At 34.9% G+C, this 72,089-nt stretch overlaps 3 protein-coding genes and 3 pseudogenes across 3 annotated transcripts in view; all 6 read right to left on the bottom strand.

The window, feature by feature from the left end:
- Positions 1-2,087: 2,087 nt before the first annotated feature.
- LOC120598075 (olfactory receptor 5AC1) lies at positions 2,088-3,020 on the bottom strand. The gene has a single exon (XM_039856823.1). It carries the CDS (start codon positions 3,009-3,011, stop codon positions 2,088-2,090), a length of 924 nt encoding a protein of 307 aa, XP_039712757.1. The 5' UTR covers positions 3,012-3,020.
- A 7,061-nt stretch (positions 3,021-10,081) lies between these two features.
- Positions 10,082-11,005, bottom strand: LOC120598076 (olfactory receptor 5AC1-like). Its single transcript, XM_039856824.1, has one exon. The coding sequence runs from the start codon at positions 11,000-11,002 to the stop codon at positions 10,082-10,084; it is 921 nt and encodes a 306-aa protein (XP_039712758.1). The 5' UTR covers positions 11,003-11,005.
- Positions 11,006-36,999: 25,994 nt separating this feature from the next.
- On the bottom strand, positions 37,000-37,415 carry LOC120598084 (40S ribosomal protein S26-like; annotated as a pseudogene).
- Positions 37,416-47,082: 9,667 nt separating this feature from the next.
- Positions 47,083-47,746, bottom strand: LOC120598127 (olfactory receptor 181-like; annotated as a pseudogene).
- A 4,122-nt stretch (positions 47,747-51,868) lies between these two features.
- On the bottom strand, positions 51,869-52,538 carry LOC120598126 (olfactory receptor 181-like; annotated as a pseudogene).
- A 19,060-nt stretch (positions 52,539-71,598) lies between these two features.
- Positions 71,599-72,089, bottom strand: part of LOC120598091 (olfactory receptor 5H2-like) — a 975-nt gene continuing 484 nt past the window's right edge. Inside the window, exon 1 of the mRNA XM_039856845.1 lies at positions 71,599-72,089. This exon is cut by the window's right edge and continues 484 nt beyond it. Coding sequence (XP_039712779.1) covers positions 71,599-72,089 — 491 coding nt within the window.

The raw sequence follows: 72,089 nt of genomic DNA, 5'->3' as shown, positions 1-72,089 counted from the left end.
TCTCATGACTTATCTTCTATTTTACATATTTGCTTCATCTCCTCTACGTTAATCTATTTGTGTGTGTGTGCTTTGGATAGAATTTACATTTTGTTAATTGTATTAATAATAGACAGGCGATGTTGTTAGCCTTTTTCTTTTTTCTGGTTTGCCTTTGTTTATTAGCCCATTTTACTAAATCCTAGAGGATTGAAGATATATGTGTAAATTCCATTGATAAGATTTGTCCCCCATAATTTGCCTCAAAAAACGTCCTCTCTCTCAAACCAAGGATTAGTTTAAGCTGTCCCAGCACCAAAGGCTCAAAAGATCTTCCACACCCATCCTTCTGCATGAGGGCCATTTAGTAAGACCACTGTAGATTTCAAATGCAGAATGACCATCAAATTCACAAGATGCAATAGGCTTACCTAGTGTTTATTTATCTAAGTTTATTACTCAATTTCATTTAGCTTTAAGCAAGAATACCAAAGTGGTAAAGCAGCAGCAGCATGCATAGCAGCAGCATGACAGAGGCCTTGGATACCCAGATACAGCTTCCAAAGTCTCAGTCACTGAATGCAAACTTAAATAAGTACAGATCACTCAATGTAGAGAAGTTGCAGTGTCTAATGTCTTTCAGCTTAAGTAGCTTGCTTGTCACCTAGCACCTACAGGGATCTTTGCCTCACATCCATTTTTTGGTGCAGTGCATTCCATAAAATACAAACTATACAATAAACAATCTTGATATCCTTGACATATAACACACTTAGGAACATTTCAAATCAGCAGTCAACTCATACGAACTCCAGCAAAAATCTAATTTATTCCAAGCTGCTGCATATCTTGAGTTGAAATTGCATAACTATCTAAATGTCAATTACTCGGAAAGCCTTCAAACTGGAGGAAAAGGTTGCAGTTCAACTCATAACTCTTTATTTCCTATGTAATATAATATAATAGCTGAGATTTTACTGAAAATAATCCTGATAAAATTATGTATTACTTGTATAATTATGAAGATAGTAAGAGTTAAAAATCATAACACATGATTTTTGCAGATTTTTTTCATTCTTCAACAACTTAAACTTAATTCTCATTTTGTATATTTTTCTAAGTGATTAGGCTAGAAAAAAAATTGTTAAAGGAATATAATTATTTTTGCTAAAAGAGGAGTTGAATAAACTGTCTATATAATAGTTCTAAAATAAATTAGAATATATATGTTTTTAAGCGATCATGTCCCTGAATCGGAAGTAAACCAGTGATAGAGAATCCATGAACACAGGTTTTCAACCATATCTTTATATACTAAACCAAGTTCTTATCTCTGACCTAGACTCTCTGCCATCTGCCCAGTTACCTCCTGCTGAAACTGATTGGGTTAGTAATGCAATCACAAGGCTGATCTCTGAAACTGCTTTTTGTTATACTCAAATATTTCTAAATTTGTAAATCATTGAATATCATACTATATGCAATGTCCCTGATATAATTAGTATGTAGAATTATAAATATGAGCTGTGATTAATTTTGATACTCTGTTCTTAAACTCATGAAGATTTCTTTTTATCTTCCTAAGATCCACCAATTTTTTATAACTTTTCACTTTTTCTTCACATTTGAAATAAAACATTTCTTCTAGAATATATTCTGCCAAGGAGCAGAATTTTATTTTTATCGGTCTACTAGAGTTACTGTGTATGGCAGAAAACAACAAAGCCTTATTAACTTGCAGGTCCAGAGAGGTGGGCTGAGCTCATTCATAAACTAAATGACTAACCTGATATGCCAGCCTCAATTACAGCTATTTCTCAGTAAAATTGTTAATTACTACCTGGAATTTTGTAAACCCCTAGAAAATAACTAGTTTGTAAAAGCTAAGTGCTCAGATAAAGTGGAACACAATGTTTCTAAATAAGCTAGTTATGGTAATGTTTCCAAACTTTCACTGGATCCATATTCAAGTAAGTGTAACAGGAGGCTGGTTTCCTTTACACACAGCTCATAGATTACCTTGGTGAAATGGCAGTCGTGTATAATCTATTGGACATTTTTCAGCAGAAGGCAAAGAAAAAGCAGTTTGAAAATTATCTGGAAACTCTTTATTTTTTCATTATTCTTCTTATGGCATCTATAACCTCTTTGTTCCTGAGGCTGTAAATAAAAGGATTTAGCAAGGGAATTATGATAGTGTAAAATAAAGAGTACATTTTGTCATGATCTTCAGTGGGGCCAGACCCAGGGCGCACATACATGAAGAAGAGAGTGCCATAGAACAGGGAGACAGAGAGCAGGTGGGCACTGCACGTGGAGAAGGTTTTGCTCCTGCTGTTTTCAGACTTCTTTTTCAGGATGGCAAAGAGGACAAGGGTGTAAGAGACCATGATGGTCATAAAAGTGAAGACTTGTATGAAGGTTGAAAAAATTAAAACCAGAAGTATATTAACTGCAGGATCAGTGCAAGAAATTTTGAACAGTTGTAAAATTTCACAGTAGAAATAATGTATTACATTGGACCTACAGAAAGTTAATCTAAATAACAAACCCACATGAATTGCTGAATGCAGAAAACCAATAAAATATGAAACACCTATAAATTGAGTACAGAGGTTGTTGGACATCACCACTGGATAAAGCAAGGGGTTGCATATGGCTACATAGTGGTCATAGGCCATCACTACCAGGAGGAAACATTCTATGGTGGCACTGGAACCAAAAAAATAAAATTGGGTCATACACTCAAAGAGAGATATCACATGATTCTTTGATAAAAAATTTATAAGCATCTTGGGAGTCACAGAGGATGAAGAACAAGCATCTGCAAAGGCTAAACTGCCGAGGAATAAGTACATGGGGGTGTGAAGGTGGGGGTCCTTCCAGATGAGAACAACCAGTCCAAGGTTGCCCATCATGGTTATGAGGTAGATGACCAAGAACACCAGGAACAGGGGGACTCGAAGCCCTGGATGATCTGTAAGTCCTGTGAGAACAAACTCGGTCACCAGCGTTTCGTTTTCTTCTGCCATATCCAACCTAGCCAATCATTAAATTAAAAAAATAAGTGGGAGAAACAGTCACAAAAAAATCATAAAAACAGTAAATTTTTTTGTGTAACTAACATGTTCCTAATTAATAGTTTAAATTTTTTATCTTTGTCTACTTTTATATATATGTAAATTTTTTCATAACAAAAAGTTTCAAAATGATGAATCATGTAAAGTAATGTGTAAATTTACTGCGAATCTTTTTCAGTCTCACAGGAGTTTTTTAGAACTGTATGCACTCACCTTAAAATTCATATACAAAATTTTCCATGTTTCCCCAAGAAAAATAGTAAGGATTGTCAAGAGTACCTTAACTGATATTGAACTGTAATATGAAAACATAATAATCAAAACATTAAGATAGTGGCATAAGAATAGTCAAGAAACTCAGTGCAATAGAATAGAGAGTTTAGAAATAGAATCCAATATATACAGGAATATAGCATAAGACAAATATGATGTTTCAATTCAGTAGGGAAAGGGCAATTGATTTAATGTCAATTGTGCTGTCACTGTTGGCAGTCAGTCTGGAAGTAAATAAGATTTGGCTCCTACCTCACAGCATAGATATTATTCTAATAAATTTAGGAGACAATTAAATAACATAGAGATTAGAGAAATTCAAGAGAAGAAAGCCAATATAAAAACATAACTACTCTAAAATTTTAATGCATAGCAAAAGAGAATCTAACAGTTAAAGAGCATACAATCGGTTGGAAAATATGTTACCATGTATGTGCAACATACAGATTTGTGTCTATAATATAAAAATAATTTAAAAATAGATAAGGAAAAGGCAAACAAGTTAAAAGAAGAATGAATAAAGGATACGAAGAAGCAAGTTTACAGATGAAAAAATCAAAATGACCAATAATTAAAATTGAAAGATGCTCAAATCTGTGTCATAGACACACACATGCATGTGCAGACACATACACACATATACACACACAGGTACCTATTTTCTCATGTATCAGATTAGCAAAAATTAAAATGAATAAAAATATTCACTGCTGACTGAGGTGAAAAAAGTTCTACTCTCAAATGATCCTTGTGGAAATATGAATTGCAACAGCCTTTTTGAAAAGCAATTTTCTAGACTCCCATTTAATTTTAAAAAATATACATATATACCTTTTGTTCTACTGTCTTTTTTATATTCTCTTTAATATATATCCTAGAAATAAAGCACCACTACACAAAGATAAATATACAAAGAATATTCAATGCAATATTTTTCAAGGTGGCAGAGACCAGATGCAGCAACTGTGATACAGTTAAATAAATCATAGTACATTAATATTTTGGAATATAATTTAGTAATGAAAAAATAGTTATTCCACTTGAATTGGGAATTTCTACAATGTATAGTTATCTGAGAAGAGTAAGATACAGAAAAATATAAATAAAACAATTTCATTATTGTAAAATAAGCAATGCATTTTAAAATCTCTTTTACATGGAGAAAAATGTGGATAATAGACACTACATTTATTCATTTACAGCACTGGTTTTTCAGGTCTATGAGCAGAGGGAGGAATGACAAAAGTGGAGGAGAGGGGAAGAGAAGTACTCAAAATAAGAGTTCCATGAGAAAGACAACATAGATATTATGATCTCTTTCACATAAAATTATGTAATTGCTTATGTATACATTTATATACATATACTAAGAGATGTGTAGAAGAATGATATCTAACATGTTACTAATGGAGAAAAGAAACAAGAACAATGAAATCCTCTTGTTGCCTTTTTGAGATGTTTTGGCCCTGAAAATTCTACTGTAAAATTAGGATATAATTGTCTGTAAAATTTTGTGCATAACTATCAGTTAAAGGCAGAAATAGCCATCAAGGAAATTAGTATTTTGTTTTGAATATTATCAATGAGAGCCAATCTTTGATCATTGAAAGTAAATGTGATTTTTAAAAACATTCCAAAGTTATTTGTAATTGTATAAGGTAGGGATTAAAAGAGGTTTTTTTTTTAGAGGTTTTTTTTTTGGTAATTTCAGTAATTTTCTTATTAAATTTATTCTTGTATACTTATTATTTTGCCACTGTTATGAATGTAACATTTGGTCTTTGCATGAAGTGACATTGATTTTTTTTTCATGATTTATTAATAGTCTCTGAAAGAACTTTCAAAAAAGAGTTTTCTGGTCAATATAGATCCTTTTAGATTAACTTAAAAAGACAAATAAATAAATTTAGGAATAAAGATTATTATGATATTTACATGTATAAAAATGTTTTCATAATTTTATAGTCATATCTCTTGATACATATGAAGATAATTTTTTTTTACTATGCGTATATATTAGAAAAACTGAGTTTGTCTAACTTAAAAATATGAATAAAGGCTCTTTTCTAAGAATCCATGATCAGTTAAGAGAGGATCATGAGATATTATTCCATTTTCACTAAAAAAATTACTGTTTTAGAATTTTTACTTTTAAATACCTACAGGGAGCTTAATATGTGTAACACAAGCAAAAATATTAATTGAAAATTAAGAACCTTAGGAGATTTTTGCCCTACATATCTGACCCAAATTTCTTTATAACCTCAAATAACCAAATTATTGTGATTCCTAGTTTAGTTCCTACAATGTGTACTTTAGCTAAGAGTAAGCTTGTGATTTTTTTCTCAAGAGTTATGTGATAGATAACACATGGTGTCTTTTGAAATTAGTTTTCATGATGTTAGCCGTATTCCCATGATTTCATGAAATTATTTTTAGTGGGCTCAACCACAAACCTTAAGCCCAAATTTCCCATTCTGAAAAATTACAAATAAGTTATATTTGAGCTACATGGTTTATGTCTTAATTAAGAAAATTTCACATTATAAACTCTGAATTTTTCTTATTACTAATCTTTAATATTTCCATTTTTATTCTCTATTAATCAAACTTTACTGTTCAAAAACTTCCCAACAAATGTGTTATCTACACAGAAAAAATACTAATGGATATTAAGTCTGCCTGTCCAGATTTTGGTTGCTGATTTTAAAAAGGAAAAAAGCATGTCTAGGATTTTAATTTCTTACTTAGATGTTTTGTTATCATACAGACAAATTACAATGCAATAATAATAAATATTATGGAAATTTCTGCACTCTCACCCAATTCCTGTAAAACATGGAAAACTGGAAATGTTCTGGTTTCTCAAAGCAGCATAATAGGTACAGAAATAGAGCAATATTATTTGTGCATTGATTTTCTTAGGAAACTCCAAATTGGAGGGAGACAGCATTTCTTTCTTCTATTTGCAAACCCTTTCTTTAAAAAATTTTGAAATTCCCTTAATGCTTCTGCAGGATTCCCAGTAGGATGAAGTCAAAGTTGTTCTACTGGGCATTGTGAACTAATCATTAAATCATCCACATACAGTTAGTTATAACAATTAAAATGACACATTGTATCTTTAGGTTTCACTGAAGGGGCATGTTTATAAAACGTCACTGGACTGAGTTTCGAATATGATTGGTTTTTTTCCTCTTATTTCTTTTAACGGTGCCGTTACCCAACTACCTACTTTACTTGTCCACTTGGAAATCCCAAAGATACCTTCGAATTAACATGTCCAAATCTGAAATGAAAATATTCTTCTATTCCACTCCCAAACCTATTATCCGGTGTTCCCTGTCTCGGGGAATAGAGTCACCAAACATGTATTTACACAAGCCGTAAACCAGGAACACATCCATGACACTAACTCCTCTTGAAGTTCCATTGTTTTGACCATTGCCTCTAGATTTTATCTACTAAAGATGTCTTAGATGTCATTCTTTCTATCTGTACTATTAGTCCTAACATCCAAGGTAGATTCTCTTGCCTAGGCTTATTAAATAACCTTCTAACTACACAATCTGCATCTGCTAACACAGTCTCCTAATTCATTTTTTCACATAGACACCAGACTGATTTTTATACTACTATCCTAAACACACACACTTTCTCCACTTAACATTTATAAATAACTTCTCATTGCACATAGAATGATTAAAATTCTTAAGCCTAAGTATCCATGCGCCTATACTGAGAAATAGACCCAATAATTAACTGTATACAGTTGAAGAGGTTTTTTTGCATCACATGTGTATATTGTTTACAAGAACACTGAATTTAGAGATAATCCCCAATATTTTAGTGTATTGATGTAATAAAAATTTAGTTCTCTTTTACAATAAGTATAAAGCACATGTTCCTAACTGAAAGACTATTTCATTCCAATTGATGATCCAGAGTCCCAGACTCTTTCCAAATTGTCACTCATGCATTTTCTACACATGACTTTCTTCAGATTTTGTGTTTTAATTTGGATCAAGCTAGAAGTGGAAAGGTCACAGGGGGTTTCTTATGTGAGGTGCTTATGAGCTAGATATGTAAGTGACACGTATTACTTTAAATCTTAACTCGTCATTTGACTATAGTCTACAGAAAAGGTAGGCTGTGTGTATAGGATGAAAAGAAAATAGGGAATGGTGGAGGGGAGAGGTAGGTAGCCGTAAAAGTGGTCAAATATTTGGTGATGGAAGGAAATCTGACTTTGGGTAATGAACACACAATGCAATATATACATATGACGTATTGTTGAACTGTATACTTAAGCTTATTTGATTTTATTAACCAATGTCTCCCCAATAACTTTAATAAAAAGTAATAATAAAAAAAAGAAAAGAAAATGGATTTGCTAATCAGTTTCTTCCACTATACTTGTTCTGATTATCATTTACTTGTTTTACCCTCCTTTCCACATAGAGAACACTCTCAGTCTCCTCTCAAGAGAGTCAAATCCAATTCCTATCTAGTCCTTATCTCAACAAAAAGCTAGGGTCTCCAAGTGATACTCTGTTCTCTTCATCAGATCCAGCTGTGGCTGTTCTTTTTCTAGATACCAAGAATTTCTTTTAAAGTGTATTATTTTGCCACATGTTACATAATTATACACTTTTAATATACAATTTTTATAGGTTTATCTGTCATCCTATGGAGCACGTGAACTTTACAAAAGTAATCAGATTACTTAGCAGGTCCAATTAACGTGATATCAGTATACTAAACCAGCCTGCTATTCTACAAAATGTCTAAAAAATAAAGATTCCTTCAGACACAGAGCAGAGTATGCATAGCCTGGGGCAAAACCATCAGTTCATACCTTTACCCATTCCCAATAAATATAAAATGTTTCTTCTGATTCTCATTCATAATCAGTATTGAAAAGAATATATTTCTACATTAATAGCCATATGTCTCATACCAGATATTGTATTAAAGGGTTCTAGTAAGGGTAACATATCTGGAAAAACACCAGTAGGTACTACAAAATGGCTAAGTTTGTGGTTTATACCATTATCAGCCATGACCTAAATGGTTTTTGAAGATACTAGGATGGTTAAATAAGGATATATGGAGGCCACCATCATTGCAGCCTTTGAGTTTCTGAGAATGGCACTAATCGTATGAAATATGTCTGATATATCTCTCGGTTACAAACCTCTTCAGTGCATGAAGCTGGCAGACACCTCTGTTCTCGTGGGGAGAACCCCTAAAGGACTAATTGGTCAGAGCTGCTTACTGTAAAGAAGGCCACAGCCCTTGCAAGTCCTTTAAACATCAGAAGAAAACACAATCTAGCACTACCTTTATCTGAGATGCTTAGACTACCTGCAGGAATTGGACTACTTAGAAAATGTTAAATCACAGAATCTGTTAGGGGGTGGGAGGAAATGTATGTATTTTCCACAACTGTTCTCCTAAATTGCAAAGATTGCCTCTGACAAACATTTAAGATATGGAAATTTGCATGAGTAACTCTCAGAAAAGAGCAAATTTCATTCTCTGTGGTCTTTCATGGTTTTTGTTCATGCCTCCCATCCTAAAGGTTGTCCTGCTACTTAGCATAACAGTAACTTGAAAATCATCTTCAAAGATATTGCTCAAGAGCATAGAGGGAATTCTATACAGTGCTACTTGTTGTTTTATAAATAGTGAAAAAGAAGAGTAGGCCTTTTCATTTAAAGAAAAGCCATTTTAAGAGCAGTGGGGTGTTGCATGAGAAATAAATACCTCAGTTCAGTGAGCAAACAGAACCAAACTTCAAGACCACAATCCCCCTGTGTGGCAGGCTGTGCCCCAGAGTTGTGCAGAGAAGACCACGAAGTAGTATCCACTCTTCAAATGACTCTGAGTAGAGGGCTCGCCTTCCTCATCTTCCATCAAAACTATCTACCACCTCCACAAATCCAGATTGCAGCCTGGCAAAGCAAAATTGGGATGCAGTCATCTGTTTCCCTTTCCTTTCTGTCTCCTTTTTCTTCCTCCCGTCATCACTTGGGTGAAAAAATACAGACTTATTGTTACTTTTCTTACTTTATATCCTTCTTGTTCCATAAAGAACCAAGATTCTGCCTAGCAGGCATGGCTATCTTTACTTATAGTAGAAGATCTCTGTGATCTAATTCTTCCAAGCATAATTCTAAACACATTAAAGAGTTAGATAAAGGAATTTGGTAAATATTCTTTCAAGACAAATTTCTATTTTTCAAGTCAGAAGGTGAATCCCTTCTTTCTCTTTGTACTGCTTCTATAGCAAATCCATATATACCCCCAAGACAGACATATACCAGCTATGTAGCCAGCTCTTCATTCAAAGAGGTAACAGAAAAGAAAATGAATACTTTCTGTCCCCATTACATTGGCTTCTTAGTATAAACTTTAGTCAACTCAAAAGACTCTTTACTCTTTTTTTAAGGGTCTACCCACTTCTAAGAAGACTTCTGTCCTGAACTAATTTTGTGACTATGTTGCAGTCTGTCAAAGATTGGCTGAGTAAAACTGGATTTTACATGAAAGTCTTTCCTGCTACTATAAAACTGTTGCCATCCCTAGTACCTAGCCTGTTCCTGTCCTAGGGATCTCAGCTACGTGGTCAGCAAGGCTTCCCGTGTATAGGCATAAACATAAGAGGGTCTCCATAGGACCAGATAGTATCACTTATTTAAACAAAGAGTAAAATGGAAAGAATAATGAAAGTTTCCTGAAAATATTTATTTCTTTATCACTTTTCTCAGGGCATCTAAAACTTCCTTATTTCTTAGGCTGTAAATAAAGGGGTTTAGCAGGGGAATTATGATTGTGTAGAACAGTGAATACATTTTATCCTGATACTGATCTGGGCCAGACCCAGGGCGCACGTACATGAAGAAGAGAGTGCCATAGAACAGGGAGACAGAGAGCAGGTGGGCACCGCATGTGGAGAAGGCTTTGCTCCTGCCCTTTTCAGACTTCTTTTTCAGGATGGCAAAGAGGACACGGGTATAAGAGACCATGATAGTCATAAAAGTAAAAGCTTGTATAAAAGCAGCAAAAATAAAAATCACCAATGCATTAATAGATGGGTCAGTGCAAGAAATTGTATATAGTGGCAAAATTTCACAGTAGAAATGCTGTATTATATTGGACCTGCAGAAGGTTAATCTAAATAATAATCCTACATGAACAACAGGATGCAGAAAACCAATTACATATGACATACTTATCAATCCAGTGCAGTGTCTATTGGACATCACTACTGGATAAAGAAGGGGTTTGCATATGGCTACAAAGCGGTCATAGGCCATCACTACCAGGAGTAAACATTCTGTGGTGGCACTGGAACCAAAAAAATAGTATTGAGCCATGCACTCCAGGAGGGATATCATTTGACTCTTGTTTAAAATGTTGACAAGCATCCTGGGGGTCACAGAGGATGAAGAACAGGCATCTGCAAAGGCTAAACTGCCGAGGAATAAGTACATGGGGGTGTGAAGGTGGGGGTCCTTCCAGATGAGAAAAATCAGTCCCAGGTTGCCCACCATGGTGGTGAGGTAGATGACCAAGAACACCAGGAACAGGGGGGCCTGCAGCTCTGGGCGATCTGTAAGTCCTGTGAGAACAAACTCAGTCACCAGCGTCTTATTTTCCTCCATTATATCCACTCAGGCTTAACACTAAAATGGAGAATAATTAAAAAAGAAAATAATTAAGATTCATGAAAACTGGTACTGGATGACAATGTCATATTCCTCTATTTCAGATGCTCCTACTCAGGAAACATGAAGATACAATGTTTCCCTTTTTTAAAAGACACCTAAAAATATTAGTTATATTGCAAATAATTTCGAGAATTAAGGAATTTTTTGAAGTGGTTTTATTTTAAAATATGTAATTACTTGAAGGTCATAGACACCAGTTGACTTAGTTCAATAATTTGTTACCCATAAATACCTTAGAATTGAATGTATTAACAGTGAAATTTTATACAGAATTAAGAATAAAAATACATAATATATTTTATACTAAAATCTCTTAAAGCTAGACACTTGTTCAGGTTCAAAAGGGTTTTTACATCCTCTCAGGAATTCTTTTATATCTTTTGTATTGAACAACAAATAGGCTGTATTTTTGTACTAATAATACATCATTATTTCCTCCTAAGACATTCATGGGTAGGATAATAAAATAGTAAGTTAAAATCCCATTTCTGCTCTTTCTGTCTGTTATCATTATTTTGCTTGATTATATATTCATCAAAAGCACCCTAAATTCCTAATAAACTCTTTAGATTATACTTTTCTCAAAACCACTCCAAATTTAAATAGACTCTATTTAATTTTCCCAGTATGGGATCACAATCATTCATTCAGTCAACAAGTATTTATTTGGTGCCTCTTAAGTTAGAGCTCTGTCATTCTTAGTTCATTCACACATAGACCTCTAATTCTGGTGTTATATCCATGATGCTGGATTGAATTTATAATAAAAATTATGAATTTTGTTTAAATAGAAAACCAAATGAAGAGAAAATATGGACCACCGTTAATGACTAACATAAAGATAGGCAAGGCAGAAAAGAGCCACAAACTAAAAATGTATCTGTGAGTTTTACAAGCCTGAGAAGCAAGTGAGAAGGCTAGTTTTCAGAGGAGCTAAACATAATGTTTATTTAGCTATTCAGTTCAGGATTGCTTTCTGTTCCATTTGGTGGATAAATCATCTGAAAAAAAATTTTACAGATATTTTGACAGCTCATAAGAAACTTTTGGTCCTAAAATGATATCTTCTATTACTTTTCATAGAAAGAATAATGACAATGAAATAAAGAACTGCAGTCTCACCCAATTCCTAAAAGATGATGCAGAGATGCCATAATATATAAATGTTCATGAAGAGCTCGAGGTACAACAATGAAAATGTCAAAGACAATTATTCATCTCCTATTAATTTTCTTTGTGAAATGCAGCTTGGAGAGAAAGATGTTTATATCTTCCCAACTTCAAACCCGTTTGTGAAGATAATATTGAAACTCCCTCAATACCAGCAAAAAATTCCCTATAGAATCAAGTCAACCTACTGGGCACTATAGACTAATTAACAAACCACTTCTAACACATGCTTGTAACTATGATTATTTAAATTAAAAAAAATTTTTTTTCAATTATGGTAGACATTTGTTTATTTTGTTTTTTAGATTCCACATCAAAGTGAAATTAAAAGGTACTTGTCTTCCTCTGTCTGTCTTATTTCACTTAGCTTAATACCCTTAGGTCCAACCATGTTGTCAAAAATGGTAAGATTGCATTCATTTTACAGCTGAGTAATATTCCATTGTATATATGTACCACTTCTTTATCCATTTGTCATTTGGTTGAAACATTTAATCCATTTTCATTTAATGTAGTTACTGTTAGGTATGTAGTGATTGCCATTTTATTGTTTCCTGATTGTTTTTGTAGTCCTTCTCTGTTACTTAATCTCTTGCTCTCTTCTCTTGTATGTTAATGACTTTCTATAGTGTTGTTGGGTTCCTTTTTTTAATTTAAGTTTATTGGGATAACATTGGTTAATACAATTATATAATTTTCAGGTGTACATTATAATTTGACATCTATATATTCTATTCTGCTTTCCACTCAAAGTCCAGTTTCCTTTAGCTACCATATATTTGATCCCCTTTACCCACTTCACTCTCCCCCTATATTTGACCCTCTTTAAAGGTCTACCTACACCTTCCTCCTCCACCCGCTACCCTCTGGTAACCACTAGTCTATAATTCATGTCCATGAATATCTGTTGGTTTGTCCTATTCATTGGTTGCTTTTAGGTTTATATCCCACATATAAGTGATATCATGTGATTTTCAACTCTTTTTGTCTGGCTTATTTCGCTTAGCATGATTATCTCAAGATCTATCCATGTTGTCACAAATGGCAGTATTTCATCTCTTCTAATGGCTGAATAATATTCCATTGTATATATGTATCACCGTTTCTTTAGCCGATCATTTACTGTAGAACACTTTGGTTGCTTCCATGTCCTGGCTACTGTGAATAATGCTGCTATGAACATTGGTGTACAAATATCTTTATGGATATGAGTTTTTAAGTCTTTGGGGTAAATAAATACTCAGTAAAGGGATTGCTAGATCATATGGTAAATCGATTCTTAGTTTTTTGAGGAACCTCCATGCTATTTTCCATAGTGGCTGTACCAATTTGCAGTCCCCCCAGCAGTGTATGAGGGTTCCTTTTTTCTCTGCATCATCTACAACACTTGTTATTACCCATCCCATTGATTATCTATTCTAACAGGTGCGAGATGGTATCTCATTGTGGTTTTGATTTGCATTTCCTAATAGCTAGCGATGTTGAGCATCTTTTCATTTATTTGTTGGCCATTTGTCTGTCCTCTAGGGAGAAGTGTCTGTTCAGGTCCTCTGCTCATTTTTTGATTGGATCGTTTCTTTTTTTTGTTGTTACTGAGTTGTATGAGTTCTTTGTATATTTTGGATTTTAGGCCCTTACTGGAGAAGGCATTGCTTGCAAATATATTTTCTTGTTTGGATGGTTGTCTCTTTATCTGGTTGAAGATTTCTTTTGCTGTGAAAATCTCTTTAGTTTGATGTAGTTCCATTCATTTATTTTAGCTTTTATTTCCCTTGCCTTTGAAGTCAAATTCATAAAATCTTCTTTAAGCCCAAGGTCTTTGAGTTTAGATCATATGTTTTCTTCTATGCATTTTATTGTTTCAGATCTTATATTCAGGTCCTTAATCCATTTTGAGTTAATTTTGGTGTGTGGTGATAGACAACAGTCTAGTTTCATTCTTCTGCAGGTGGCTTTCCAGTTCTCCCAGCACCATTTGTTGAAGAGGCTTTCCTTTCTGCACTGTATGTTTTTGGCTTTTTTGTCAAAAATCATTTTCCCATAAATATAGGTTTACTTCTGGACTCTTGATTTTGTTCCACTGGTCTGTGTATCTGTTTCACTGCCAATACCATGCCATTTTGATTACAGTCGCTTTGAGGTATAATTTGAAGTCGGGCAGAGTGATGCCTCCAGCCTTGTTCTTTTTTTCTCAGGATGGTTTTGGCAATTCGGGGTCCTTTGTGCTTCCATACAAATCTGATGATTTTTTGTTCTATTTACTTAAAAACTGCTGATGGAATTTTGATGGGGATTGCACGAAATCTATATAATGCTTTAGGTAATATGGTTATTTTAACTATATTGAGTCTTCCAATCCAAGAACATGGAATATCTTTCCATTTCTTTGTATCTTTTTCGATTTCTTTTAATAGAATCTTGTAGTTTTCATCATATAGGTTCTTCACTTTTCATTAGATTTATTCCTAGGTATTTTATTCTTATTGCTGCAATTGCAAAAGGAATTATTTTTTCCACTTCTTTTTCTGACACTTCATTACTGGAGTATAGGAACGCTATGGATTTTTAACATTGATTTTGTATCCAGAAACTACTGTATTTGCTTATTGTTTCTAGTAGTGTCCTTGTGGAGTCCTTAGGATTTTCTATATAGAGAATCATGTCATCCACAAATAGTGACAGTTTGACTTCTTTTTTTTCTATTTGGATAACTTTTATATCTTTCTCTTGTCTGATTGCACTCACTCAGACCTCCAATGTTACATTGAATAACAGTGGCGACAGTGGACAGCTTTGCCTTGTTCCTGATCTTAGAGAGGTTTTTAGCTTTTCACCATTAAGAATAATGTTGGCTGAGGGTTTGTCATAGATGGCCTTTATTATGTTAAGGTACTTTTCTTTTATACTAATTTTGTTGAATGTTTTGATCATAACTGGATGCTGTATCTTGTCGAAGGCTTTTTCTGCATCTATTGATATGATCATATGGTTCTTATGGTTTTTCTTCTTAAAGAAGTCCCTCCAACATTTTCTGTAATAGTGGCTTGGTGTTGATGAATTCCTTTAGCTTGTTTTTGTCTGGAAAGCTTTTTATCTGTTCTTCAACTCTAAATGATAACTTTGTTAAATAAAGTATCTAGCAAAGAATATTTTGGCCCAAGCCTTTCTATCCTGCATAGTTCCTTTTGAGAAAGCAGCTGCCAGTCTTATGGGTGCTTCCTTGTAGGTAACTAACTGCTTTTCTCTTGCTGCTTTTAAGATTCTCTCTTTGTATTGAATCTTTGGCATTTTAATTATGATGTGTCTTGGTGTGGGCCTCTTTGGGTTTCTTTTTCTTGGGACTCTGTGATCTTCTTGGGGTTGTATGTCTATTTCCTTCACCAGGTTAGGGAAGTTTTCCATCATTATTTCTTCAAATAGCTTTTCCACTTTTGGTTCTCCCTTTCCTCCTTCTGGTACCCCTATAACATGTATGTTTTTACACTTAATTTTTTTCCCAAAGACTCCTTAAATTATTACTATATTCTTGGCTTCTTTTCTCTTGCCATTCTGATTTAGTGTCTTTGGCTTCTCTGTATTGGTGATTCAATCCTCATCTTCATCCACTCTGTTAATTCCTTCTAATATACTCTTCATCCCAGATAATGTGTTCTTCATTTCTAACTGGTTCCCTTTTATAATTTCCATCTCCATTTTTATGTGTTTTATCTCTTTGTTAAAGTTCTCACTGAGTTCATCTACACTTCCTCTAAGTTCATTGAGCGTCTCTAGAATCAGTATTTTGAACTCTGCTTCTGTTAGACAGTTTGGCTCCATATTCCTGGATCTCTTTTCTGTTCTCTCATGTGGTTTCTGCTTCTTTGTCTTCCCATTTTGGCTGCTTTTCTGTGTCTGTTTCTATGTACTAAGCAAAGCTCTGAAGTCTCCCTGTTTTATTAGTGCAGTGGGTGTGTAGTAGGTGTCCAGAGGCACAGTCCTAAGAGGGGTTCAGCTGCAGACCAAGTTTGGCCCCAGCCTGTGCCTCTCCATGGTTACCTGTTAAAATTCAGCAAGCAATTGACAGATGCTGTGCTTATAGTTGCCTCAAGAGGCTATGTGAGAAAATGAGGTCAGCTGCCACCAGTGTGGGTCTTGGAGCTGCTCAGCAAGGGACATAGGACTGGCTAAGGACAAAATTGGATGTGGCTTGGGAGAGGCCATGAATTGAGGGAGGTGGAGTTTCAGGGAATCCTCTGGGTGAAGCAACTTCTGTTATCCAGTTCAATGATATCTCTCAGCTATGGCAGTGCTGAGTCTGTACACTGGAGTGGGAAGTGCTCAATAGAGGAGCAATGGATACTGCCAGTACTTCTGCCTGGGAGAGAATCTTGCTTCCGGCCCTTGCTCCGAAAACTCAGCATAACCCTGTAAGTCCCTGGTGCTCCCCAGCAGCCAACCCGGAGCTGATGCTCAGAGCGAGCAGGTCTATCACCACAAAAGTCCAGTTGTAGACACGGTCCCTTTAAGAGGCATCTGGAGCTGCCAGCTGCTGCTGCCGGCTACTGCTGCCACAGCCTCCGTTCCACTCAGCTGCTCAGGACAGGACCAGGGCAGCCTCGTGTTTCATCCCCTTCTACTTCCTACTGTTGCAGAGTGATTTTTTTTGTAGTGAAATTTTATTTTATTTATTTTAACTAATTAATTAATTATTTAATTGAAGAATGATTTAGATTTTTTTTCCCCCGTCTACTCCCCTCCCCCCACCACCCTACCATTCTGGTAACCACAAGACCATTGTCCATGTCCATGTCCTTTAGTCTCTGTGATTTTTTATCTTTCTCTCTAGTTGTAGGGCTTGTTCATCTAGACACCAGGCAACTCTGCTTGCTGTTTGCTCTGTGTTTCTGTCACAACTTTGATGTGGTCATAAGAGCTTCTTTGACTTCTCATCATTTTGACTTCTCATCTCTAAAGGCCATGTTTTGATATTAATTCATTTGAGTTAATGAATTTATCCTTCTTAGAAATCTGAATATAATGTCCTAAGTTGGAAGCAAAAATTCCCACTGTATTGGTCAGCAAAGGCATTATAGAAGAAGTGGGAAATGAGCTGGGATTTGTTACCTCATAGGAGAGAAGGTGTGATGTGAGCAGAGATCATAAAGTAGCACCCTTCTCACTTCTTTTAAAGTCATTATACAATTTCTGGAATCTTCCTTTGAAATTATATTTTTTATGCCTTTAATCTGATGTACTCTAGTTACTGAATAATCTAAATTTTTCTTGATTCTCAAGACTCCTTTCCTCAAAATACTTTCTTATTTAAGACTCTTCCATCACTTATAGTGTTATGAATCCATTTTTCCCATCAATCTCAAGTTTCAATTTGTTTGGTTAATTATCTTGATTTTTCTAACTACATCATTTGAGTTTACTTCCTTATGTTTTGCACTCAGCATGTACCATCCCTAAGCCAAGCCCTTCTCCTTATGGTTCTCTAAATAAATTACTTTCTTTCTTCATTTGGTGCATTTTATCCTATCTGTATTACCTTCATCATGTACCTTTATTTATCCAAATCCTACTCCTTCTGACCAAGGTCTATCCAAGTTCTTTAAGACACGCCCATCTATCATCTTCCCAACTTCCCAAGCTCTTGTTGCCCATATAACACCTCCCAGCTCGCAATATATGCTTTGTACAATCCTCTGGCATTTCGTGGGTGTAAGTCTCATTCTTCTCAGTTTGATTACAAGTTCACCGATAACAGGATTATGCATATTTTTGAGATGTACTCTGAATACACAGCAAAGAACAAAGCAGAAAAAAATCCCTGCCTTGAGAATTAAATTCTAGAGCAATGCAATTATTTCAGGTGAAAATACATTTCTATGATAATGCAAAACCAAGTCTGTGCTGATATGGCAACATGGGGAAACTTTCTCTTATAATGAGTGCTTGTAAGATTTGTTGGGGAAAAGAGTCTACCAAAAGAATTGTGGAAGAATGATGAATATTGCTCCTAGCTTACCTCTTATCTATGAAACAATGTGGGGTCAGTGAGGATTTATGGACTCAGTGAAAAAACTCATGTAGCTCATTTTCTGTTGTTTTAATTTTCCTGTAAATTTATGAAAATTTTTATGCTGCTTAAAATTTTTTAAAAATCCTTACATTCAGTACTACAAAATGGCTGCCATTCATTGCACCATTTATTCATAAATTTATACAATAAGTACTTTATAGTGCCTACTATTGTTGTAGAAGGTCATCAGCGGACGTGACTGTGGGTTGCCCCACGAACTGGACCCAGGTCCACATCCTCTCCCCTGCCCTTGGAATGTACATTCTGCTCACTGTTCCAACAGTGGGAGCTCTTCTCAAAGATGAAGGCTTGATGGAGTAACGTGTTGTTGAGACCATCTGAACTGAATACATGACTGAACTCAGTGAAGGCCTCTATATAAACTTAAGATTCTGGCAGACAGGTCTATTTGTTTTGTGGTCACCACAGACAAACCTGGTAAGTTCCCTTGCTTCCTAAAACTACCATCTGCCAATCTGGAGCCTTTTTCTTTGGTTTCTCCTTGCCATCTGTGTAAAGGAGACTGTGAACCAACAACTATGTGTCATCACAATTATAGATTCTGTTCTCATGGACCTTATATTTTTATAGAGGAGATTGGGGAGGCAAATATAAATAAATACATAAATAAGAAAAATAGCGAAAACTAGTAAATGCTATGCTGAACGTAAAATAGACCAATGTGACAAAGAATGACTGGGAATTACTTTAGATTAGATGGTTAGAAAAGGTCTGTAGGAAAAGGGAAACAGTCAGGCTGAGACATGAGTAACAAGAAGCTAGTCATGGACTTTAAGGAAAGAGCATGTTAGGTACAGAGGAGAGTTAGTAAAAATTTCTTAAGGCAGAAATAAGCTTTGCATGTTTGAGAAACTCATAAAAGGCAGGGAAAAGTGGTTGGTGATGAGATTGAAGCACTGATCTTGTACAGTTTGTAACATAGAGTGTGGAGTTTGCATTTTGTTTTAAATGCTCTCCTAAGCCTTGAGAGGGTGTATTAGTTTTCTATTGCTATTATAACAAATTGCCACAAACTCAGTAGTTTAAAACCAGATAAATTTATTCTCTCACAGTTCTTGAGGTGAGAAGTCTAAAATGAGTCTCTCTGGGCTATAATTAAGGTGTCAATGCCCTTCTGGAGGCTTGATGGAAGAATCCACTTCTTTGCCTTTTCCAGCTTCTAGAGTCTGTCTATATTTCTTGGCTCAGGGCCCACTTACACTTCAAAGACTGAAGTAGCCAGGTAAATCTTTTTCACATCGTACCATTCTGATTCTGACTCTTCTGCTTCTGTTTTTAGCATTTAAATATTACATTGGACTCACTGGATAATCCAGGATTATTTAATTCCCCTTTGCCATGAAACATAACATATTTACATCTTCAGGAAATGGATCATGAAGGGTAAGGGTGGAAGTAGGGAGATCTCTAGCTAGGAGTATATTTCAGTAGTTCAGAATTTGGATAGTAGTAGAGATGGAAAAATATAGATGGGTTTGGGTTATGTTTTGGGCGATGAGACAACAGGATTTTCTGATATTTACATTTGAGGGGTAGGTATGAGGGGGAAAAAAGCTGGCAAGGAAAATGCCTAGATTTTTTTGCCTTGAGCATCTGGGGGGAGGTAATAGTATTTATTGAGTTGAAGAAAACTGAAGGGGAAAACTTTCTTGGGGTGGGGGAAGTTTGAATTTAGAAATACAAGTTTTATTTTATCCATGTTCAGTTATCTAAGTGGAGATGTCTAACAGGCAATTGGATATAAAAGACATAGAGATTAGAAGTCATAGTGTACATATATACGTATATATATGTGTGTGTGTATATATATGTGTGTATATATATATATATATATATATATATATATATATATATATATATATATATATATATATATCTTTAAAGCCTTGAAACTGAGTAAAATAATCTAGGAAGAGTAGGAAGCTAGAAAAGAGAAAGGTGACTGGAAGACAGGCCTCTTGAACTCTGGTTTATATTAGGCCATATTTTCTGGCTTACAAAATGCCTGGTGGGAGTAGAAGCATCTTAAAAATCAGGGAGCTTGAATTTTATTTACTAGGCCTTGAATAAACTTTTCAAGGGCTGTTTCCATAAAATTTGAGTTTCAGAAAAACAACTCAGGGTATGACTCATTGCTTTATTCTCTATGTCACGTTTTGTATGTTAGTAAGGCATAGATGATAAATTAATTAACAAATGTTTGAGTGCCCCTTATATACCATGTGAAATTAAAGCTGCGGAATGAAAAAATAATGTCTTAAACTAAGATTGTTATTTAAAAAAAAAACCCAAGACAAAAAAAAGAAAGACCCCATATTTAACGTGATGAAGGTTTGTTTGCTTTGTTGGTCGTGTTCAACCAAAAATTGATAGTGTTTTATTCGAGCATAGTGTTAATAAGCAATACTAATCCAAGGCACTGTAAGCTCCAGTTCCTGGAAGGCAGTCATGTAAAAAAATAATTAGGATGCAAAGTGATAGAATATAGTATAGTCATGCATTCAGAACTATGGGAGAACACATAGGAATGAGTTAATTTTCCTGGGGGTATTAAAAATGCTTTCTGTAAGAAAAGTGCCTTTTCCATAATAAAGTAACACTCTAGTTTGGCAGTAAAGAGCAAATCTTCTTGTGGGAGGAGGAAATCTCCACAGCACATAAACCTGTTCCCAGATACTCATTTTTCCTCTGGGAAAGTAGTCACCACTGCTGCCAAAACCATGGTGACTACAAGAAGGCATTGTTCTCCCATTCGTTCTGGCCCAAATGTTTCCCTGAAGCACAGAGAAATTAGAGGGATCACTCTTTGACTGGGGTTGGAAAACAAAATATAGTAATATACAACCAGAGAAATAGTTCTCAACTCTTTCTTCCCACTGAGAAAGCAAGTTGGCAGACAAGGTTGACTGTTTGACACACCTCCATGGATTTCCTCATGTAATGAATGAGCAATTACCCACTAGCTTATCTATGATTCCTCTTCATTTTCTTCCATTCAAGATAGCGTATCACAACGTAAAGGAATAAAGAAGGTATTAATATTAAGATAATCTGGAATCCACTCTAGTTATATAAAAAGTAAATCATATTAAACTATGGTACATTATTAGTAGGAATGTGTTAATTATAAGGCATCTCATAACTGACTGTGACAGATCAGGGTGTTGAAATAGTCTGAAGGCTGCTGATCCTGATAATCTGGTTTATATGAGTGAGTTTCATCTTGCATTTATGGTTCCCTATAGTGAGGCCTCCTTACCTATCTCTAAGCCTACCTCTGAGAGGCATATGCTGTCTTTTCTCCCAGTGACTGGAAGTTTATGCATGGCTCAGCCCCAGGAGATCTATTTCCAAGAGTGAGAGACAGAAGAGTGGGCCAGAGCTCCACTCTTGGTCTCTTGTCTGAGGGTTTAGCTCTTCCCCATGTGATTGACATTAGGAATGCCCACCCCTTCAGGGAACTTCCGATTTTAACTATAATGATATAGCCATATCCTCAACAGAGCAACCATGCTGTAGTTAGTCCCTGCACTTATATAAGAAACACAAACACACACACAAACAAACAAAAAACAGTAGGGGTGCTTTATTACAGGTTACCCAGGAGAAGAGATTTGACCCTGGCCTTGAAAGGCATGTAGACATTTTCTCAGAAGAGAAGAATTGAAAAGGGAATGCTAAGCAAAGTATCAGAGGTATGAAAGCTCATGAAGTGTTGAGGAATGGAAAGTAGTCCCTAGTCTAGTTGGAATATAGGGTGTGTTAGCAAACTTGGTAGTAATAATTTTGTTATCGGTTTATTACTTAATGGTTGATTTAGTTTTCACACCTCTGCCTAAAATAAATATTGAATGAATCAGCTCTTCATAATCAAATAATTATTCAGGAGAAGTCCTAAAGTCATTTGGTACACACCAGACAGGATCTCTGAGTTTATTGTTGTTAGTGTAAAAGTCAAATTCCTAAGACAGATGTAGGAATTAGTAGATAGAAAATGGTACACTAAGCTGTGCTCAATAAAGAAATAACAACTGGAAATATGGAACCTACTTCCTTCCTTTCTTCTTCATATATGTACATTTATTTTGTATCATTTTATTCAAATATATTGTGTGTCTACTTTATGTCAGCCACAGTGCTAGGTACTATGGTTAAACAATAAACAAAAGCTGATACGGTTATATATGCCTCCTCTCTTCTTAAAACCTTTGGAGAAATTATGAGAGAGAGACAATAACCAAATAACCACCCAAATGAATTTAAAATTATAACATCATTATTATGAAGGCAAGGTTAATAGAGATATGAGACATAGCAGGGAGGTTTAGCTTAGTCTGAAAAGACAATTAAAGTAGTTTTTAACCCTGTGGGGTCTGGAACCAAGATATCTGATTTTGAATCTTGACCATACTACTTTCTAGCAGATCATAGGAATATTATTTAACCTGTCTGTGCATCAATATCCTCCTTAGGAAATGGATATTTTAATGGAGTACACTCTGAAAAATGGAGATTAAAAAGTAGTTTTAAAACTTAACAAATTGTGTGTAAGATACTAGAAGAGAGACAAGTATATAATAAGTCCTCAATATATGCTACATGCTATCATCACTACCACTGCCACTCCACTGTTATTATTACTTGTGGTAGTCGGGGAGTGATTTCCTTAAAGAAGTTATGACTGAGCTGAAATTTAGAGGCTGAAGAGGATTTACCAGGAAAAGGAGAAGTGGGTGACTTGTGAAAAGAACATATACGAAGGCCCTATTTCTGGAGGCAACAGTACAATTTCAAGGTACTGAAAGAGGGTCAGTGAGGAATGGCGAGTTAGGGGAAAATGGTATAAGGGAGGGTGGAGAGGTGGGCAGGGGACAGAGAATGTAGGGGTATTGAAAACGATATTACAAATTTGGGTCTTTATTCTAACAGCAATAAGAATCCATGGAAAGTTTTTATAAAGGAGGCTGATATGATCAGGTTTAAATTTTATAACTTAATTCTTGCCAAAGTGTGGAGAACAGATTGGAAGCTGGCAAAACTGGATGTGGAAAAAACTACTGAAATTACCCAGGAAAGAGATTATGGTGGAATGGACTGGGTGGTGGAGATGAGTGGAATGAACAAATTGGAGAAATATTTAGGATATGAAATGAGCAAGAATTCATGATAGATTGGATGTAGGGTTCAAAGAAGAAGGATCTAAAATTCTGGTTTATGCAACAGGGTGATGTCAACACTCACTGAGACTGGAAACACTGGAAAAGGGTCAGGTTTGGGGAAGGAGGAGAGCAGGAGATAAGTTTGATTTTACACAAGCTTCCTATGGGGTGAAATTCTATTTTGAGAATTTTAAAAGATGTCTAATTGGCAATTGAACATAATGGTTTGGGGCTCAGAGGAGAGGTCTAACCATACGTTTATGTGAAGATGTATGTTTATGCGTCAATTGTCTAGAGGTGGTTTCTGAAGTCTAGAGGAACGATATACGTAATAAAGTCTAAAGAAGTGCTGCCAGTAGAAATATAATGTGAGCTACATATGTAATAAAAATTTTCCTAAGCTACCACATTTAAAGATAGTAAAAAATACATATGAAGTTAATTTTAATAACATATTTTATTTAACTAACTACATCTAAAATATCATTTTAACATATAATCAATATAAAAATTATTAATAAAATATTTACATTACTTTTCATATAATTACACTTATAGTACATGTAATTCAGGCTATATACAGTTTAAGTATTCAATAGCCATGTGTTTTGTCACTACCTATTGAACGGCACAAGTCTAGGGGTAGGGAGCGAAAGGAAGAACAAAGAAAGAGAAGGAAGAGAGATAGTAAAATCCAAGGAGACAGTATTCCTAAAAAAAAAAAAAAGGTAGTCAAAAGTCTAAACTGAATTCAGACTTGGCCAATGTAAAAGGTGTTTTTTCCAAAAGCTGCATAGTTCTGTCCTATTTCGTAAAAATTTAATTGACCTCACTCTCAACTCTGTAGTTCCTATCTCATTTCTCTCAATTTTTAGCATCAAACTTCTTCAAAAATATTTTATACCGGCTATTTTCCCATCATTTTGTAAAAGCTGCACTCCCCAATGACCACCAATCCAATTATCTTTCCGGAACCTTTGTTCTCCTTGACCCCTTTAAAGTATTTGAAAGTTTAAACATTATTTCCTTTTAAAACTTTCCAGCTCAACATAGGCACTTTTTGAAGTTCCATCTCTGACTGTTTTTTTCTGTTAGAAATGGTAACTCACAACTGGATGCACTGGCTCTCAAGCCTTCATTTGCAGCCCTAATCGTTCCACATAACTGATGTCTGTGGAGGTATTTCCATAATATCTAAGCATAGCTCTAAACTAGCCATATTTGAAAGGGAGATTGCCTTGTACTCTGAAGGAGCTTTTCCTCCTCACTCCCCTAAGCTGTCACAGCATGTGACAGAGATCGGTTAGGGAAGGCATCCCTGAGAATACAATACATAAACTGAGACCTGGAGGTACATAAGAGTTAACCAGATAACAGGTGAAGAAGAGAGGGGAACAGTATTCCAGTTGATAGGTAATATTTATTCACTCAAATATCCTTCCATGCTTTATGAACAGAGTGTCAACTGCTTATTAAATGCCACACTCTGTGTCAGTATCTTGGGGTGGGCAATGAGCAAGTCGAACATGGTCTTTAATCTTATGGAGCTTATCATCAATTAGTGAGGAGAGAGACATATTAAACAAATCATTACAACTGTATTAAGTGCTATGAAGAAGAGTACAGAAAGCTATGGATGCCTATAACAGGGGTCTTACCCTAGTCTTGGGGTGGGAGGAGAGAAAACACCACATAAGCTGAAGCCTAGAGAGTATATGAATTAACCAGATAATAGGGGAAGAAGCAAGACACATGGCATTTATGCCATAGATAGCATTTGGAACTCTGAGTTGGGAAGTAGCCTAGTGGTTTCTGAGAACTGAAAAGCCTGCACCTGTAGCTAGTAAATTTGAGAGATAATAGCGATAAGTGAGAGTAGAATGGGAGTCAGAAGTCAGATATCACAGGGCCTTTTATTCCAGGCTTGAGATCCCAAGTGTATCCCAAGAGCAATGAGGAGACATTCAATATCCCCACTTTCAAACCTTCAAGGTCATCTGTGGCATCTGCCATTATCCTCACTCCCTTTTTCCATCTTGTCATCAAGTTTCCACTAAGTTCCTTTATAATGCCTCTTATGTCAGTCTCTTCTGCTATTACTCAGGACTGTATCTGTGATTCTCAGTCATATGTTACTGGCTCTGCACAAGGGGGCCAAACTTGAAACCAATAAGATAAATTGTGATCAAATTATTTTTCATATTTTGATTAATGTGTAAAATTTACTTTTTCTACAATTGACCATACATTCTGAGATGGTACTTTCCATCCGATGAAATATTAATTGAGCGGGTCCTGTGGCACTGTAGAGCCAGGTGTCACTTGTAGTAAATAGGTGGTCAGAAGTATACCATAACACTGAGCTGGAAGCACAGAAAACTGTAAAAATGAAAAAAAAAAAGTGTAAAAATGTCTCATGAATAGTAAGAGAACTTGGTCAAACCAGTGAACAGTTTTTTTTTCTCAAAATAGAAACACTGTATGAAGGCAACCAAGATAAGCTTTCATTAATAGTTGATGCTTTTATAGATATTATGAAATTTAGTTATACTAGAGTAGTGATTTTGTAATAATTATTGCTATCTTGTTTACTGTTTGTGTCTTTTCATTTTATAGAGCTAAAATTATTAATGTCTGTGTGTGACTTGGTTAATTTTAACTTTAAGTGGTTAGCTCAGGAGATTAGCACAAATTAATAATGTCCAGTGAAATTTTTAGTAAAGACTGAATGTCCTCACTGGAGATATTATTAAAAGTTTGGCCCTTAGAGACTGAGAATTGGATAAGTTCCATAACTGCAAATGAATTTTGTTTCATTTACAAACAATGCACAATGGACATTATTAGAGGATAGATAGGGATTTCTGGCAAAAGTGCATTAGTGTGACAGAATGAGGAGTTTGTAGTGAGACAGCCCTTTGGGCCAGAGACATCATGAGCAAGAAGGGCTGGGTTTATCCTTCAAGGATCACACTTGCATTACATGAAACAAAGAACTGCAGAAAATCTCTCCGGAAGGCTGATAAGTAACCCTTTCATTAAAGAAAATGACAACAATCCTATGTCCAGCAAATCACCCTAGTGCTTGGTCCCCAGATAGTTCATACCAAAGGTTAATTTCTAAAGGACCCCTACAGTATTCAGTTTTAAAACAGTGTGGCTTCTCTAGAGAAGGAACTTGAAGTGCTATTGCCTTGAATTCCTCATAGCATCATTGAATTGCAATTATTTAGGCAATAAATATTTCTTCCCTCCCTTCCCTTGTAAAATGTGAGGGCTTCCAACTATAGAAGCATGCAATAACAATAACAGCTTTTATTGAGAGCTTAAGCTTTTTGCAAATATAACTTAATACGAACACCAGAGCCCAAAGTTTCACCTTCAAGGAAACATTAATGATTTTTGAATGTAATTTGTTTATCCAAGAAATGCTTTAGTATTTCTTAGTCTGGGGCTAAAAAAAAAAATCATCTTTATATTGTGTTGTTTGAAGTATTTTGGTGCTCTAAATCAGAATCTTTTGTTCATGTTCACATTGATATAACTATCAAGTTATTTCTATCTTGATGATTAAGATAGTAGCCAAGCCTGAGGTGAAAGAAGGAAAAGCAATTGTTAGTTGATATTTTTTGGGGGGGATGCCGCGGGTTTTTCTTCTGCTTTTTGCTTCCTTTTACTTTGCTCCCTATTCATGTGTGTGGATTCTCTTTGACTCCCCTTCCTACCTGGAGCTTGATGTATTTTTAAAAATTAAGATATAACACACATGTAATACAGTATACAAACCATATGGGTGTGGTTCAATGAATTTTTACCTATTTACATACTTGTAATCATCACCAAGCTCAACTTTAGTGTTATTTCGTTTCTTCTGAGGGACACGAACTCTGAAATATCTTCTACAGCACTTTTTTCCTCATTTTGTATCTCCTTCTCTTCTTTTTCTCCTTTCTATTTTCCCTGCTCCCATCTCTATGTCTATCCCTATTGCTGTTCATTTCCCCATCTTCCCTAAATCTCTCTCTACTTAGAGCAGATCTCTAGATCCCTTTGTTCTCCTACCTACCATCACTCCACTTGTGTAAGTGTATGTGAACATTCCTGGGCTCATTACAGCTCATCACTCACTACTCAAGCTGGAGCTCTTAATGGGCCCAGAGTCAAAGCACTTCCAGAGAGAGCGAAGTGAGATGACTATAATTGACCACTTCAAGCCCTAGTGTATAGATGAAAAAGGCTGGCTCTTTTAGTAAATGAGCAACATACTGATTCCGTCACATCGATTCAAGCTGGATTTCAAATCCAAGGATTAGGTGCTGAATCAAGCTAACTTGACTCTGGATATGTCATCCTGACACTGGCATAAAAACTAAGTAAAGGTAGCTTTATAGACATAAAATAATGCCAACATTCTCCAGTTCTTTGTGAATTTATGAATCAAAAGTAAAGTTTTTATTATAAAATTATTACTTTCATACATACTCAGAAAAAATGAAGTAAAGAAGACATAAAAATCAGAAATGTATAAGAGGATATTAAGATTTTAAAAAATATACACATATGGTGGCTACTTAAAATAAGTAGTGTCATTTTAATGTGTATCCTTCCAGAATTATTTCTCATATTCCTTTCGGAGAATGGAATCATACTAGGAAGAGCTCTTTGACTTAACAATATTAAAAAGAAATTTGTCTATACCAATAAGCAAAACTCTACATCATAATTAAAGACCTGGGATGGGAAACACCTGGTTGCCCCAGGTGTTGGAGGCTCCTTCTCCCATACTCTGTAAGGAGTCTCGCTTTCGCCGCTTATCAAGCAAAACCCAATACTCATTGAAGCTTCCCTGAAAGCCCCAGTTATTGTCACGGTGCAGAAGCAACTCACTGCAGGGGGCCTGCAAAGTGTGGGGAACCATGCTCCAGCCCAAAAGCGGTGCAGGGGAGGGATGGCCGAGGCTGGGGTGGGGGGTGAACTGCGCATGCGCAGGACAGTAGGTCTCTCCCCTCCCGGGAGGTAGGAGGTAGTGGTTAGTTTCTGCTGGCTTCTGGCGAGGGACTCAGGGCCCCACTCCCAGATCTGCCAAGGTCCAAGACCTACCAACATCCAAGGCCACAGCAACTGAAATGTGCTGTTCCATTTTATAGTCACGAGGCCAGTTCCTCCTAGCAGTAGTGAGGTGTCTAGAATTCATCTCAGGAGACCACCTCTGCCTGTCCCTGGAACCTTTCCCTTGAAGAACAGCCTTAGGAGCGTACATAATGTCACGTACTGTTATTTTCCCCCCAGCTTTGCTGAGAATAATTGACATAAAATATTATTTAAATTTAAGCTATACGATGCAATATATATTGTGAAATTATTGCGATATAAGGATAGTTAACACTTCCATTAGCTCACATCATTACCTTTTCCCGTGTGTGGTATGAACTTTTAATATTTATTTTCTTAGGAACTTTCATGCTTGTAAAACACTATTGTTAACTATAGCCATAATACTGTGCATCAGATCCTCAAAACATTTTCATCTTAAAACTGGAAGTTTATATCCTTACACCAACATCGCCCCATTTCCCTCATCCTTCAGCGGTTGACAGCCACCATTCTACTTTCCGTTTCTGTGAGTTTGGCCTTTTTAGATTCTGAGTATCGGTAAGATCATACAGTATTTGTCTCTGATTTAGCTCACTTAGCATAATGCTCTCAAGGTCCATTCATACAGTTTCCAATGGCAGGATTTATTTCTTTTTTATAGATGAATAATATTCCACTGTGTGTGTATTTTATATATATGATATAATATACACAACAGGTTCTCGAATAATATCGTTTTATTCAATGTCATTTCATTATAACATTAATAAGGAAAAAAAATTCCCAGCAGGGGCCACTGTTTGTGTAGAGTTTGTATGTCCTCCCCATGTCTGTGTGGGTTTTCTCTGGATACGCATATTTTCTCCCATATTCCAAAGATGAGCATGTGAGGCGAATGGCGTGTCTACATTGCCTCAGTCTGAGTGAATCTGTGTGAGTGTGCTCTGTGTTAGAAGGGCACCCTCTTCAGGGTGGCATTCCGCCTTGCTCCCTGAGCTGCGAGGATAGGTTCTGGCCACTCATGACCCTGAACTGGAATAAGCCAGTTGGAAAATCATTATCTTACTTATTTTATACATTTTTTTTTTTGCAATTTTATTAACATTTGCTGCCATGTCAGGCAAGCAACTAATTGCAAACTTGCCTTTCTTTTTTTTTTTTTTTTTTAAAGAGTACTGGGGTAACATTGGTTAGTACCATTATATAATTTTCAGGTGTACGACATAATTTGACATCTATTTATTCTATTGTACAAATACCACCCAGAGTCCAGTTTCTTTCAACTACCATATATTTGATTCCCTTTACCCACTTCACCCTCCCCTAACCCTCCTATATTCGATCCCCTTTACCCCGTCTACCTCCTCCCTCCTCCTCCATCCCTTACCCTCTCATAACCACTAGTCCATTGTCCATGTCCCTGAGCCTCTGTCCTGTTCATTTGTTGCTTTTAGGTTTATATCCCACATATAAGTGATATCATGTGATTTTCAACTTTTTCAGTCTGGCTTATTTCGCTTAGCATGATTATCTCGAGGTCTACCCATGTTGTCACAAATGGCAGTATTTCATCTTCTTATGGCTGAGTAATATTCCATTGTATATATGTGCCACAACTTCTTTAGCCAATCATTTATTGTAGGACACTTCAGTTGCTACCATGTCCTGGGCACCGTGAATAATGCTGCTATGAACATTGGTGCGCAAATATCTTTTCGGATATGAGTTTTCAAGTCTTTGGGGTAAATACCCAGTAGAGTGATTGCTGGATCACATGATAGATCAATTCTGTTTTTTGAGAAACCTCCATACTGTTTTCTATAGTGGCTGTACCAATTTGCAGCCCCACCAGTAGTATATGAGGGTTCCTTTTTCTCCACATCCTCTTCAACATTTTTTATTACTTGTTTTGTTGATTATGGCTATTCTAACAGATGTGAGACGGTATTTCATTGTGGTTTTGATTTGCATTTCCCTAATAGCTAGTGATGTTGAGCATCTTTTCATATATTTGTTGGCCATTTGTATGTGCTCTCGGGAGAAGTATCTGTTCATGTCCTCTGCCTATTTTTCGATTGGATTGTTAGTTTTTTTGTTGTTATTGAGTCATATGAGTTCTTTGTATATTTTGGATATTAGGCCCTTATTGGAGACGTTGCTTGCAAATATATTTTCCTATTCGACGGTAGTCTCTTTACCTTGTTGATGATTTCTTTTGCTGAGCAGAAGCTTTTTAGTTTGATGTAGTCCCATTGATTTATTTTAGCTTTTACTTCCTTTGCCTTTGAGGTCAAATTCATGAAATCATCTTTAAGTCCAAGATCCTTGAGTTTAGATCCTATGTTTTCTTTCATGCGTTGTATTGATTCTGGTCTTATATTCAGGTCTTTAATCGATTTTGAGTTAATTTTGTTGTGTAGTGAAAGACAACAGTCTAGTTTCATTCTTTTGCAGGTGGCCTTCCAATTTTTCCAGCACCATTTATTGAAGAGGCTTTCCTTTCTCCACTGTATGTTTTTCGCTTTTTTGTCAAAAATTATTTGCCCATATAAACATGGGTTTTCTTCTGGACTCTCGTTTCTGTTCCACTGGTCCATATGTCTGTTTTACTGCCAATACCATGCCATTTTGAATACTGTCGCTTTGAGTTATAATTTGAAGTCGGGCAGAGTGATGCCTCCAGCCTCAGTCTTTTTTCTCAGGATGGCTTTGGCAATTTGGGGTCTTTTGTGCTTCCATACAAATCTGATGATTTTTTGTTCTATTTTTTAAAAAACTACCGATGGAATTTTGATATGGATTACATTAAATCTGTATGATACTTTAGATAATATGGTCATTTTAACTATGTTGATTCTTCCAATCCAAGAACACAGAATCTCTTTTTACTTCTTTGTATCTTCTTTGATTTCTTTTAATAAGGTCTTGTAGTTTTCATCATATAGGTCCTTTACATGTTTCATTAGATTTATTCCTAGATATTTTATTCTTTTTGTTGCAATTGCAAAAGGAATTATTTTTTCCACTTCTATTTCTGACACTGCATGATTAGCATATGGAAATGCTATGGATTTTTGAACATTGATTTTGTATCCAGAAACTTTACTGTATTTGCTTATTGTTTCCAGTAGTGTTCTTGTGGAATCTTTAGGGTTTTATATAGAGAGAATCATGTCATCCGCAAATAGTGACAGTTTGACTTCTTTTTTTTCTATTTGGATGACTTTTATATCTTTCTCTTGTCTGAGTGCACTCACTCAGACCTCCAATGTTACATTGAATAACAGTAGCGACAGTGGACAGCCTTGCCTTGTTCCTGATCTTAGAGGGAAGGTTTTTAGTTTTTCACCATTAAGTATAATGTTGGCTGAGGGTTTGTCATAGATGGCCTTTATTATGTTACGATACTTTCCTTCTATATCGATTTTGTTAAGTGTTTTGATCATAAATGGATGATGTATCTTGTCAAAGGCTATTTCTGCATCTGTTGATATGATCATATGATTCTTTTTTAATTTGTTTATGTGGTATATCACATTAATCGATTTGTATATGTTGAACCATCCCTGTGCCCCTGAGATGAAGCCCACTTGATAGTGGCATATAACTTTTTTAAAATGTGGTGGTATTTGGTTCACTAGCATCTTATTTAGGATTTTTGTATCTGTGTTCATGAGAGATATTGGTCTGTAGTTTTCTTTTTTTGTGTTATCTTTACCAGGTTTGTTATCTTTACCAGGTTTGGGTATCAGGCTTATATTGGCCTCAATAAATGAGTTGGAAAGTATTACCTCCTCTTTGATTTTTAGAAGAGTTTGAGGAGAATAGGTATTAAATCTTCTTTGAATGTTTAGAATTCATTGGTAAAGACATCTGTTCTTGGACTTTTACTTTTTGGTAGGTTTTTGATGATTGTTTCCATTTCCGTACTGCTGATTGGTCTATTTAGATTTTCCAGATCTTCTTGATTCAGTCTAGAAAGATTGTATTTTTCTAAGTACTGGTCCATTTCTTCTAGGTTATTAAATTTGGTGTTATATACTCTTTCATAGTATTCTCGCATGATCCTTTTTTATCTGTGATGTCAGTTGTAATTCCCCCTTTTTCATCCCTGATTTTGTTTATTTGTGTCCTTTTTTTTCTTTTGTGAGTCTAGTCAAAGATTTGTCAATTTTATTAACCTTCTCAAAGAACCAGTTCTTTGCTGCATTTATTTTTTCTATTTTTTGTTTGTTTTCAATATCATTTATTTCTGCTCTAATTTCGACGATTTTTTTCCCAGTGCTGACTTTAGGCCTCATTTGCTGTTCCTTTTCTAGTTTTTTAAGATGAAGCATTAGGTTGTCTATTTGGCCTCGTTCTTGTTTTTGGAAATAGAGCTGTAATGATATGAACTTTCCTCTTATGACCACTTTTGCCATGTCTCAAAAGTTTTGATATGTTGTAATATCATTATCATTCGTTTCTATGTATCTCTTGATCTCTCTTTTTATTTCTTCCCTGACCCAGTTATCCTTCAGTAGCATGTTGTTTAATCTCCACATATTTGTGATTTTTCCTGCTTGCTTTTTGCAGTTGATTTCTAGTTTCAAAGCAATATGATCAGGGGATATGGTTGGTATGATTTCAACCTTCTTATATTTGTTGAGGCTATGTCTGTGTCCCAGCATGTGGTCGCTTCTTGAGAACGTTCCATGTGCACTAGAGAAGAATGTTTAAGCAGCTATTTTGGGACAGAAAGCTCTGTAAATGTCAATTATGTCCTATTGGTCTAATGTGTCATTTAAGGATGTTATTTCCTTATTGATTTTTCTGTTTGGATGATCTGTCCATATCCAACAGTGGGGTATTTAGGTCCCCTACTAAGATATTATTTTGATCTTTTTCCCCCTTTAGTTCTGTTAGTAATTGTTTTACATATTTTGAGGCTTTCTGATTGGGAGCATAGATATTAATAATTGTTATGTCTTCTTGGTGCATGATTCCCTTTATCATTATGAAGTGTCCCTCAGCACCTTTCTTCATCTTTTTTATTTTGAAATCTATTTCATCCGATATCAGTACTGCTACTCCCACTTTTCTCTGAATGCCATTTGCTTGAAATATCATTTTCCATCCTTTCACTTTGAGTCTACATTTGTCTTTGGAACGGAGATGTGTCTCCTGGAGGCAGCGTACGATTAGGTTTTGTTTTTTGATCTTTTCTGCAACTCTGTGCCTCTTTATTGGTGAGTTCAGTCCATTTACATGTAGGGTGATTATTGAAATATGAGGTCTTCTTAAAGCCATTTTATATTTTGCTTTCTGGTAGCTCAGTTTTTCCTTTGCTTTCTGTTTTCTTTATTTTGGTTGGATTTTGTGGGTTTTCCTTCTGGTTCTTCTTGTTTTATGTTATATACTTCAGTTCTGAATCTTTGGCCTGTGGTTACCAGTACGAATATGTAAAGGATAGTTATATATATACAGTCGTCCATTTTCTTCTGTGTGTGCCTTATCTCCTTTTCTCTTTGAGAATCTGGATCTTTGAATCCTCCCTTTTTCAATCATTGTGGTCTCAATTTGTTTGTATGTATGCTGAACGTTCATTACTATCTTGTTATAGCAATTCTCTTCTTATTTAGGCTTATAATGCCCTGTTCTTAGTAAGGGTTGCACTTCTCTGCTTCTATTTGCCTGATAGTCACTTTACTCCTAATTATGTATTTTTGTTGTTTTGTTATTTTGTTTTAGGTAAGCTGACCCCTTTCAGTATTTCCTGGAGTGCAGGCCTCATAGTGGAGAATTCCCTCAATTTTTATATGTCTGGAAAGGTCTTAATTTCTCCTTCATATCTAAAGGAGAGTTTAGCTGGATACATTATTCTAGGCTGGTAGTTCCTTTCACTTTATAGTTTAAATATTTGATTCCATTCCTTTCTGGCTTGTAAGATTTGCAATGAGAAGTCCGATGATAATCTAATGGGTTTTCTTTTATAAGTTAGCATCTTTTTTTCCCTGGGTGCCCTGAGAATTCTGTCTTTGTCATTGATTTCTGATAACTTTAATACAATATGTCTAAGTGAAGACCCTTTTGTGTTGAGATAATTGGGTGTTCTGTTGACTTCTTGACTTCCAAGCTCCAGCTCATTCCTTAGATTTGGGAAATTCTCGTCCACTATTTGTATGAAAATGCTTGGGTGTTCTGTTGACTTCTTGAATTCCAAGTTCCAGCTCATTCCTTAGATTTGGGAAATTCTCGTCCACTATTTGTCTGAAAATGCTTTCTAACCCCTGTTCCTTTTCCTCTCCTTTGAGAATGTCCATTATTCTTATGTTTCCTCTCCTGTTGGTATCAGCTAGTTCTTGTATTTCTCTTTCATATTTTTCATTCTTCGGTTTCTCTCTTCTTCCTTCTGATTTATTTCTAGATTTCTGTCTTTGATATCACTGATCCTTTCCTCCATTTGGTCAACTCCATTTCCCAAGCTTACTATTTCATTTTTCAACTCTTGCAATGTGTTCTTCATCTCCAGAGTTCTATTTGGTTCCTTTTTAGGGTTTCAATTTCCTTGCTCTGCTCATCTAGTTGTTTATCAATTCCTGAGGTTGTTGATGTGAGTTGTTTTGGATCTCATCGCGTTTTTTCAGAAGTACCTCCTGAATTCTCTGTCACTTAAGTTGCATATTTCTATGTATGTAAGCTTATTTTCTGGAAAATTTTCTCTTTCTTTCTGAGATGCTTTGTCACCTTGGTTGTTCATGGTGTTCAATGGACTATTTCTCTGCCTGGGCATTAATGGAAGTGTATTCTACTGTTTTTCCAGAAATATTTATTATATAAAGGTCTCTCTTTAGCCTGCTGCAAAGAAGGTACTTTTCTTTTGGTTTCCAGTAGGTGGAGTCTAAGCCTCTTGGATCTCTGCTTTATATAATGCCTAAATGTCTTTTTTATTTTCTTGTAGACATTTAATCACACTTGCTACTCTCAGTTTCAGTCCTTGTCAGCGTTAGCGACAGCTTCTGTAGAGTTTGCTCAGATTTCCCTGGGGCCCTGTGGTGACGGGTCTCAGAGGATATGCAGGAAGGGGCCCTCTGGTTTGGGAGCTGGGGGCTGCGTTCAGCCTCAGTTTTGCATCTAGTGCCAGTAAAAATCAACTGTTGCTTCTCTGCCTCCCACTTCTCTGCTTTCTGCCCTGATAACTAGTCCTTGCTGCCAGCTGCTAGAAGTTCTGTTACATCCAGAAAGACTGATCAGGGAAGTCGCTGCACCTTCTCCCTTTCCCCTCCTCCTGCAGGGAGCTTCAATCTTGGCAGCCTTTGCTCAGATTCCCCTGGGGCTCTGTGATGTTTCAGCCTGGGAGGGTATGGGGGAAGGGGTCCTCTGGATTGGGGGTTGGGGACTGCAGCTCAGCCTCAGTTTTGGAACTAGGGCTGGTGAAAAACAACTGTTGTTCCTCTGCTGTTCCGTCCTGCTTCTTTGCTTTCTGCGCTGATGACTGGGTTCTGTTGCTGGCTACTAGAAGTTTCAGTACTTCCAGGTAGGGCTGATCTGGGAAGTTGCCGCACCTTCACCCTTCCCCTTCCTCCTGCAAGTGGAGGACCCTTCCCCCTCCTCCTGCAAGCTCCAGTGGCTGCGAGAGGCAGCTTCTTTATTTGTCCTTGTCCACCTCCCTGTACCCGGGGTTCTGACCTGTGATGGCTTTTATGCGTAGAACCCATGCTCAGACGTGCTAGTGTGCAGTTTGGGTGTTTTTTGTTTTGTTTTGGATGTTCAGCTTATTGTTGTTTCAAGGGGAGAGATCTGAGAACGTCTCTCACTCCACCATGTTTCTTGAGAATCCTCTATTTTATTCATTTTTTAAATGTATGTATAGCTCACATTTATTTCAATGTTTAATATTAGAAGTGTTAGGGGGCTTATTTGGAAGTTTGATGTTTTTGTGACCAAAATGCACTGTAGTAACTTAACTCATTTATATTAGCCTATGGTAAAATTGGTTTTGTTTTATGTTCTTTTGCTTAAAGTCACAGTATTCAAGAACCTATCCATGATGTTAAGTGAGGACATTGTGTATGTATGTGTGTGTGTGTGTGTATGTGTGTGCTGTGTGGTGTGTGTGTATAATATAGGAGATATATATTTATACTTATATATCACATTTTCTTTATCCCTTCACCCCATGATGGACACTTAGGTTGTTTCCATGTCTTGGCTATTGTGAATAATGTTGCAGTGAACATGGAAGTGCAGATCTATTTAAGACAATAATTTCATTTTCTTTGGATAAATACCCAAAAGTGAGATTGCTGGATTATATGGTAGTTCTATTTTTAATTTTTTTGAGAAACTTTCATACTGTTTTTCATAGTGCTATGCCAGTTGACATTCCCAACAACAGTGCACCAGTGTTCCCTTTTCTCTACATTTTTGCCAATATTTTTTTTAAGTATAATTTCCGCTTTATTTTTTTCCAGAGAATAATTCTTCAGAGTTACCTCCTTACATGGGCTTTGGTGGAGTTCTTGATGCAGCTCCTGCAGGTCTAAATCGAGGTGGAGGTGTTCAGTCCTTCCAGGCCTCACGAAAGCGATTCCTGACTATCTTGCTGTGAGGGCACAACTCACACGGTAATGCAGTTTCACATATAGCTTGGGAAGTATACATGCATTGAAGACACTCGCTTCAGAAATGTCTCTCACGGCTGTGGCCTCTACTATATTTCAGATGATGAACTTCTCAGTGGCCTTGTTCTTGGATATGCATCGGGCGCAGTTGGTGCAGCGAATAGGCTGTATATGACCCCTGCCCTTTTTGGCATGACCATTGTTCCTTCCTTTTTTGGTCATCTTGGAAGCGAGGAGCCAAAAGAGCCCCAACATTTTTTATCTCTTGTTTCTTTAATGACAACCAGCCTGTTGGTATATAAAATTTTTCAGCCTATATACAGGCTGAAAATCTTATTTATTTGTTCATTTAAAAATATTAAATACCACCTAGGAATACCAGGTGCTGTAGGTGTTAAAAAAATTAAATAGAAGCCATTTAATTAGTTAGTTAATTTAGAAATAACTTTCAATGTACATGCCTGAATCACTTAACAGAATTTGTCTGTATTCACACCTGTATACAGTATTTTGAAATTCTACCTTATAATCAGAAAAGATCAGAGTGAATTGCAGTTTGATTCTCATCCTAGTTCCCATGGCCTTCAGTTTTGAGATGAGCTGGAAAGATAAGTAAGAAATTGAATTCAAAGAAGAAAAATTTTCAGAATGCTAAATAATTCAGATAGATAAACATTTATGGATGCTAATACTTAAAGTAAAAATAAATTAGACTACTTCCTTTACCTAGATTTCACGAGAGTTTTGTAACATCTCATTGTTTTCTTCATGATGTTTAGTTCTCATAGGATTTCAGAATATAAATTTTGATCTTTAAAACATTCGGGATTAAAACAATGAAATCTGTGAGACTGTTGGTCAGTGTCAATAATTATGTTCCTTGTAATGCGAAGTTAAAATTTTCCATCAAATGCTAAAGAGATTTTCCTGCAATGACATCCTTATATTTTTATGGGTAAATTCAGTCCCCAAAGGATATAAACAACATGACATTGATTAAAGATGACCCATGAGGCAATGAGGTTAAAGCAAATGACCTTTACTAAAGTTACTAAGGTCATTTGATGATCATCTAGCTGATTCTTATGTAAATGACCTCACTTTTACAATTGTTTTTTATTCTGTGAATGAAATGTAAAACCAGCAGGAAAGAGTCTCAGGTTGGTTTGACCTGTTACTGGAGGAATTAATATGGTTTATGAAAATTAAATAAGATTTGGAGAGGAGACTAAAAGGTGTAGTAGATTTAGCCAGAGTCATCGATTTCTTCACTCTGCAAGTTGAATTTATCACCACATCTTGCAAAACCTTCATTGAAAAATTGAATATCATTTAGTTCCACATATGAATTACTGAATTTGCTCTTCTTCCTTTTTAGTTTAACTGCCTTTATCTTTCTTACTCTGTTTTCCCCTCCTTCATTTCACTAATCACCCTTCAATATGCTATATTTTTATTTGTTAGTATATCTATAATCAATCACTTTCTCCTGACCCCCATCATTAGCTATAGACATAAGATGGAAGGAATTTCTTTGTTATGTTCATTACATCATTTTCAACACCTTGAACAATGCCTGGCACTTTGTAGTGCTTAAAAAATATTTGTTTAATTAGCGAAAAAAAAATGACACTCTCCCAAAATGGAACCAAATCCATTTTCTTTATTTTTGGTATTCCAGGTGCTCTACAGTCTACTTGTATCTTATCTATCATCTTGTTTTTTTCCACTCACCTCAGAGCACTTGGCAACGTGTATCCCCTCACTGTTCCTCCGTGCACTTGCTTTAATTAATTTGCTCATGTTTCCCTCATCTAAAACACCTTCTTCCTCTCTTTCAATCCTAATTATACTCATCCTTGAGCTCATATCTGATCTCCTCCATGAGGACTTTTCTAAGTTCTTTAAATTAAATTGATTTTTCCTTTTCCTGATCAACATGATACTTACCTGCTTTTATTATACATTTGCATCTTTATCAAGTGTGACTTGTATGTCTCTTGATTGTAAAAGTCTTTACTTAAGTCACTGATGATGTTATACGTCTTTGGGGGTCCTGACAACAAATAGAACTAGATCCTCAGTATATGCTCTACTGATTCCTGAGTTTTCAATTTTGTTTACCCTCGATCAAGTATTTACAATATACAGGGTATTGTTGGAAAAAACAATATGTAGAGTCAGCATAGAATGTGAACATGGTGGAGATAAAAAGTTCTTAGTTTTACTGTGGTTCCTGACAAGAAGCTCCATAATCGAGTGGGGAGAAAGAACTTACACTGCTAAATAATGTGCAATTTAGGCTGTGATATAAAAAGTATAAACATGCCACACTGGTTCTATTCTTTTTCACATTACCCAGAGGCTAATGGCTTAATAAATGATGAAATGGCCTTTCAAAGGTATAGTTGAGGTATCTTCCATAGTGCAGCAACCACCAGAAATCAATGACCATTATATGGTGCCATATCCTCAGGAGGTTGAGTACCTGGGTCCAAGAGTTCTCCAAGTGACCCTCTTGGAGAATTTGCACTCTACATTTCCACATCTCCGAACTGTATGGGTTCAGAGATCCTTGTTCTCAGAGGGTAAATGCTCTTATCAGGGGACACAGCAAGAATCCCATCATATGTAAAGCTATAGCTATCCCCAGTCACTTTGGATTTCTTGTTCCAAGAAATCACCAGGCTAGAAAAGAAGTCCTGTTATCAGAAAGAGGTCTGGCTGTTACCCCTTGAGGGCAGAAAAAATACGTTTGGCATTTAGGCGATCCACAGACATCTGTTGGTACTCTTTTACTCAGTTTTGACAGTAAATCAACAAATACAACAATCATAGCCTGAAAAGGAAATGGTAATTAGAAGCTCAGATTCCCTAGGGATCTAAATCTGGATTATCTCACCATGTTATTTACTTGGACCTGCAGAGATATCCGGTGAAGGTGAAGGGAATGAAGAGGAGGGAGAAGATAAATATAGTATGGTCTTGTGACTCACTGCAGAGGTAACTGCAGGCCTAGCCATTAAGCACCTTGAAAGACTTTACAGGAAAGGAAAAAGACTGAAGTTTGGGGCTTGGGGGGGATGCTTTCCCTAGAACTTATTATAAGAAATAAGTAGCTCTGAATGGTGTAAAGGTGGCTGATACTGGATCTGTGTTTTGTATCCCAGATCCCATTTTTATTTCACCAATTGTAAGAGTGCTAGTAATAGCTGATAGCTTTCAACTGATTCCATCTCTATGAAATATCCTTAGCTGAAGAGAATTTTCTTTTCAAGGTCACATCCGTCCTTGAGGGCAGCTTCCATCCAATGACAGTTCCATGGAAGGTATAAATTCCAGGCCCCTGCCTTAAAGCATGGGAATTCTGAAGGGAAATCCCAAACCCTCACTTCTTTGTGGCCAAGGTCTTTGTTGTGTCTACATTCAGTGTATCCCTCTACCCAATCTTACTTCCTTAACTCCCTCAATAAGTATTAAGTCTGAGGGCATTTCTAAAACAAACTTCTTACATGCACATCTCCATTTCAGGATCTGTTTCTTGGGGCCTCAATTTGAACAAATTGCTGCAGAAACAAAAGAAAATCACAAGGAGACACACATAACCATACCCCTCAGAGATAAGTAGCAAATCACTGCACCAACAGAATAGGTGAGTTATTGGTGAGAGAAGCACACTTGCTCTCACTAATAACTTAGTAAACTATAGTATCCCCTTGATCCTGCTTAAATAGAATCATCTACTGTTGCTGATCCAGAAAAAAAAAAATAGGTGTTTCCCCCAAAATAGAAAAATGATAGACCTCCACACAAAACCAAAAAAAAGAGAAGAAAACTAAAAATATGAATAGAAATATTTTATTTGATGAAAATTCTTTCAAGACAAACAACCATAGAAAGAGAATAATTCCAACAGAACACCTCAACTAAACTTATTTTCCTTAAACAGTTATTTGTAGCTATGAAAGAAACCTTTATCAATAATGAAAACAGAGATGGACAAAAAGAAATATATAAGATGAAAACTGACTACAAGTAGAATAAATTGGAGAAAAAGACAATCATTTTAGTAATTAAGATTAAATTACAAGATTCTCAAGGGGTGGGAGATTCCTTTATCTATATTAGGATCATTGAGGAGAAGAAATGATTACGAGAATGAAAGTGAAACAAAAGAAGAGGTAAAAAGAGATTTTGATTGTATGGAAAATTAGCAAGGGTGATATACCACACATTAAACTGGAGTCTCTGAAAAAGAAAAGAAATAATGAAATAAAAATAATATTTAAAGTTATAATCTAAGAACAATTTAAGAAATAACAGAAGGCTTTAATAATGCTTATAATAATTAATGCAGAAAAGGGAAATCTAAGATATATCCTAGTAAAAGTATTAGACTTCAAGTTTAAAAAAAAATTATCTGCACCTTCACATAGAAAGACAATCTTATTCCCAAAGAAAGGAATTCAGATTGGCATCTCAACAGCAACATACAAAGCAAGATAACTGGATCAATATTTTCAATAAATATAAGGAAAAAATTGTGAGCCAAGAATTTTATATCTAGGTAAACTTTACATTCCAATTAATACATGTAAAAAGAATCAAAGAAATAGAAAATCGCCCTTAGAACATTGCAATAATAATTGCTGTGAGCAAGACCAACTAGTGAGCAAGAAATATTTTTATAGTCTAAAACTATATTCCCAAAATATTTGTTAGTTATTGGGGTGGTGTTAACATATTTCAACAGATTCTTTGACACTTCTCCCTCCAGGACATATGCATAATCCCCCTCCCCCTGAGTACAGTCTGGGCTAGTGATTTGTTTCTAATAAACAGTTTAAAAAAAAATAATTAACTTTACAGGGAAGAAACCTAGCAGACCCCACCTTAATCAAGTGATGAAGGTTAGCAATATGAGTATTGTGGTAAGTCATGCTGACACCATGTACCCCCAATATAATACAATGAGAAGGATTCTTCTGTGATATTCCTTCTCCAAATTCATAATACAAATCTAATCATGAGCAAATATCAGACAAACAGAAATTTAGGGTTTCTACAAAATATTTGATCAGTACTCTTCAATATTGTCAAGATCATAAAAGACAAGGAAACACTGATAAATTGTCACAGATTGGTGCAAAGTAAGGAAACATGAAACTAAACTGACTAAACTAGTATCCTGGATTGGATCCTGAAACAGGAAAATGACATCAATGGATATAGTATAAAATCCAAAATAAAGCCTGTAGTTAACATCTTAGTTTTGATAGTCATACCATGATTATTTAAAATGTTAACATTAGAGTATATAATTGTATTAACCAATGTTACCCCAATAAACTTAATAAAAAAAAAATTTTAAAGAATTTTTAAAATGTTAACATTAGGGGAACTTGGGTAGAATGTACATGGGAACTCTGAAAATCTAAAATCATTTCAAAATAAAAATAAAAAATTTAAAAATAAGCAGAAGAGAAGAGCTAATGTAGAATGAGTTCATTAACTGCCACATAAATACTAGTCATAATAAAAATATAATTAAAGGTGACAAATAAAATGTGACATCATAAACAGAAGGGAGGAATTGGATAAGTAATTAATTAACATAAAGATAATAACTAAATGATTCAAACCATCTAAAATTCAAAAAAGTAATATAAAAAGTAAAATAAACCTTATAATTAAACAGTAAAGATAACATAATGCAGTTGGTAAATATTAATTAATATGAGAGAGTTTAGAACAAGCATATCAGTCATAGAAATTAATGTAAGTGGAATTATTTCACTTATTGCAATAAAAATATTTTCAGTGTTACTCAAAAAGGAAACAGCTCTATACTTTGTACAAGAGATACAACTGAAACAAAATGATTTAAAAAGGCTCCAAGTAAGGGTATGACTAGAGATGTATCAAATAATGTATGGGAAACAATCTAAAAGACATTCATAAGATACCATTTGACTAAATACTCAGTGGAGTACTCCATGATTATAAGAAAAAAAGAGAAATATCAGTACATATCGATGTGGAATAATTTCCACGTCATGTTGTAAAGTAAAATTAAAAAAAAATAAAAGCCACTGTGTGTGTGTATGTGTGTGTGTGTGTGTGTGTGTGTGTTGTACCATCTGAATAAGAAAGAAGAGGAAATAAGATTGTGTTGAGTGGCAGAATCAGGATTTGAACTTAATGTGATTCCAGAACATGTGTTTGGAATAACTAAATGTTTGTTGAATGAGCGAATTTAATGCTAACACCATTAGAAACATTTTTATTGGCTTGAAGGTTAATTTACCTGGTAGTATGGTTGAAAAAAAAAAGATTGTGTAGGTATGCATGCATGTTTGTGTTTTTTATTTAAAAAAGAAACAGAAGAAATATAGACCAGAATCATGAATATTATTGCTTATAGTGCCTATTCAGAAAATATCTAATTCCCTTTCTGAGGCAGAAAATGCACAAGTTTAACTTACATATGTTGTGCCAGAGAACAAGAAATGTCAGAAACCACTGCAGTCATATCAGAAGGACTCAGAAATCATATTGAAGTTTTTGAGTTAAGTTCCAATATGCCAAATTTGAGATAATTTTGGCATCAGAGGAAAAATAGTTATAATGAATTTAGGCTGATAATTATATTAAAATCTATGGGTTCATCATGATAATATTGAAAATGATCTTCATAGGATAACAGAAAAACAACTTAGTCTGAATACTGCTAATTAGGTTTGTTAATTCTGCTTTTCCTATGGGAATTGTATCTATTTTGTACTCGGGTTTGTCTTGATTGAAAAAAATAAAGCTTTGATTCTGTAGAGCAAAAGAAAAAGAGAGAGCTAGAGGGAGGAAGGCAGGAAAGTGAGTAGGGAAAGAAGAGCAAAAGATAAGGGAGTAGATGGGAAGAAGGAGAAGAGAGGGAAGGATGCAAAAGGGAAAGGAAGAGATGAAAAGGGAAGGAAAGAAAGGAAAAGGGAAGGGATGGAAAACAGAAAACAGAGCCAAGAAGGCAAGGATAAGAGAAAGAAAGATTCCATCACTATGTAGAAAAATGAAGGAACAAAAAATGCCAAATATATTTATTCTGAAATTTTAGAAAGCCAGTGATAAACTTCTAAAAGTTTCCAGAGAGATAACAAAGGAATGGGAATCAGAATGACATGCAATTTCTCAAAAGTAGCACGGCTTGCTAGAATATGAAGGAAGAACGCCTTCAACATTAGAAAGGAAGTTATTTCAAATCTAGAATTTATAGAAACCAAATTATTAATCATGTGAGAAGAAAGAACAAAGATTATTTACAACATGTCCAGAGCCAAATCTTGAACGACAAAGAGGCAACCAAGATTTCTAGCAAAACAAGAGAATGAACCCTGAATAAGAAGATAGCTTGGAAACGGAATCTGACACATGAAATCAGCAAAGAGAAGTCTCAGCAGGACAGCTGATCATTGGGCCCAGACTGGAACAGGAGGATAGAAGGCACCAGGAGAAAGTCTCTAAAATAAAAAAGAAAAGATTATTTAATATAGTTGAGTTTTTAAGAAAGATATTTGATATATACATGATGGATCTAACTGAATGAATAGGAAGATAAAGTTTTATTTACTTTTCTGAAAATCATACAAAGAAACTATAAGCGTGATACACTAGTTGTTTCAGTGTTGGAAAGTGTTTGCATGTCCCTAATAAAAACTATGTATCAAATTATTGAAAACTATGATATACCATTAGGGTAGAGAGAAGTGGGGAGGTGTAAATAAGTAAATATTTGTTTACCATTACAGGAAATTGATTAATATGTCTATAACTGATACTAAGACATATAAAAGTAAATTTTCAGAGAAATAGCTTAAAAAATGAAAATGCGGCTGTAACTAAAATGCATAGGTCTCGGTGGGCAGAAGACTAGCCATTTTAGAATGCACCTTTAGTACTATTTTTCAAGTTGGTTTCTGAATAAAAATTAAAAAATTATAAAAGGAGTAACAGAGAGATACTAGTCTGAAGCATTTGATAACGTGTAGGTGAGAGATGATAGCATGGAATTATGTAAACGTAGTGTAAGTGAAGAGATTTGGGCACATTTCAGATATATTTTAGAAGCAGAGTTGATAGATTTTGTGAAAGTTTGGATGCGATAGCAGAGAGATGGAGGATTACTCCTAATTTCTCCCTTGCTCAACTGGTTAAAGGATGTTCCTACCATCAAGACAGAGAAGACCAGGAAAAATCATGTTTACGGGAAAATTCAAGAGTTGTTTTGATCATGTTAAATTTAAGACATCTTTGAGGCAGTCAAATAATTATTTCCTGCTTGGCATTTGAATACATGAGTCTGGAGATTAGAGGACATGTCAGAATTGGATATATACATTCTGGGTCATCTTCATATTGATGATAGTAAAAGCCATAAAAATATGTGAAGTCACATAAAAAGAAAGAATAGAAATAATAGAATAGAGAATCTTATATCTGAATGTTATACAATTTTAGCATTCAGATTATAGTTAGAAGGATCTTTCCCAATCATAAAACATATTTCTGCTTAGTTTAATTACTTTTTTTTCTTAGTTTAATTACTTCTTAAAATGTCTCTTCCTTATTATAAGTGTACGGATTGGAACTGTCTGTTTTTGTTTTTGCTGAGCAAACTATACAGACTAGAAATAAACTCTGTGCATATGCCAGTGCCTGTGAGTGTTTGGTTGTGTATGAACTAAAAGAGGTATAAGAAATCAGTGAAAGGGAAGAATTAGTAAATAAATGCTTTTGAACTACTGGTGAGTTATAAAAAAATCAAATTTTAATTATCACTTCACAACATTCTAAAATGAATCCCAGTTCAGTAAAAGTGTTATATATAAAAATTTAAGCAATGGGAAAAGAAAAAAATACTAATTATTTTTATAAATTATCTCTGAGTGAGAAGAAACATAAATTTTAACACAAAAAAGAAAAACAGCTAACCAGTTTACCATGGTCCATTTATTAATCAATCCTTTCCATATTGATTTGTGATGCTCTTATTATTTTATATAGGAGTAATGAAACGTAGATAATCCATTTTTTTCAATTGATATACCTACTGATTCTCTATTTAAAACCACATTTTTCTTATTAAGTTTATTGAGGTGACATTGGTTAATAACATGTAAGTTTCAAGTGTACAATTCTGTAATACAGCATCTGTATATTTCATTGTGTCCTCGCCACACGAAGTCTAATCTCCCTCTATCATCATAAATTTGATCACCTTTGTTCTCTCCCCACCCCACTATCCCTCTGGTAGCCACCCTTCTGTTGTCTGTGTCTAAGAGTTTGTTTTATTTGTTCATTTGTTGCTTTCTGTAAAACCAAATTGTTTTAATTATCAGAACTTCATCATACATTTTAATATAATATATCAAGTTTATTTGTTCTATTAATAATTAATTTTTTAGAAAAACTTTAGAATTATTTTTCCAGGTTTCCAAAGAATTTCTCCCTGGAAATTTACTTGAGTTAAATTAATCTTTGGATGATTTTTGGAGAATCAAGCCAAATAAAGTTACATCTTCAATTCATGCTGTATTCTACTAAATTCCAGGCAGAATCAAGAGTGAAGTGCAAAAATTTAAACTTTCAAAAAAAAAAAAAAAGAAAGAAAGAGGAAGTGGAAAGTCAGGAAGAGGAGGAAGTGGAGGAGATAAAAGAAAAAGAGAAAAAAAATATTGATTAATAGTAGACCTCAGATTAAGAAATTCTAAAAAACTAAGCATAAAGAACACATGATACAAAATCAATATATATGAGAATATCACATTTAAATGTTGGTCAATTATAAATAACAGAAACAAGTATTAAAATACTATTAATACAGAGAAATTATTTGCCAGAAATAGTGCGAAAACTTTAATACCTTAGGATGCAAATATAAGAGATCAAGACAGTACCAATGGTGAAGATTCAAATTGGCATTGAAAACACATGTCATTACTTCATTAATGTAAGGATCTTTATGAGAGTTTATGGCGTGGAAGAATATCACAAAAAAAGTAGTCAGTTTCAGTAGACCTGCAGAAAGTTAACCTTAACAGAATCTCTACATGAATGTAGGTTACTAGCTATTAAGGTCCCTGTAATCATCTGAATGCTCCATTTTTTTCCTATCATAGTGTGGTACTGCAGTGAGCTTATATATGGCCATATAGTGATCATAAGCCATTGCTTCCAGGAGAAAGCAATCTGCAGGTTCAGCAACGCAGAGAAAGTAAAATTGTATCATTCATTCATTGAGGGAAATCATTCTGTCCTCAGAAATTAAGTTCTCTAACATTTTGAGAATACTGGCACAGGAATAACAGGAATCCATGAGAGCCAGGTTACCCATAAAGACGTACATTAGCATATGAAGATGATACTCCATAAAAATAAATGCCACGAGGCCCAGATTCCCCACCATAGTGGTCAAATAGATGGCAAAGAACACCAAAACCAGAAGAATCTTTAGCACTGGGTGATCTGTAAATCCTATGAGGATAAACTCAGTTGTCAAGGAGTGATTTTCCTGAGCCATTCCTGGCTTCTTGGCTGAGATAGAAATCGTAGGGAAATGAGATTCTAAATTAGAGTGTGTCTAATTCTCCCTTCTAATTTTCCCATGTATAAAAAGAAAAAAAAGTCTTCTTTAGTCATCCTATCTGTACTGTCTCTCGAAAACTAGCACAGGCACAGTAGGTCAAGTCTGCGAGAAGAAAAATATCACAAATTGTGTACACAGGATAGTCTGGAAATGCCTGTGTGAATTTCCAAGGCAGAAAAACTTGATATTCTAGGGTTAAATGAAACAGACATCACTAAAGTCAGCTTAAGAATAGGATCATGTTGTTGGTTTTTACACCCTTGAGATCCCTTTCCACTCCCCACGCCCCCCCCGCACCCCGCCCCCACCAACACACATACACACTTGAAAACTATAGTGGAGAGAGAAAAAATACATATTGATCACTTAATGGAGGAAGTGAGAGTTTAAGAGGATTTGAAGAGAGATTTGGATTTGTGGAATATAGGCAAAAATGTGGTCACATTCTCCTCCTTTACTCCCTTTGGAAAATCTGACCATTCTATAAGTTCCTCCTCTGCACCATCTCTGGCATTGTCTTCTTTAGTTTTACTTATGCATCATAACAGAACTCTTTAACTGATATTCCATATCCATACTTTTTCTATTATAGATATGCTCTTATGGACTGGAAATGTTTTTGGCTCATTACTCTCCAAACCAAGTCTTTTTCCTTTATCTTAGAATCCCTAGGTCTCCATAGACTGGGGTTATATCACCTATGACTTTAATTTTACCATTTACCTTTAAGAATCCATCTCCAGAGACATACTCATCACTTTGCTATTCCTTGATGCACTAGAATTAAATCATAACTCAGAATATTTATTCAGAATCTACTCCTCATCTAAAATGTCCTCTTTCATTTATTCCTCTGTCCAAATCCTATTCAGTTTTTATATGAAGTCTGATTCCCTCCATGAAGTTATCTGCAACTTTCTGACCTGTAAAATAATTACTGTCCTTATGAGACGAAGGGCTTTTAATCATGCTTCACTTGGATGTTTGTTCAGCTTTTCTTCATATGAAAGTCTTGTTTATTCTCAGCTGAATTAATTTTCTTTTTGACTTTCTATACTGCAAATCTTTCATAGTTCCAAATAATATAGGCCCTCAAAGAATGCTTGTTGAATTGGTAGCAGAAATTTCCATTCCATTAAATTCAACATTTATAGAGTGATTATAAGAGAGAAATCACTGAGTCAAACATTAAGTAGAGAGGAGCCCTCAGCAGGGATGGGATTGGGAAGGACGTTGCATAGAAAAATAAGAAATAATCCTGCCTTTATGGAACTACCAATCTAGAGAGTAAAATCACTTACATAACTGTATGTAGAGCAGCTCAGACTGGGTTAAATATTAAAATAGAATATAAGCAAGGTATAAGTGAACACAAAGAAGGAAACTTAGAAAACTAAGAGAAGACATTACAAAGAAATGACATTTCCCTTGATTCTTGAAGAATAGATTTGATTTCAATAAGCAGAAAATGAGTGGTAAGATTTGTAGGCTGAAGGAACAACATGATTAAAGGCAAAGGCATGGAAGCTTTATTAATCATGTGAGAAGAAAGAACAAAGATTATTTACAACATGTCCAGAGCCAAATCTTGACCAACAGAGAGGCAACCAAGATTTCTAGCAAAACAAGAGAATGAACCCTGAATAAGAAGATAGCTTGGAAACGGAATCTGATGCATGAAATCAGCAAAGAGAAGTCTCAGCAGGACAGCTGATCATTGGGCCCAGACTGGAACAGGAGGATAGAGGGCACCAGGAAAAAGTCTCTAAAATAAAAAAGAAAAGATTATTTAATATAGTTGAGATTTTAAGAAAGATATTTGATATACACATGATGGATCTAACTGAATGAATAGGAAGATAAAGTTTTATTTACTTTTCTGAAAATCATACAAAGAAACTATAAGCGTGATACACTAGTTGTTTCAGTGTTGGAAAGTGTTTGCATGTCCCTAATAAAAACTATGTATCAAATTATTGAAAACTATGATATACCATTAAGGTAGAGAGAAGTGGGGAGGTGTAAATAAGTAAATATTTATTTACCATTACAGGAAATTGATTAATATGTCTATAACTGATACTAAGACATATAAAGGTAAATTTTCAGAGAAATGGCTTAAAAAATTAAAATGTGGCTGTAATTAAAATGCATAGGTCTTGGTGGGCAGAAGACTAGCCATTTTAGAATGCACCTTTAGTACTATTTTTTAAGTTGGTTTCTGAATAAAAATTAAAAAGTTATAAAAAAAGTAACAGAGAGATACTAGTCTGAAGCATTTGATAATGTGTAGGTGAGAGATGATAGCATGGAATTATGTAAACGTAGTGTAAGTGAAGAGATTTGGGCACATTTCAGATATATTTTAGAAGCAGAGTTGACAGATTTTGTGAAAGTTTGGATGCGATAGCAGAGAGATGGAGGATTACTCCTAATTTCTCCCTTGCTCAACTGGTTAAAAGATGTTACTACCATCAAGACAGAGAAGACCAGGAAAAACCATGTTTACGGGAAAATTCAAGAGTTGTTTTGATCATGTTAAATTTAAGACATCTTTGAGGCAGTCAAATAATTATTTCCTGCTTGGCATTTGAATACACGAGTCTGGAGATTAGAGGACATGTCAGAACTGGAAATATACATTCTGGGTCATCTTCATATTGATGATATTAAAAGCCATAAAAATATGTGGAGTCACATAAAAAAGAAAGAATAGAATAGAGAATCTTATCTCTCTCTATATATAGAAACCTGTATCTATATATAGAGAATCTTATATCTCTCTCTCTATAGAAACCTAGCATTTAGATTACAGTTATAGACAGAAGAAACTACCCCATTATAAAACATTTTTGCTTTTTTTCTCTTAGTTTAATTACTTCTTAAAATGTCTCTTCCCTACTATAAGTGTAGAGATTGGAACTGTTTTTGTTGTTGTTGTTGTTGTGCATGCTAGACAGACTAGAAATACACTCTGTGCATATGGTATTGCCTGTGAGTGTATGAACTAAAGGAGGTATGAACTAAAGGAGGCTGTTATAAACTAAAAGAGGTATAAGAAATCAGTGAAGGGGAAGAGTTAGTAAATAAATGCTTTTGAATAACTGGTTAGCTATAAAAAAAAAAACCAAATTTTAATTCTCACTTCACAATATTCTAAAATGAATACCAGTTGAATAAAAGTGCTATATATAAAAATTTAAGCTATGGGAAAAGAAAAAAATACAAATTATGTTTATAAAATATCTAGGAATGAGAAGAAACATAAATGTTAACACAAAAGACATAAACAGTTAACCAGTTTACCTCAGACTATTCACTGATCAATCCTTTCTGTATTGATTTGCGATGCCTTTATTATTTTATATAGGAGTAATAAATTATAGATAATCTGATAGTTTAATCTTCCTCTGTCATCATAAATTTGACCACTTTTGCTCTCTCCCCACCCCCCTATCCCTCTGGTAACCACCCTTCTGTTGTCTGTGTCTGTGAATTTGTTTTATTTGTTCGTTTGTTGCTTTCTGTAAAACCAAATTATTTTAATGATCGGAACTTCATCATACATTTTAATATAATACATCAAGTTTATTTGTTCTATTAAAATTTTTAGAAAAATTTTAGAATTATTTTTCCAGGTTTCCAAAGAATTCCTCCCTGGATGTTTATTTGAGTTAAATTAATCTTTGGATGATTTTTGGAGAATCAAGCCAAATAAAGTTACATCTTCCATTCATGCCATATGCTACCAAATTCTAGGCAGACTCAAGAATGAAGTGCAAAAATTTAAACTTACAAAAACAAAAAAGAAAGAAAGAAAAAGGAAAAGAAGTGAAAGCAAGGAGGAGGAGGAGATAGAAGAAAAAAAGAAATATTGATAAATAGTAGACCTAAGATTAAGAAATTCTAAAAAAAAAAGCATAAAATATCACATAATACAAAATCAATATATATGAGAATATCAAATTTAAAAGTTTATCAATTATAAGTAACAGAAACAAATATTAAAATACTATTAATACATAGAAATTATTTGCCAGAAATAGTGGGAAAACTTTAATATCTTAGGATGCAAATATAAGAGATCAAGATAGTAGCAATGGTGAAGATTCGAATTGGCTTTGAAAAATACGTCATCACTTCATGATGTAAGGATCTGTATGAGAGTTTATGGAGTGGAAGAATATCACAAAAAATGTGGTCAGTTTGAGTGGACCTGCAAAACGTCAACCTTAATAGAAGCTCTCCATGAATCCTGGAATGCAGATTACTAGCTATGAAGGTCCCTATAATCATCTGAATGCACAATTTTTTTTTCATATCATGGTGTGGTACTGCAGTGGACTGCATATGGCCACATAGTGATCATAAGCCATTGTCTCCAGGAGAAAGCAATCTGCAGGTTCAGCAAGGCAGAGAAAGTAAAATCATAACATGCATTCCTTGAGGGAAATCATTCTGTTCTCAGAAAATAAGTTCTCCAACGTCTTGAGGGTAATGGTACAGAAATAACAGGAATCCATCAGAGCCAGATTACCCAGAAAGATGTACGTTGGCATATGAAGATAATGCTCCATAAAAATCAGTGCCGTGAGACCAAGATTCCCCACCATGGTGGTCAGATAGATGGCGAAGAACACCAAAATCAGAGGATGTTCAGTGCTGTGTGATCTGTAAATCCTATGAGGATAAACTCATTTGTCAAGGAATGATTTTTCTGAGACATTCCTGACTTCTTGGCTGAAATAGAAATCATAGGGAAATGAGATTCTAAATTAGAATGTGTCTAATTCTCCCTTCTAATTTTTCTGTGTACAAAAAGAAAAAAAAAGTTTTCTATAATCATCCTATGTGTCTCTCAAAAACTAGCACAGGAACAGTAGGTCAAGTCTGTGAGAAAAAAAAATATCACAAATTGTGTACACAAGATAGTCTAGAAATGCCTGTGTGAATTCCCAAGGCAGAAAAACTTGATACAGAAATGACCAATGAGTACACAGAAAGGTGCTCAAAATCACTAATCATCTGGGAAATGCAAATCAAACCATAACAAAATATCTCACACCTGTTAGAATAGCTATTATTGAAAAGACAACAAGTGTTGGTGAGAATATGGAGAATAGGGAAAGCTTTTGTGTTGTTGGTAGAAATGTAAATTGGTATAGCCACTGTAGAAAACAGTATGAGTGTTCATCAAAAAATTAAAAATAGAACTACAATATGATCCAGCAATCCCACTTCTGGGTATATAGACAAAGGAAATATAATCACTATCTCAAAGAAATACCTGCACACCAATGTTCACTGTGGTATTATTTACAATAGCTAAGACATGAAGACAACCTAAATGTTTATCAATGAATGAATGGTTAAAGAAATGATACACATACAGACACACGATGTAATATTATTCGGTCTAAAAAAAAAAAAGGAAATCCTGCCATTTGCAATAACAATAACATGCATGGACCTCAGGGATGTTATGCTAAGTGAATTAAATCAGACAGAGAAAGACAAATACTGTATTTTCTCACTTAAATGTGTAATCTTAGAAAACCAAACTCAGAAACAGAGTAGATTGGTGATTGCTGGGAGTAGGAGTGGAGATGGAGGAAATAGGTGAAGGTGGCCAAAGGGTACACTTCTAGTTGTAAGATGAATAAGTCTGGGGACCTAATAAGGATGGTGACTCTAGTTAACAATACTATATTACAAACTCTAAAGTGCTAAGAGAGTAGGTATCAAAAGCTCTCACCACACACACACACATAAAAAATTGGTAACCATGTGAGATTATGGATGTGTTAACTAACCTCATTGTGATAATCATTTTGCAATATATATGTATATCAAATCATCATGATCAGGCCAATGTCCAACTTACTGTGCATAATTATTCAGGGGGATTTGGGGAGCCATTAGAGGCATTCATGAACTCCTGAAGCAGTTTTCTATTACTATAATCTGTTGCCAGCTTTGAAGTCAGATTAGAAAATAGAGATGATTCCTTTGGAATACCTAGGATTGTGGTAGAGTATAGAATTAGATATTTGAGGGAAAAAGAATAAGTTGCTAATGAATCAGAATGAACAAAGAGCAAAGTTATAGAAATTTTGGAGATCAGCCATTACCACTAGCATCTTGCTCTAATGAGTCAGCCTCAGCTTGATAGTGGCTAAGAGGTGGAAGAATATCCAGTCAGTTTGGCTTAGGGCCAGAGCAGACAAAAAAGTCTTCTGCCCTTCATGCAAGGTTGACTTTGGGTTTTACCCATATTATGTAAACACTATTCTTGTTTGACGACAGCAGTGTTACTTTTCCTAAGAAATCCCTATTGATTCCCTAATAATGTCCACTGAGCATTGCACGTAAATACAGATACATATTTACAATTACAAATGTATTCCTATTCCCAGTCTCTAAGCATCAAACTTGTAATAGGACCTTTAGAGAATACTCTCAGATTCACAATTATATTTTCAACAGTGTTAATTATCTATGTCCCCTTTTAACAAGTGAAAGAATATTAGCTAGAAAACTGTCTTCAGTGATTCTCCGGTGATGGATTGTTTTTCAAAGACTATTGATAGTCTCAAAAAGGGAAATATTTTGGTTATTTATTTTCTGAGGAATTATTGAATAAACTCCTTCCCTTGGTTTCATAATAAAATGAGAGAAGTCTCTGGGTCTTATATATGAGTTTTGTTGAAGCTGTGGATGAAAAAGGAGCCACATACTAAATCTAACAAGCTCAGAGGAGGCCGGCATGGCAGGCCTCTACAAACTCAGAGGCCAAAATTAACCATATTGGATGGTCCGAACATAAAAATTCCTAAAAGTGAGTCACAGAGGGTAGTTACATTCTAGGCCTGTAGCTTCTTTGACAAAAGTCATTCTTTACCTTAAGTCAGCCTACTTTCGTTTTGCATCAAAGATAACATACCTTTGGAATGTCAGAGTAATCTCCCTTTTCTGGACCCCTCAGAGTACACCCAATGTATCAGAGCACAAGACCACAGAACCCCTCATTGTTATCTTATTTCCCAAATACCATCTCTATGTGCTATAAATGTTAATTATTAACTATCCTATACCCACCGACATAAAAGAAATATGTGTCTCTCATTTTACTTCTTGTCCAGTCCCAGAGATTTCCCCACTTTGCTTTCTTCTGCCCTCTTAATATACTACCAATGGATTTCATGTAACCCTCCTGTCTCCTCCTCTGATTCTAATGTATAAAATAAGATGCAAAACTGCCATTCTCTGAAGCATTTTCTCAGTCTGTTGAGATTTTTGCTTCCTAGCAATTTTGTCAGTTTCGCTCAAATAAACTCATTAAAATTCTCCATAGATTTGGATGCTTCTTACATCAACAAAGCCACCGATTTATATTTATAATACATAAAAAATAAATATTGGAGTATAAATATTGTACAGTATAAATATTGGAGAACTAGTCTAGAGTAAGCTTTGAGTAAAGGGGAAGAACCTCCAGTTTCTTTTGGAAAGCCATTCCATCCAGTATTAATTGTGTAGATAATTGTAATGGGTATAAAGCATTATCAAGCGACTTCCACATCTCTTTTCTTCCCTTTTAAATCCCTTCTTCCCTTTCCCAATCTCTGCTCTACCTCTATCACTTGTCCTGACCTAAATATTCTTTCTAACTCCTCCTTTTGTCTTTGTCTTTTAACAGTTTGGTAATGTGTCTCAGTGTGAACTCTTTAAATTCATCCTACTTGGAATTTGTTGAGTTTCTTAGATGTTTATATTAATGTCTTTTATCAGTTGTCAATAATTTTCAGCCATTTTTTTCCTTATTTTTTTCCTTATTCTCTACCCCTTTCTCTCTTTCTTCTGAAACTCCCACATGTGTGTGTTGGTCTGCTTGATGGTGTTCCGCAGTTCCCTTAGGTTCTATTCATATTTCTTTAGTCCTTTTTCTTCTGTTCCTCATACTTAACAATTTCCATTGTCCTATTTTCAAGTTCACTTCTGGTTGTTCATATCTACCATTTGAATCCTTCTGTGGATTTTTTAAAATTTTCGTTGATGTGGTTCTCAGTGCCAAAAAATTTTTAAAATTTTTTTAAGTTTCTATCTTTTTATTAATTTTTCCATTTTGAATATACATCATTTTCTTGACCTTCTCCACATCTTCCTTTGGTTCTTTGAGCATCTTTAAAATAATTGTTTTAAGATCTTTGTCTAGTAGTTCTGACATCAGGTCTTTTTCAGGGATGGTTTCATTTGATTTATTTTTTCCTTTGACTGGGTCATACTTTCCTGTTTCTTTGTATGATTTGAGACTTTTTTGTTGAAACTGTACATGTGAATTTAATAATGTAGTAACTCTAGAAATTAAATTCTCTTCTTTTCCCAGGGATTGCTGTTTTCTTGTTTGGGTTTATTATTATTATTATTTATTATTATTATTATTATTATTATTATTATTGACTGTTTCTTTGCTAAGGATCATCCTGAGGTGTAAATTTAGGTCTTTTTAGGTTATTTATGAGCCTGTACTTTCCTATGGGCATGCATGGAGATTTTCTAATTTTTCCCGTATACATGATTGCTTTCAAATGTACTGGTATTTAATGTTTGGCTCCCAAAAGGGGAAAAATATAAATATGAAGAAAAGGGGAAGAGGGCCATCCTTTAAATTCCCTGGAAGTCATGTCAGCTAGAGGGGCGAGACTTTCAATAATGATGGGAGGTGCAACAACAATGGCCGTCTCCTCTTTGCATCTCTCTGTTCAGAATCAGAAATCAGTATATAAGTCCTTAATATTTGGATGATAGGATCTATTTTGCCTATCCTGGCTCCTGCAACGTGTGTGCAAGCTGCTCCAGGAACATGTGCACAGTTGCCTGACATGGAGTTATGGAGTAGGGGATAGATGGCTACTCTTGTGGTAAGAGCTAAAATTAACCAAAATTTACCACAATTTACTGTCCACGTCTCTACCAGAAGTTGAAAGCCTTCAATAGACATTAGAGTTTCAAAATAGATCTATTAGATTCTTCCAGTGCAATTTTTGTTTAGGTAAGGAGAAAGATTCCTAGTGCTCCTACTCTACCATCTTCCCAGAATCCTCTCCTGCTATTTAAAAATATATTCAAAGAATTTCTGTCATCATAGGGCTACTTAGTTTCCATTTACCTTCAGTGTAATTATTGATTAGATTGTCCTGTGTCTAACATTTTACTATGTTTTATGTTTATCACATCTGCTTTTTCTATACCTCTCTGCTTTTTTTCGTGGTTGCTTTCAAGATTACAATATATATTATTAGCTTTTTTTTAAAGTTTGCTTACAGTTAATATTTTACCATTTCACACAAAGCTGAACAAGTGCAACTTTATGATCTGTTTATGTACTGCCTGGTCTTAGTTGTCATATGTATTACAACTGCATATTTTGTAGCCCAAATATGAATCATATTTTTTGCTTTAAACATTCATGTGGATTTAAAAGAAATTAATAGAAAAAATACTGTTTTCTATTTGTCTACAGAACTATCTGCAGTGTTTTTCAGTTCTTCCTAAAGTTCCAGGTTTCCACCTGGACTCATTTCCTGTTTTTCTTAAGACGTTTCTTTTAAATAATAATTTTTAAATTAAAGTTAGCATACAATATTATACTAGTTTCAGGTTGGTGTTGATAAACTCTTAGCTTTTTCTTGTCTGGGAAGCTCTTTATCTTTCCTTCAACTCTAAATGTTAGCTTTGCTGGATAGAGTAATCTTGATCGTAGGTCCTTGCTTTTCATTACTTCTAATTTGCATGCCAGTCCCTTCAGGCCTTTAAAGTTTCTGTTGAGGAATCAGCTGACAGTCTTATGCAAGTACCCTTGTAAGTAACTGTTTTTCTCTTACTGCTTTTGAAATTCTTTCTTTGTCTTTAATCTTTGGCATTTTAATTATGATGTGTCTTGCTGTGGGCCTATTTGGGTTCATCTTGTTTGAAATTCTCTGTTTCTTGCATTTGTATGTCTATTTCCTTTGTCAGGTTAAGAAAGTTTTCCATCATTATTTCTTGAAAAAGTTTTTCTATTCTTTACTGTCTTCTCCTCTGGTATTCTTGTGATACAAATGTTGGTACACTTGATGTCCAAAGGTTCCTTAAATTATCCTCATTTGGGGGGAATCTTTTTTTCTTATTGCTTTTCTGATTGGGTATTTTCTGCTACCTTATCTTCTAAATTGCTAATTTGATCCTCTGCTTCATCTAATCTACTGTTGATTCCTCCTTAAGTAGTCTTCATTTTTCGAGCTTTGCTCTGTTCTTTCATTTGGGACATGTTTCTTTGTCTCTTCATTTTGGCTGCCTCCATATGTTTGTTTCTATGCATTAGGTAGAGCTGCTACGTCTCCAAGTCTTTGTAGAGTGGCCTTATGTGGTAAGTGTCCTGTGGGGCCCAATGGTACACTCTTTCTGGTCACCTGTATTGGGTGCTTCTAGTGCATCTCTTGTATATGTTATGTGTGCCCTCCAGTTGAGCTTTGGTTGCTATTTGCGTCAATGGGAGGGATTGACCTTCAGGCTGTGAGAACTGGTCAGTGACTAGAGTGGAGGAGCTGTTGTACAGAGGCTGACCCCATGGAACAGGATTTACTTTAGCAGGGTTCTGGTGCCTGCTCAGTTTGTCCTTTGGGTGCGTCATCCTCGAACCTGGTCCCTGGTGGTGTTCTGGCTCAGACCAAAGCTGGCCACAGGGTGTGCAGACCAGGCCTCCTGAGAAGGGACCCCAGTGCCAAGTTTAGCCACAGCATGGCCCTGCCCTGAGGCCACCTGGATGTGCCTCCAGAGGTCAAGCCATGAACTGAGGCTGGCTGCCACTAGTGCTCAGTAAGAGATACAGGGCACACTGAGGCCAGATGCTGCTTGTCTAGATTTTGTAAACCTTTGAGAGATATTAGAGAAGTCCCCAACATGAGCCAAGACAGGCCATTTGTATGAAAAAAACCACTAGAAGTAGCTTGAGTAGTCCTGTAAGTTGGAGGGGCAAGGTCTCAGGCAGTCACCAGAACAGAGTGACCAGTGATAGCCAGGTTGATGGAGAGTCAGATATGGCGACTGCCTACATCTGCACGTTGGGAGGGGAGAGGGCTCAACAAAGGAACAGCGGCCTCTGCCAGCACTTCTGTCTGGGAGAAAGTTTCTCCTCCAGCCTTTACTCTGAAGCCAGACAACTCGGTTCTTCCCCTTATGTCCTCCAGTACCTTTTGAGATGCCGCTCCAGTGCTGGAACTCAAAGCAAGTTAGTCTATCAAAGAGTAAGTCTGCATGTGGGCCCCTTATGAAGAATGCCTATGGCCCTTCTTCTCACTCAGCCATAATCTCTGTTGGTTTCCACATCTAGATTTTGTAGGGCCTTCTTTTCTCAGAACTAGAACCTAGACTGGGGAGCCGAGTATGGGTCTGGGACCTCCCTCTCCTCTGGGTGTAACTCCACATCCAGGATATCCCTCTTGATTTTTAACTGCCACACATGGGTGTGGGACTTTCATGTCTCCACCCCTCCTACCAGTATCAAGGTGGCTTCTTCTGTATGTCTTTAGTTGTAGGACTTCTGTTCAACTAGCCTTCAGGCAATTTATAGTAATGGCTGTTCGATAGTTTGTTGTTATTTTGATGTGGTCATGAGAGGAGGCAAGCACAGCATCTAACTAACCACCATCTTGATTGGAATACCTGAAGAAGTTTCTTTATCATAGTGATATTAATGGTAAATTCCCTTAGTTTTTATTAAATAAAATATAATAAAATGTAAGTACACCTTTACCATGCTTCTATTCTTGAAATATATTTCACCATATATAAAATTCTCAGCCTAGTTTATTTTCTTTTCTCACTTTAAAAATTATGTTCTACTGGCTATGGGGCTCTATTTTTTCTGATAAGTCAGTTATCATTTGTGTTTTTCATTTGTTTTAGTGATCATTTGTATCTTAGTTCCCTTATTGGTGCCTTTGTCATAGAATATACTACCAAAGTTTATTGCATTTTTCAGACCAGCATATTTGAATATTTTAGTTACATAATTTTTGTAAATTTTCTAAACAGTTAATTAAGATGTCTAATATTGCAATAAATCTTACCTGAGTGTTTTTATATTATTTTCAATAATAATACAACAGAAATCATGATAACAATCTCAGGAGAAATAATGGGAGCCATCAATATCTTCAAGGTGAAGAAAAAAAATCTATTTAGATGATATTACTTATGTGTGTGATTGAAATGAAACAAGTTTCTATTAAATGTGTTTTTATTATTATAAAGTTTACTTGGGTATAATTAAGTATACCGAATGTTTTTTCTTTTTTGCTTATTTTGATATATATTATTATGCATTATGGAACAAATAGAATTATTTAAGAGAGTAGAGATGGATACCCAGAAGAGGGATTGCTGAGTCATATGGTAATTCTAGTTTTAATTTTTTGAGGAACATCCATATTGTTTTCCATAGTGGTCGTACCAATTTACAATTCCACCAGCTGTGTCTGAGGGTTCTTTTCCCCTCAAAACCTCTCTAACACTTCTTATTACTTGTCCTGTTGATGATAGCCATTCTAATAAGTGTGAAATGGTATCTCAGCATGGTTTTGATTTGCATTTCCCTAATAGCTAGTGAAGTTGAGCAACTTTTCATATGTCTGCTGGCCATTTGTATGTCTTCCTGGGAGAAGTGTCTGTTCATGTACTCTGCCCATTTTTTAATTGGATTGTTTTGTTGTTGTTGTTGTTGTTGAATTGTATGAGTTCTTTGTATGTTTTGGGTATTAGCCCTTTATTGGAGGTATCGTTTATGAATATCTTTTCCTATTCGGATGATTGTCTCTTTGTCTTGTTGAGGTTTCTTTTGCTGTGCAGAATTTTTTTAGTTTGATATAGTCTCATTCATTTATTTTTGCTTTTACTTCCCTTGCTTTTATTCCTAAAGCTATCGATATTCATTGCAGAATTATTTACTTTGGTCAAGACAAGGAAACAACTGAAGTGCCTTTAGATACATGATTATAGGAAAAAGATGATGTGGTACATATATATATAATGGAATACTACTCAGCCATAAGAAAAGATGGAATAGTGCCATTTGCAAAAACATGAATGGATCTTGAGATTGTCATACGAAATGAAATAAGTCAGACAGAAATGATTGAGAACCATGTGATTTCACTCATATGTGGGATATAAAACTGAAAGCGACAAACAAACAAGACAAACAGAGACTCATTGACACAGACAACAGTTTAGTGATTACCAGAGGGAAGGTGGAAGCAAGGAGGCAGATAAGGGTAAAGGGGGTCAAATATATGGTGACAGAATGAAATTTAACTTTTGCTGGTGAACACAGTGCAATATACATGACATATTATTGAATTATACACTTGAAACCTATGTAATTTTATTAACTAATGTCATCCCAATAAATTTAATTTAAAAAGACTCAAGAGATCACAACATATCACTGAAATTTGTGGATTTCAAAAATTGTGCTGAATAATGACTAGAGATAAAATATAAATGCAAAATATTCTTCTGTTTAAAAAGCACCTTTTTTCTTTAAGTTTTTTTTTTTTCTTATGGTGGCATTGGTTAATAAAATTCAGTAAATTTCAAGTGTACAATTCAACAGTAAGTCATATTTGTATTGCATTGTATGTTCACTGCCCATAGATTTCTTTTTGTCATCACATATTTGACCCCTTTTACCTCATCTATCTCCTCCCTTCCCCCACCTTCTGGTAACCACTAGTTTATTGTCTGTGTCCATGAGTTTCTGTTTGTTTGTCATGTTTGTTTGTTACTTTTAGATTTATATCTCACATATAAGTGATATTGTACAGTTTTCAACTTTGTAAAAAAGCACTTTCTTTTATATTATCTCCTTTAACCCTCACAACATCTCTTGAAGAATACTGTTATTTTCCCCATTTAGCACGAGATAAATCAGGTTCAGACATTCCCTAAATCATACAATTTATTGTATCTAAGTATTTAGACTCTAAATATAGTTATCTTTTTATCATTTTATAAACTTTAAAAAAATTTATAGGATAAAAATCAATTTTAAACTGCTATAATTTTTTGATTGGCTGACTTTTTTAGATCCTTTAGTACTTACCTGATGGTGTCAGTTTCAGTTCAATGGGGGTTCCTGAACACTACCTGCTTTCAACAGTATACATTGTAAATTAATCTAATTCCCATAAGACATCTTAAAATCTTTCCTGCTTTAATTTGTGTTTGAATAATAAGAAGGTTGATTTTCACTGCAAGTTTTTTTCACTATGAGGTACTCTGTACTTTTTCAGATATCTATTTTGTTAAATCAAGGTAAGGTAGGGATTGCTATATTCATAATTTTATGTATCTATATTTATGATTAATCTTTTTACCAATTATGTGTATATTACATACAGATATATGTATACATATACATATAATATGTATTTATATATAGTTACATATATCCTAACAAGAACTCATTTAGATATTAAAAGCTTTCAATAATATGGGACCCTTGTAAAGTCTTCTGATATTGTAAAGTTATAGAAATGCATTCTAAGAGACATTCTCATGTTTTGATGCAAAAAACAGAAACCACTATCCAAATGTCAAGGAGGAATTAAGCGCTTTAAAAAAAAATCACTGGAAAGGCTGGAGGAACAAAAGTTAGGGTTTGACCATTATTCTTTATTTTCAAGGACACAGCTCTATTGCTGCATCAAGAGGTCAGGAAACTGCTGCTTCCAACACTACCATTGTTACTGCAACCTCAGCCTCATTCCCACAAAGCTGATTAGACAGTAAATGGAGGGTATCTTCTGCCTCACTCATGTCATCTTGAGTCTGCTTATTCACTTGCACTGCAAGAGAAAGATGGCATTTGCTGTATTTTGCTTTTCAAATGTTACATGAGTTTGTGGCATTGGAAGAATCTAATACATATATAAAACACTAGTTATCAATGAGTCCATATAAAGAAATTTGTTAGTTTTGTAACAATTCACTGTAAGGAAAAAGAAAAAGAAAGGTAAAAAAAGGAAGGAAAAGGGAAGAGAAAGGAAAAGAACAGGAGAAAAAGAAATCAAACAACAGTATAATATTAATTCTTACTTTAAAGCACTAGTCTCTAGTAAAAGGTAAATTCTTTGGGGAGATGTAAATCATTTAGCTTATGTGAGTAATTCTTCAATGAGAATAATAAGTTTGAGATTCTTTCTTTCTATTTATTTATTTGTTTGTTTGTTTGTTTGTTTTTATGGTGACATTGGTTTAACAAAATCCAGTAAGTTTCAGGTGTATAATTTAACAGTAAGGCATATGTATATTGCATTGTGTATTCACCTCTCATAGGTAGATTTCTTTCTGTCACCACATATTTGACCCCTTTTACCCCATGTATCTCCCCTCATCCCTCCCCCCGACCCCCTGGTAACCACTAGTCTATTGTACATGTCCATGAGTCTCCGTTTGTTTGTCCTGTTCACTTGTTGCTTTTAGGTTCATATCTCACATAGAAGTATATCATGTGGTTTTCAACTTTTTCTGTCTGGCTTATTTCACTTAGCATGATTGAGATCCTTTCTTGAGAAAGAATTGACATAAATTCTTTGCATGCTTTAAATGTTTTTGCATGCTTTAAAATATCTCTCTAATTTCATTTATTACTCAAAGAGAATAGAGTGCAATAAAATATTTTTTATAAAAAGACATATAAGTAACATGTCCAACTCAATAACTTATCATATATTCATAAATGTTTCCTGTGAGCTTTCAAATATTATATATTCTGCTGCTGTTGGGTGGAGTGTTCAATAATTCCAATAATGTAAAATTGGTGGATATCGATATAGCCACTTCAGATTTTTTCCTAGTATTTGCATGATACATTTTCCCCTATCCTTTACTTTTCACTTATTTTGGTTTTTATATTTAAAGTGGGTTTCTTGTAAGCAATATATAGTTGAGTCTTGCTCTTTGGTACACTCTTACAATCTCAAATATTTTAAAGGCCTTTTAACGCTCACTGTATATTTAGTGAATTTCTTTCTTTTTAAAAAAATACAGGAAACGTAAGATTGTCACTTATTGCTGTCAACTAAGTTTCACTTAGAGGGTACTTCTTCAGAAAGGATTAATATCACATTATTATAGCAAGTGGAACATCTTGTATATGAATTTTTTAGAATAATGGTACTTTGAGAAAGTTGATCCTCCTTGACAATTTTTTTCTAAAGGATAGATTTCCTTTCAAGTAACCTTATTGAAATGAAGCAATGAGGTTTTGATTGGCTATCTTACTATTAATCATGTTTCCAAGAAAAAGTTATAACGAAGTTCACAATTCTTTATTCTTTGAAACAGATGCCCTATTGAAACCTGTATCCACCTGCCCAAAACAGAGAAGAAAGTAGTGTATGGAGGGTGGAAACTTTTCAAATATTTGCATAGTGCTGTTTAAGTAGAGAATAGAGAATATATTTGTTTTTACCATTTTGGCTGGTCTCTAAATATCTTCATATTATATCAATTTTGCTTTACCGATGATATAAAACAGTGATTATCTTAGTCTGTTTGGCTGTTATGACAAAATATACACTGGATGGCTTAAACAATGAACATTTATTGGGAAGTTCAAGATCAAGGTGCCAGTAATGCAGTACATGGTGAGAGCCCACTTCTTGGCTTATAGACAGCTGCTTCTCATTGTGCTCACATGGCCTTTCCTGGATGAGTACTGCTGTCTCTTATAAAGGCACTAATACCATCAAAAAGGCTCTATCTTTATGATGTCATTATCTAATCTTAATTACCTTCCATAAAGGCCTCGCTCCAAATATCACAACATTAGGGATTATGGCTTCATCATATGAATTTGGAAGTACCTAAAGTTCAGTCTAAAACAGTGATTCAATAAATATGGTTCCAAACAAACAGCATTAACATTACTGAATCAGAAACTATATAAGTGGAGCCTATCAATTTGTATTTTAACAAGCTTTCTAGGGAATTCTAAGCCCACTAAAGTTTGAGAACCTCTTTTTTAAATGAACTAAAAAAAGATAGAACAAAGAGGTTTTGAAACATACTTAATGTACACTCTATAAGATTCTGCCATAGTCACTCAACAAACCAGACTTTAGAAATACTGTTCTAATTTTCATTGGTGTTTCTTTGTTCTTACCTAAATTTTAATACTTTTGTTTCTTTGAACGCAATATTAGATGATTTTGTCTGCAACTTTAGAAACAGTAGTAGGTATTATATAATGATTAGGAAAAATGTGTATACACACACACATTAAAAGAAAGGAACTGTGAATTCTTTTAAATCTCCAGGTTAATAAAATGAATACACCTTCATAATAAAGAGTATTTTATGTAAATTATTAGTATTTCCATGGGATGCTTTAATCAAATATCACCGGTATTCTAGACAGCCGAGTGAACTTAGCAATATATCATCATCTACACTTAAATAACCCTTAAATAATACATGTAATTTCATAGTTTCTTTTTAAAGAAACCAACAGAGTATTGTGTCCAAAATTTGGTTTCTGCACAGGTGTTTATTTTACTTTTTTCCTAACATGTCACCAAGGTGACAAAAATGAACTACAAAATGAAAAATATCTTTAACAGAAGTGAGAATGGCATTGCATCAATGGACTGGAGATTTGAGTGGATTTTTGGACAGCATAAAGTAGTTGATACTGCACTGAAGAAAAACCAGAGAAGGGGAATCTATAGACAAGATATGCATAAGAGAAAGCTACACAGGAATTCTGAGTTTCTGAGAGGCTTAACTGTGTTCATAGTCACCCAGCCTAAAGTAAGACTTGACAGGTAACAAACTTCGCTCAGATATTCATAGTTTGATGTCAGCCTTCTGATTCAAGGAAAAGATCAATTAGGGAACCAGATTGTTATGATGACAGAAGATGTTTCTATTATCGATCTAATTTTAGCCTCATAATAATGAATGAACAAGTAATAATCAAGATGATTGACAGGAAACCACCAGTACACTGAGATTATTATATAGCAACAAAAATATAAAAAAATACATATGCATAAGAGCAGCTAGACTATGATCTATTTATTATTCTTTTTCCTAGGGCTTTGGAGCATACCTCAGGGAGAAAAAAAGAGGGCAGATGACCTGGTCTAATCGGCGAAGTGGATCTCCAGATTACATAATAATTGTACATACATTTTTTAAAATTTTATTTTATTAGTTTCAGGTATACAATACATTGGTTAGACATTTATATAGTTTATAAAACAATCCCCTTAATTGCTCTTTCTCTCCTCTACTTCTCCACCTAGCCATTACATTACAGCTAACTGCATTCTCTATGCCATGCTACCCATCCCTGTGACCATCTTTCAACTACTAATTTGTACTTCTTTAACCCTTCACTCCACTCTCACAGCCCCCCAAACTTCCTCTCCTCTGTCCGTCACAGGATTGTCCTCTATATTTGTGAGTCTGTTTTAGATTAGTTTGTTCTTTTTGTTCCTTAGATTCCACATATAAGTGAAATCATATGGTATTTATCTTTCTCTGTCTGACGTATTTCACTCAGCATAACCTCTAGGTCCACCCATGTCATTGCAAATGGTAGGATTTCATTTTTTTTAATGTCTGAGTAATATTCCGTTGTATATATGAACTATAATGTTTTTATGCAGTCGTCTGTTGATGGGCATTTAGGTTGCTTTGATATCTTGACTATTGTAAATTTTGCTGCCATGAATATAGGGGTGCATAGATCTTTATGAATTATAGTTTAGGTTTTCTTTGCATAAATACCTAGAAGTGCAATTGCCATGAATATAGGGGTGCATAGATCTTTATGAATTATAGTTTAGGTTTTCTTTGCATAAATACCTAGAAGTGCAATAGTGGCTGTACCAATTTGCAATCCCACCAACAATGTATGAGGGTTCCCTTTTCTCCACATCTTCGCCAACACTTGTTTTTTGATTTATTGATGATAGCCATTCTGACAGGTGTGAGGTGATATCTCGCAGTTTTAATTTGCATTTCTCTATGATTAATGACCTCCAGCATGTTTTCATATGTCTATTGGCCATCTCTATTTCATCTTTGGAGAAGTATCTGTTAAGATCTTCTGCCAATTTTTTTAATTGGATTGTTTGTTTTTTTGTTGTTGAGATGTATGAGTTCCTTATATATTTTGGATATTAACCTCTTATTAGATGTATCGTTAGTGCATATCTTCTCCCAATCAGCCGGTTGCCTTTTTGTTTTTTTGATGGTTTCCTTTGCTATACAAAAACTTTTTAGTTTGTTGTTAATATTTTTAAATGCTTATCTATTTTTTAAAAAAAAATCTTTAAAAAACAGTGTTTAAACCCAGCATCTAATAATTAGCTAATTTTTAAAATTAAATTTATTGGGGTGACATTGGTTAATAAAATTATATAGGTTTCAAGTGTACAAATCAGTAATACATCATATGTATATTGGATTGTGTGCTCACTAGCAAAAGTTAAATTTCCTTTGTCACCGTATATTTGACCCCCTTTTACCATTACCTACCTCCCTACTACTCCCTTTCCCTTGATAACCACTAAACTGTTGTTCATGTCCATGAGTTTCTGTTTGTCTTGTTTGTTTGTTGCTTTCAGTTTTATATCCCACATATGAGTGAAATCACGTGGTTCTCAACCTTTCTGTCTGACTTATTTCACTTAGTATGATTATCTCGAGGTCCATCTATGTTGTCGCAAGTAGCAGTATTTCATCTTTTCTTATGGTTCCGTAATATTCCATTGAGTATACATACCACTTCTTTACACAAGCATCTATTGAAGGGCGCTTCGTATGTTTCTATGTCTTAGCCACCATGAATAATGCTGTGATAATCATCGGGGTGCATATATCTTTTTTTTTCTATTTTCTTTTTTAATTAAAAATTATTGAGGTGGCATTGATTGACAAAATAAATTTCAAGTGTACAGTTCAATAGTATGTCATATATATTGCATTGTGTGTTTACTACCTAAAGTTAGATTTCTTTCTGTCACCAAAAATTTGACCCCTTTTATCCCTATCTACCTTCCTACTCCATTCCTTCCCTCTGGTAACCACTAATCCACAATTCATGTCCATGAGTCTGTTTGTCTTGTTCACTTGTTGCTTTCTGTTTTATATTCTACATTTGAGTTAAAATATATGGTTCTCAACTTTTTCTATTGGACTTTTTTCACTTAGTATGATAATCTTAAGATCCATGTTGTGGCAAATGGCAGTATTTCATCTTTTCTTTTGTATTGTATATATGTACCACTTCTTCTTTATCCATTATTGTAGTCATCTTTTGTAGGACATTTCAGTTGCTTCTATTTCCTGGCCACTGTGAATAATGCTGCTATGAACATCGGGGTGCATATATTTTGTGGATAAATGTTTTCAGGTTTGGGGGTAAATACCCAAAAGAGGACTTGCTGGATCATATGGCAATTCAGTTCTTAGTTTTTTAGGAACCTCCATACTGTTTTTCCATAGTGTTTGTACCAATTTATATCTCTACCAGCAGTATATGAGGGTTCCTTTTCCCCTAGAACCTCTCCAACATTTCTTATTATTTGTCCCATTGATGATAGACATGCTAATAAGTGTGAGATGGTATCTCTTTGTGGTTTTGATTTCCATTTCCCTAATAGCTAGTGAACATGAGCATCTTTTCATATGTCTGTTGGCCATTTGTATGCCTTTTGGGGAGAAGCGTCTGTTCACTTCTCTGCCCATTTTTTAATTGGATTGCTTGTTTTTTATTACTGAGTTGTATGAGTTCTTTGTGTTTTGGATATTTGCCCCTTATTGGAGGCATCGTTTGCAAATACCTTCTCCCATTTGAATGGTTGCCTCTGTGCAAAAGCTTTTTAGTTTGATATAGACCCATTCATTCATTTTTGTTTTTACTTACCTTGCCTTTGAGGTCGAATTCATAAAATCATCTCAAAACTAAGGTCCACGAGTTTAGTACATATGTTTTGCTCTATGCAATTTATTGTTTCAAGTATTCTGTTTTGGTCTTTGATCGATTTGAGTTAATTTTGGTGTATGGTGACAGATAACAGTATAGTTTCATTCTTTTTCATGTGGCTTTCCAATTTTCCAAGTACCATTTATTGAAAAGGCTGTTCTTTCTCCATTGTATGTTTTTGGCTCCTTTGTAGAAAATTAATTTCCCGTATATGCGGGGCTTTATTTCTGCACTCTTAATTCTGTTCCATTAGTCTGTTTGTCTGTTTTTCTGCCAATACCATACCATTTTGATTACTGTGGATTTTTGTATATTGATTTTGTATCCTGAAACTCTATTGTATTTGTTTATTGTTTCTAATAGTTTTTTGGTGGAATCTTTCGGGTTTTCTATATAGAGAATCATGTCATCTGCAAAGAGTGCCTTCGTGTTTCTGTCTGTTATTGTAGTTTGGTGGTATTCTATGATTTTTCCCTCTTTTCCTTTTTTTTTATTTTTAACAAATCTAATTAGCTTCTCCCTCATATTTTGTTGTACTGTGTCCCAGAGGTTCATCCTTGCAATGAGAAAAAGCAAGAATAATTCACTTTAAATGTATAATACTTGTGATTGTCATTGAGGGAAACTTAAGAATGTGAGCTGGCATGCAGCAGCCATCCCAGGCCCGTAATCTTCTGGATCTCATTATAATATTGCAAAAGAGTTATGTACTCTTACTGCATTCTATATATTTGCACTGTCAGATTCAATTAAATTTTGCAAATATTTCGCAAACACTTATTTAGGACCTCAAGTGTGTAAGCCATTGTGTTAAGCACTGCAAATGATGGAAAGGAACTAGGAAATTGATTTTATAATATAATGCCTGTTGCCTCAAAATAAGTATTATAGGCTAAATGTGGCCTAAGAAAAATAAATAAACTGCTAAATGTTTCAAATGAGTATTACCATCCTCATCAAATAATCCGGAAATGCATCATAGAAGCTGTAACATTTGAGATTGACTTTGAAGAAAGAACACCATTACAATTGTAGATAAAATGAAGGCAGTTGTAGGGGGCAGAGATTCTCTGTGGAAAGACCTTTATTAGCAAAAGCATGTGCCTGAGTAAAGGGCATCCAGAAAGATTTCTGCAACTCATTTTGGGTATAACCCAGATTCTATTAATGAAAATACCAGAGGACAAGACTTTAGAGTTAAACTAAGTTTTATTTGAAAGGACCTCAGATAATCAGATAATGTCAGGGTGAAGAAGACAGAGATAGAGATGGAGATGGAGATAGGGAGATATATAGTGAGACATGGATATATATCATGTAGTATGGACATGCACATGAACAAATAAAGAAACTATAGAAATGATTCCTGAAAGTTTAGTCTTTGAACAAACAAATGCATGGGTATGTATACAGATTATATATATATATCATATGTTCAGTAGCAATGACAATCCATTAAAAGTTGTTAAAAAGGGCTATGGCTTAATCTGAGTTCTGTTTATAAAGAATAACCTGGCAGCTATGTTTAGGAAGTAAAAGTATCAACAGGATATAGAATATAAGTAACTAGTTTAACAAAGGTTGGTAGTTCTTAGGTAAGCACTTTAGTGTATCAATGAGAAAGTGTATGGATTTTAGTGTTGAGAAAAGAAGGGTAGGAGGGTACCTGAAGATGGGTCACTCATTATACTTTGAGTATGGGGTGAGATAAAAACTAATATTTAGGACTTTGGGGGCACAAAACACTCAAAATCTTGTTTATTTTCATGTCTTTCCCAGCCACCCAGTGTGCATTATGACATCATATTATCTTAACAGTATTTGAACTTTAGCAGTATGCGTTTGAAGCCCTTGTGTCAACACATTTGAAATACATATATATATTTACTTATTTCTTTTCTTACTAGCTTCCTTTTTTAATTCTAGAAAGATTGAACATTTCCTTCCTAGTCTGACACTTTTCCTATGTTCATCCCAATTAAATTCTGCAATCTCATCTCTTAGTTTTCTGAATTACTGAAGCTTTTTAGAGTACCCTACAACATACAAACACAGCTGCAAAGTGCCTTCAAGGTATCATAGACAGAAGCAACTTCACTCTTATCATTACTCATGAAAATGTACTGAGCTAAGAGCATCTTCTTACGGTTTGGCCTGACCTTTACTGTCTTAACTCTCTTCTCATTTTTTAAATCATTAATTTACTATTTCTGTTTATTTCTCTCTGTGATATGAGTTGAACCCCTACAAGAAATGAAATTTACCATGTCTCAAATAAAGTGAAATGAAAGACCTTTTGATGGCTAGCAGAATTTCTGGAATTTGCCTTCTTTCACTCAAATACAAACCTGCCTGCTCTAGAGAGTTAAATGTGATGAGTCTTCAGGCTGCACAGTTGCACATCAAAGACAACATGACCAAGTCCTGGTTAGAGGAACTACATTATTGCAGTGCTTAATGATTTTATAAAGCTACATTGAAGAATGTAGGGATATGTAAAATGTTTTCATTTCTTTTCAGCTTTAATTATTCTGGTATGACATGAATATTTGTTTAACTTTTTTATTATTTGAACAACTTACCCAAATATTTTAAGGAGTAAGTTAGTACCTACACCTTAAGTCATTGAAATACTAATGTAATTATAATTGTAAACTTTTTGAACACTAACCAAAACAGTTACATTTATCTACATAATTTTGTGACTGTTTTAATAAAAAGGAAACATACATTAGTATGCAATCTAAACATTTCTCTTAAACAGTTTTGCCAGTGAATCTATGACTTTCTTATTTCTCAGGCTGTAGATAATTGGATTTAACAAAGGAATGATGATAGTGTAAAATAGAGAGTCCATTATATCTTGGTCATCTGCTTGTGCAGACCCGGGGCGCACATACATGAAGAGAAGGGAACCATAGTATAAAGACACAGATAAGAGATGGGCTCCACATGTGGAGAAGGCTTTCTTTATGCCTTGTAGTGACTTCTTTTTTAAGATTGTAAAGAGAACAAGTGTATAAGAGACAAGAACAGTCAGAATGGTGAACACCTGTATTGACCCAGAGAAAATAAAAACCATCAGGACATTAACTGAAGGGTCAGTACAGGAAATCTTAAACAATGGAATGATATCACAGTAAAAGTGATATATTATATTAGAATTACAGAAGGTTAATCTGAATAATACACCTATATGAATAAAAGCATGAAGAACACCACCTACAAATGATG

The sequence above is a fragment of the Pteropus medius genome, unplaced genomic scaffold (assembly GCF_902729225.1).
Source record: "Pteropus medius unplaced genomic scaffold, Ma_sr-lr_union100, whole genome shotgun sequence".
NCBI classification, from domain to species: Eukaryota; Metazoa; Chordata; class Mammalia; order Chiroptera; family Pteropodidae; genus Pteropus; species Pteropus medius.
Note: the sequence above shows the minus strand (reverse complement) of the source record. Positions and strands in the feature narration are given on the sequence as shown.

What these genes read in the sequence shown, in the direction of transcription:
- LOC120598076 (XM_039856824.1), bottom strand. Translation starts at nt 11,002, where the DNA reads ATGGAGGAAAATAAGACGCTGGTGACTGAGTTTGTTCTCACAGGACTT.
- LOC120598075 (XM_039856823.1), bottom strand. Translation starts at nt 3,011, where the DNA reads ATGGCAGAAGAAAACGAAACGCTGGTGACCGAGTTTGTTCTCACAGGA.